Below are 51,362 nucleotides of genomic sequence, written 5' to 3'. Positions count from 1 at the left end.
AACCAGAGGGAGTCCAAAACTGTAGTGGCACTGAGGAACACAGGCTGGCCATTTGAGATGAAAAACATGTGAGGTTTCTCCTCTCCTCCATTGTGGGCTACACAGACAGCTCTGCCCCTGTATGGACACTGTGGGAGGAATAATACCTTCACTCTGGTTACAACCCCTTCAGAGCAGACACACTCACTGGGCGAAAAGAGAGGAGTAAGTGGTGAGTAAAATGAGATATGCCTGAAAAATAAGCTGAATGAAGCTGAAAAGCACATGAATGGCTGAGAGGATGACTCACTGTCATGGTCACAGAAAACTCTGAACTGTCTGGACTCTCAATCTGTCAGTCAGAGAGATTGACAAGGACATGCTGGACTTGTCAAAGTCCCAAAGGCCCAAACTGCAAGCAATTTGCTTGCCGTTCAGTTTGCCTCAGAGCAACAGACCAGTTCTGTCTAAATGCAGGGTTAATCAGGGCCTTTGCGTGGGTCTTGTTTCCTCCTGCTCAGCTCCTGGCACTGGTATTGTCTGCCCCAGCCGCCCTTCCCAGAAGACGCTTCTCCCTCATCCATCACCCGTTCTGACACAGGATCCGTCTCCGACACCCACTCCTCCTTTCCTCCCTCTCCATGTCTGGCCATGACGTATCAGCACCCCTGACATTATCCTGCCCATTTCAGTGATGCATCTATCCATCCATCTGCCTTGAAAAGTGACCTGCTCACTATGTCCCTCTACCCTTCCATCAGACGGGAGCCTGCCTGTCTGCAAGCGGCAGAACGTGCTTGGTGGTGGAAAATACAGAGCGCGTGCGACTGTATGTCACTAAAGGTAATACATAAAAAGTAGCTCCTGGAGACTGTCAGAGACCAGGTTGTAAACCGGGCTGCAAGATACAGTGTCATCACCCAGTTCCTATTCAGGGGCTCTGCATTTCCTAGGCAGTTGCAAACTTAACTGTGTTGTATAATGTTGCAACAAGGTGACAGAACTCAGTGTGAGACATTAAAGGAGGGGAAGGTGATTTTATATTAAAACAAAATGTTTTCATTCACTCAGACTCATATTTGCACGTACTCACAAGGACCAAGATGCTTGTATCCCAGTGGTCTTCTCAACATGTGGGCGCCAAGACATGTGCATCCAGGTGGTCCCACTGATGTCAGGGAAGGCTCCAGGTACTCAGTAGTCAGGTCTGGACACTTCAAACTGAGATGACTTGAAAAACTTGAAGTTTTGCATCTTCAGGAGCCTTGAAGTACTGGCAGTGACTTCATCATTTAACACTGCCTGGGCTAGGCCACATGGCAGTCTGACCATCATTCTTTGGTGCTTTTTACTAGGCATCTGCAGTTCTGCACTTGTCTCATTCCTGGGTCAGTGAAATAACTGGCAAAAGAAGACTCATGGTTCGGTTTCATGTGTCTCATGTTTCAAGTCTGTGGTTTGGTTCATGGTTCATACAGCTTTGAAATGCAATGAATTGAGCATGCCCTAGCAAGGAACTACTGTGCTGAGAATGCTGAGATCTTCCCACAAGAGCTAGTTGCAGTTTTGATTCTAAACAGAAAGATTACTGTCTGTGATCCTTTTTAGAAAGTCAGCGTTAGTGTGAAAAGCAAGGCAGTAGTTGCACCTCCAGGGATGAACCTGAATGAAGACTGTTGGACTAGACAGCATTGATCAATCCACTGCATATGCTTGAGGGAGGAAATGGCACAGGAATAAAATTAAATCCCTTGTGAAGAATCTTCCAATATTTTTTAAAGGTTAAAACAGTGGGATTGCATAGATTCATTCTAGAGACTGAGAGAGTGTGGAAGGGAGCAACATCTCAGTCTGGAAATCTCATAACTGTAAGTCCCAACAAAAATGGACTTTCCTCTTTAGTTCCAAAGTAGTGAATGGTACATTCGTGAAATGGTACAATTTTTCCTGTCATATGCTGGGGAGTGAGAGTAGAGGCAGGTAAACCTCTGTGTACTTGACTGTCTGCCTATCTATTGCTCAGTGCCTTTTCTATTTGCTACCTGCCTCTTCCCATGGCTCTGCACCCACCATTCCCTTCCGTCACGAACAGGGAAGGCACGTGGGGCAGATGAGTGCTACTGAGGGCACAGACATGTAGAGGGGATGGAGAGATCATCTGGGCCTGGAAATCAACAGGAGAGTGGGAGCAGAACCACCCAAAAAAGCAGGAGGATTTAGGGCAGGCAGGGTGGGAGGGGAGGGGGAGCTGAATTTAGAGCATGATTCTAAAAGCCTCTGTTGGGTGCAAGGCTTGAGTGAACTGGTCTGTCACAGAAATTAAGTTCTGAAATCCAGGGACAGGGCTATGAGGGCACTAATAGGCCTTAATTGCCCTGAGCAACCTCACATGGTTGCTTCCCACACCTCCTGCCCATGGCCTAGGAGCTCTACTTAAACTCAGGCCTGGACCTTCATCCCCTTTCTACACTTTGCTATAGTTGCACCTGTTTTCAGCCTGGTTCCTGAATTGTTGTTTGGATTTCCCAGGTTGACCTTGGACTTGACTTTTTACCTTGCCTTTGATGATCACGGGACTGTTGATGTGCTCACCCACATCAGTAAGGTCCGTGCTCTGCCTCTGCTGGGGCTGCCCCTTCCATCAGGGAACAGGACAGCTCTTCCTGCTCCCCAGAACCCTGCTAAGGTTCCTGGCCTGGCCTTATGACTGGTAGTGAGCAGTAAAAGCCTGTGTCTGTCACACACTGGGTCACTATCACATGGGAGAACGAGTGAGGGAACTGGCTGCTGTGGGGTGTTTGGGGACAAAAAGCTCAGCTGCCTTCCTGATGTGGTAAAAGCCCTCATATGACCATCAAGAACCCTGCAACTGTCAGCCAAGGCAGAGTGACAGGGTGATATCAGACCTGCTTTGGGCCTGGACCCAAGAAGGCATTTGTAGGCTGGGCACTTACCGTCTCGCTTAGTGTCATCTGGCCTGTTTTGTGCTCACAGGCGGGAGGTCAGGTTACCCTGATAGCAATCAGAGCTTACAAGGGCAGGCTCCTCTCTTAGTGGTACTGGGTCAGGTGAGCTCCACTGAATCTCCTTTGGCATGTACTAATTCCATTTGAAGGAGACTGGAAGAAGTGAATCAGAAACCCAGCTTGGTTATCCCTGCTGCTTAGGGTTTGGCCCATCTTTTATTATGAGACTGAATACTTGGAGCATTCTCATGTCCTTCTGCTGCTATTCTGAAGATGCAATTATTGATCTGGTGGATGTGGGTGGCTGAGGGGTGGGGGAAAGGGTTCTGTGATAGTTGGAAAAGAAGCTCTGGTGTCAATGGCCCTTAGTTTGTCTTGTAGCCGAACCCTCTGGAAGGCTCTGAGTGATTTTGGATGCTTCAGTAACTTGTCTTCTCTGCCTCACAGGTGCTCACTGCCCCTTTTGTAGAAGGCTGTAGGACAACTAAGAGGGGAGTTTGGCTTTACTCCCTGGGTGTGGGTAATGGAGGGGATCCCCAGCTACTTCACCATGTAGAGTTTCTGTCTTTGAACCGTACCCTCCACTTCGTGTCCGGGTGTGTATGCTGAGATCCTGGCTGTTGGGTAAGACATTCAGCTAATGGGTTGGTTCTCCACAAATCTAGCTACCTGACATCATCTTCACCACGGGCAAGACTTCCAGTGATTAGGGAAGTCGTATGGCCTTTGAAGGCAATAGTGAATTGTGCATGTTCAGGTGCCTGAAGGAACTGTGATGTATCATTCTGGCTGAATGCTTGAGAGATGGCAAACATGATCAAAATAGATCTTTGGCCCCTCAGAGAGATGCTTTGCTGCCAGGCTGCATCCTGGTGTGGTATGGAGCCTGTGCTTTGGATCTGAAGCAGTGCCTTACTGTAGGACACTCATGTCCTGCCAAGAGTCTGAAAACTGGCTTAGATGTGAAAATTTGTACAACTGTCTCTAATGTCCATGTCCACTTCCTTGAGACTCCATGCTTCTTGAGCATAAAGCTTGAGAAGAGCACAAAGTCGATTGTGTTCTTAGCCTGTCACAACAAAGGTTCAGGGTTCTCAGAATTAATGCACTAGTAGTTCATTTTTCTGTTTTATCCTCATTTGATGTAGAAGTGAGAAGGTTTTTGTGCCCTCAGTACAACTTCTAACAGACAATTTAATGACTTGGATGCAAACATGAAAGGGGAGAGGGCCAGGGCTGGCTGAGCTGACAGTGTTTTAGGATAATACTCTGTGGGAGAGTAACAAAATCTGTCTATGTCGTAAATAAATCTGAATGGCTTATTTTGGCAAAGAATTTTCATTCCTGACAAATGCAATTTTGACACAACCAATAACCACTTGCTAATTTGGGATTAAATTAGAATTGGAATCTGACATCCTCAGGTCAGCTCAGATGTAGCATTTGGTGGGTTTCCAGTAGAGTCCTCTCACATGTCTGATAGGAAATAAGCTTTATGAGGGCTGTCAAAGCGAAGGAAATACCCAGGCTTGCAAATCATTGAAGTGGGTTATTGGAAAGGGATGTGTCAGAGGATTGCTAAGTAAAGCATATTATATAAGGCTGTCCTTTGAGTTTCTGAGGACTGGTAACTGGGGCGTGCTTTCAAGTCTATCATCAGACTGATTTTAGCATCTCCTGGGTTGTTAGTACTTCTCTGCTTTTTGAGGCAGAAGATGTTTTTGCTCTGCTACAACATTAAATGGGACCTTCTATGTTTTGCTGACAGTAAAGGTGTGTAAATGTGATTCTTTGTTATGTGTCACCTACGCTTTATGGCTTAAATCTGTTACAGTATAACCTCAGCAGATTGTGTGACAGCTCAAGCTCTCTCCTCAGCAGGAAGGATGGCTAGCTACTGAGGGGCAAGGTAGGAAATCCTCAGTAGATTTCAGTTGGTGACTGTGATGTCAAGGAGCTGAGAATCTGAACTCAAAAAACTGGGCAATCTAAAGTAAAAGAGTTAGGGAATGATAACCCCATTTGGGTTGACTGATTTCTTGGGAAGTACATGAAAATACAAGCAAACCTGCTGTCCTCCTGCTAGGTCATCTTCGTACCTCTTGCTGTGCCTTCTTTACAGTGAATCACGTACCCAGGCTTGGCGCATTGGAGGTATAGTTTTATGTGGGGGGGCAGTAGGCCCCTTCCCTGGTGCATCTGGGATTACTTTCAAGTGGTTAGAAGCAAAACCTTTGAAAATGATGTTTGCTTTAGATTCTTGCCTCTCCTGTTGGATGACACTGAACTAAGTGGCATCATTCCAGTCCAGGTTGCATAGTTGGGGCTGTGGAGTTTGCCCACCTTTCAGCACTTGAAGTGCTTCGTGTACAGCCTATCCCACAAGCACATTTTCTTCCTTGAAAAGGACAAGCTGCTGGACTTAATCCATTTGCTTTTTAGAAGCACTGATGTGCTCATGTCTGCTTTCTCTCACAGTATTGCATGGGGCTGCCTTTGAAATTACTGAATATAACTGACATTATCACCCAAGGTGTGACTATCCCTGTGGTGAGCAACACAGGCAATGAAATACCAGAAACATCTGCAACTTGCAGACCAGGGAAGGGGTGGGAGCAAGGAGAGCTTTGGGTGGTCTGTGGGTGCCTACTACCCTCTGCAAGCTGAGGAAACTGTGTCTGTAAGCTTCTTCATCCCCTGCCTTGGGCTCTTTTATTTTGTGACTCTGTCTTGTTTCTCTCAAAATGTATCTAGATCAGCTCCAGGTGACACTGAATAAATGTCTCCTAGCAGAGGAAGCCTTTGCTGATAAGCAGAACTGAGTCTGCAGGTAGATCTGATTTCCATTTCCAGCCTGACCTAATGGTTCCTAATCCCCTGTTAATGCTTCTGAGGTACCTTTTATTCCAAGGGGTGTGCAAAGCTCTGTAGGAAACAGAGGCTGCTCTTATCCATGTAAGGCATGAGGGCATGAAAGGCTCATGCTTTTCAACTGCATGCTAATAAATTCACATTAGCATTGTGAGCTGGTACTGTGAAGTGCTCTGGGTGTCTCTTATATTCCTAATACTAACTCTTCAAAGAGTTATTTAAAGAAGGAGAGTATTTGGAGAAGCCTCATCTTTAAATGTGCTTGGCCACTCAGTTTTAGCTGAAATTCAATTTATCTGATCAGTTAGTAACCCTAGTTATACTCGAGATTGGTTTCAAACCAACTAAGCTGCAGTTTCCTTTAAAACATCCAGAGCCATTCAGTTGTATCAAAGTTTTTTATGAGTCACTGTGAAGAGGAAACACAATCTGCAGAAAAAGCACGACTCCAGCTGACTTGTGAAATGTTGAAGAATCATGTTAATCTCAAATTTGTCCAGCACCATTACTGGTATGGACTGAAATAATAACGAATAGGAGGCAGGTGCATCGGGTTCCCATTAAAAAAAAATCCTCTGGATGTCTCACAGGCTAATAGCCCTGTGACAGGCTTCACCTACCAGAGGGAGAGGGCGAAAGAGAGATTAAGTGTGAGAGAAGGGGAGGCAGAAGGCAAGACAGAGGGAGCAGCTGAGAAGGATCTCAGGGACCCAGTACTGATCCCACAGCTGAGCACTGACTGCAGAAAGGACTTGGGTGAGCTGCGGCTCTGACAGCACTTGGGGTAGAAGAGGACCTCTGGGGTGGCACATGCAGGTGAGTGCTGTGTACCTGTTTCAGATAAGTAGCTGTGTATGCTGTGAGATAAGGTGTGTTTGAGCTCCCTGTGATCACCTTCACGGTGCAGAAAAGGTGACTGATGGGGAGTGACAGACCCTGCTAGTTTCATGCCTGCAGAAAGGGGAACACTGCAACCCTTTTGTGAAATGGCAAGATTCCCAGAGAGAGTAGGGGTGAAGGGAGAGAGATGCACTCTCTTTCCATCATGATTATTTCTATTTTGGTTATTTCTTTATTGGATGCTGGCATAATTTTCTTGCACTGGAAGACATTTGTTTTATTCCGATATTTTAGTGCTGGACAAGGAGAGAGTTTGATAGAGGACAACCTTCAGAAGGAACGGGACAGCGTTCCCCGTGACAGGAGTCCTCTGGCAACTTTGTAGGTGCCAGACATTAACTTGTGCAGGCACAGGTCGGTCAGGGCAGTACTAGAACAATGTTGAAAATAACGTTCAGGCGTCCTGCAAAGAAAGTGGGAAGGTGGCGCGTGCTGTGGCCTCTTGAAGTTTCAGAGAGATTTTCTTACCATTTGTTTCAGCGTCAAACTTCCTGGCGCATTAGGGCATGAAATATTAAAATAGCTCGTCATGCGAGGACTGGGTTTTTTTCATCTGTTGCCACTAGCAGGTTGGGGAAACAAATAAATAAATCAGAACTGGGGTATTTGCTATGTGCTCTAGTTTGAAGGAGTAGGGGAGGAGTGAGAAAAAGCCTTATAACTTGAATCCCTTGTGGCATCTGAATAGCACAATTTATTTTTTTTTACTGCTTGCAGTGAGTTTTGTTAACCATCTGCATTCCCAAGGGGTGGCATATGCAATGTGGTTCGAACATACATAGTTAATTTTAGCTGGAGAAGAAGACATCTGGCAAAGTCCAATGACCATGTAGGGTCAAATGAAAGCCGTGCAGGCATGCGTTACTCTCTACATTCATTAAAGCACAAAATGGGTTAAAATGTTGTTTTCTTCGGTGTCTCAAGGAGGGGCAAAAAGTACTGATATGTCTGATAATATGTTGATGTTTAATCACATCTTTGGTGAGTCTATATTAAACATCTGTTGCCCACTATTTTTCCGAATGGAAAAGTGTAAGTAAATTCCAACACTGGCCAGCCCAGGCGTTGGAGCATGCAAGAAACATAGTCATGAGAGCAGCTATCACAAGGAGAAAGTAGGAATGTTGGGTTTATGGGCAGCCAGACTCCATCTAAATCATAGTGCTAGCAAACCCCTCTGGTCAGTCATGGATGCAAACAGATTAAATCAGTCCTGAACAAGGGAACAGAAGGAATTCTGTACACCATGGGAAGGAGGAAGCTAATCCGCAGTGTGAAAGCAAAGCACTGCTGCTTCTTGAATTCGTTACCCTGTTTCTAATCTTTTCCTTATGTTGAGCTGCATCTCAGCGTGTGAAAGTCCAGCTAACTGCAGTGGGTCTAATCATGGCTCTGTGTGAACAGTGATGACAGACCTGAGCTTGCTGGTGACAAAGAGGCAGACTGGTAACTTGGGTGTGGGAGGTAAAATAACGAAGGTTTCGAGACTTAAAATAGTCCCTTGAATTTCTTCTGGAGTGTACAACGTGGATGATCTGGTGTTGAGGGTCTGGGCTGAGCATGGTCATCTTCCACTGAAAACAGAGGGAGCTGCGACTACTCAATACTCGCTACATCATGATTATTTAAAATCAAATATCATGAGTCCAGAAGACTCATTTGAGACACCCACATGCATGGTGTGACTATTCCTCATCCTGGTGTAGGGAATTCTGGTAAAAACAAAATGCCGTTCTGTGACCCACCTGATCCATGGCCTGATCTGAACAAAAGAATGTCCCTTTACTTATACATGACCAGGAAGATCAGTACTGTCAGACTCACCTGATTGGCTATAGAATGTTGGGTAGTTATAGGGCTGCAGGTAACTGGTAGTCTTCACTGAATTTGGACCTTTATTCCATTTCCCGTGCCTTTGTCCATCCTTAAATGAATGCGACTTTTTTTCTTGTATACTGTTTATGGGGTTCTCATTGCTATTATGTCAAAGCAGACTTTGAATCTGACTACTGAGCTTTACATATCTTGACAGCATTACATATCTCTGAATATTTCTGCCCCAAAGCCTCCCTGATATCACCTTGACCTTCAGCGCAGTGACTGACTGGACACCCATGCTGAAGGGAAATGGTGTGGCTTGGCCAGGTGACTGAAGTATGAGACTAGCTATTGATCTTGTTCATCTGTTCACGAACTGGAAAATCCAGTCAGCTTCTTGGACCTACCAGGTCTTGGTTTCTTCACTTCTTGCTTTGTCTGAGCCATGCAGTGGCCACCAACAGCCTATAGGAAGAGTCGTGCCAGTCGTCACTGGTCAGAATGGGTAGACTTCATACTGATATACCAAAGAAGGGAACTACAGGGAAAACAAGATCAGAAGAGTCTCGTTTCCAGATAAAATGTACTTAAATGTATTTAAATTCAGTCCTGAAATAACTGTCCTGCAGCTGTTGCCTCTTGACACTTCTTCTCTGCCCTTCATTAGGGGAATGAACTTGCTTCCAGGGAGAAACGCTCCCCCTTTGCAGTGAAAGCAGTGACCGCTGCTGAATGTATCAGGCTTCGTGATGACATTTTGCAGGTTTTCAGTGGTATGCGGTAGCTTATCCACTGGCATGCAGGGGTTAACAGGACTTTTGGGTGGGCGGGTGGAAAACAAGCTGTGAAATGGAAGAAGGTCAGTCTCTTGGAGGAGGTTGCTCTGCCACAGATGGTTTTAAGTTATCAGTCCATCTGTAGGAGAGTTCTCCATTCCTTCTCCCCTAAGAAAACTGTAAACCCAGGGCTGGACACTAGACAAAGCTCTATTAGGTCTGGGTTCAGTGGCCCAGGCAGAATTGTGGCTCTCCTGGTACTTGCTAGACCCAACTGTCTATCTAATCAGGAGTTATCTAATTAGGAGTTCCTCAGTTGTTCAAGCAGACCCCAACAGCTAAATGTGTTTTGAGACTAAATATCATCCGCACTGCACTTTTCAGTGGGGAACAAATCACTGGAAGGGGAGCGTACCCGGGAAGGGGAACAGCGGTAAGCCTTGTGGCTCTGTATAGCTCAGGTCCGTTGGTCGGGCTGACTCTGCTAAGTGGAAGGCTCTTGCTGCAGCTGATGGGAGCTGAATTCAGGTTTCAGTAGAAGCTGATAAATGCTTCCTCTGGGAGCATTCCCATGGCTTGCATGAAGTGTTACTGTCTTTAGAGACTTGTGTGGCAACTGGTTTTATTAAAGGTGCTTAATGTTAAGGCTACAGCACCCAATCAACAAAGTAACATGACTACTGCCCTGGACCAGTAAGAGCTAAGGAAGCATCCTTGGGATGATCACTGGCCAAAACAGGTGGAGGAAGGGGCTGTGGGAAACCCACTAGGACACTGCTAGAAAACAGTGTCTGCTCCTGAGTGAGAGGATTTTCCAGCAGCAGATGGAAAATCCTTGTTGTCTTATTTTCTTGGCTTGTTAACTTTCAAATTGTTTATATTTGACTTTGGAATGGCTTCTATTTTTATATCACTGCAAATGTAACAACGGATGTAGAACTGAATGACCTTAGCCCAAACATCAGTTTGAACAATTGCATTTTCCTCTATTGACATTGTTTTCTTATGAACTGGGAAGGTATAAATACCATCACCAGCAATAACTGTCAAAAAGAAAGAAGGAATAAAGAAAATTACTTCAGAATTTCATTTTCACATTTGTCTTTTAAATTGTTGATTAAAATGGTCATTGCCAGCCCTGCAAAGGAGAAGTTTTTCATATCTGGATCAGAACAGCTGACGGATCATACTGCTACCACCAATGTCTTTTCCACTGAAAGGTCACCTTTCTAAGACTAGCAGAAATGTTGCTCTTCATGGTTCTTCTGTCTTCGTCCTATCTAACATGAGTCTTAGCTACAGGACCAAGTTTTTGCTGTATGTTCCCTTCCCCGTTAACCAGAGATATTAGAACTCTAACCTCCTCATAGGAAACCAGAGGAAAACCTTGGTCTGGTTCTGTCAGCCCAGACATCATATGAACCATGGTCACCATGATAAAAATACCTCCATTGCCAACTTCTGCAGTCAGCCCTTCATCTCAGAGTTGAACATGAGGATTTGATATGAATATATGGGCACACAATGCAAAAGAGAAAAGGATTGTACGCTCTCAACCAGAAGTGAATGACTGGCCATATACGTGAACATCAGGAACTAAACAGAGGTACCTTTTCTTCTAAGTGACCTTTCTGAGTAGAGGAAGGGAGGTTTACAACTTGCAAGGGCGGACTGGAAGCAAAAGATTTTGAGGCACAGTAGGCTGCACTTACACTTCCAGGGTAAATCTGTCCATGGAAATAAGTGGCCTTGTTGCTGCTCACAGGAACAGGGACCAGCCCTTGGCTGTGCTGGAAGAAAAGACTGCAGATTGAGATGTCTGTTTTGGCTGTAGCAGTGAAGCTGTTCTAGGAAGAACTGGATTTCTTTCAGACTTCTCAGGACAGCACAAACTGAAAGACTCTACTTATGAAGGCCAAGCCCAGACATGGTTGCCCCTTACACAAATGCAATAATCTACTGTTTTTACTTCTCTGCTAAGGAATTATGAGATCTCCTAAGGACTCATGGCTTCTGAGAACCAGTCTACAGGTGTGTCCTACAAAACTTGGATGTACAGCTTGTCCCTTCCTTGGACAAGCCATTGATCTGCACAAATGTTTGTCTTTCTTTGAGGAACAAAGTCTTGACACAGCTTGCATTTGGAAATCCAGTGTTGGCTTGAGTGATGGTCACATCTGACCACGTTGGCCTACTGCCTTGTTTGAGGCTTGCCAAAGGCACTGGGTTCAATTGCCCCCCCGCCAGTGCTGTGGGAAGTGTGGATGTATAATGTCCCCTACAACTGCACGCAGCACAGTATACAGACATCCTGGCTAGGCACCTACTGAACCCAGACTTAGCTCCTAGGAGAGTGGAGAGGTGTGAGGGGGACAAGAGTTTGTCATTTCTTTTGCCACTTAGTGACATTTACAGCAGACTAATAAGGGGCACGGCTTCTTTCATACAGATTGCTAGTATGTGTGACCAAGAGACCTGTTGAACAGCTATGAAGAGCTCTGTGGTCTGAGTCAACGGACAAAGCCACCGAGGTCCTGGGAGAGGCAGTACTGACTTCAAGCAGGATCATCTCAGAAGCTCAACCTGTAAGGTAATGAGTTTGGTCATGTCACCACTGAGATTTGTGTGGAGGTGATACAGAGCTGGGAGTATGAAGTGTCATCTTCACTGTCATGGTAGACATTGCTCTGTGTTGCTGTAGGTCTGAAAATTGTTGTAAATGTTCTGGGAGGAGTGGTCTCCTATAGCATACATCGCTTTCCCTGGTAAGATGGCAGGCTGTTGAGGATCTGCCCTAACTGTCCCATGGAGCTAACATGGGACTTGTAGCACAGCTATGCTATGGTTTCTAATGTTTCTTAACTTGGAAGGCATTGTTTCTTGGGACAGCAAGTAGGGATATGTTGTTTTTTCTTCTGGACATTTAGTAAAACTCTGTTGTATTTGCTCTGAGACATTTGGTGTAAATTTATTGACTATGAAAATGCACAGCTATAAGAGAATTCATGGGTATGTTGTGGACATTGAAAGGAACGGACTGACCTGTTCTTGTGTTTTCACCCCATACCCGCTTCACCAAACTGACATGAAATCACTGTCTTGTTCAGTGCTGTTAGGGCTTAATTGCTTTCATTCACTTAGAAAATATAGATGGTGTGTGTCTCTTTGCCGCTTAAGTGTCCTTGACACTTGTTAAAGTGTCCATGCCACTTTAATAAATAAATAGCTATAGAGTGTCTGGTGGATGCATACATAAATTGTGGACAGCATGAGCAATCACTTATGTTATATTCATAATCCCTGAGGCAGAAGAGAAGATCAAGTCAAGTATAGATTTACCGAAGGGATAAGTCAGACAAAATCTGATCCTTGGGCATTCCTCCCCACTCTACACAAGACCTCCATTCATCACTGGAGTGCTTGTGACGTTCCCTCTCTGTGACCTGCTCAGAAGTTTTCATGAAGTTGCCCTTCTGCAGTTGCTGGCCTTCATTTCTGTGGTTCTAACCAAAGTTTTTGAGATTTTACTTTAAAAATCTTCTGAAATGGGAAGACTCAAGCTCAAAATATTACTTAAAGTTAACAAATAAACAAAGAAAGCCCACCTAAAGCTAAAAGACAAATTTTTGGTAAGAGATCCTTCTACTCAGTGACTATCTGGGTCCTCTGGTGTAAAGTACAGCTAGAATTTGAGAATGAGCACACAAGAATTTGGTATTTTGTATAAAACATTCACTGTGTTGGCACCGACCTGATTTTTATGAATTACAAAGAGAAATAGAATGCTGCATCTGTGGCTGTTCAATTTATTATGATGATGATTCAAGTCTTCTACTGTGGTCTATGCTAATGGCTTTGTTCTCCACATTTACTGTGCTTGTGCCAATGTCTGTGGTGCATCCCATGCCTCTGGACCCATCACCACTGTATGAACCCCTCGCTGTCTGTCACTTCTCTACAAGTTTGGCTAATTTTGCTCACCAGTCTCTGCCAGCAATTATGTCACGTCTCGTCTGTGTGTTCCACTGTCTGAACCTCATAAATAACTACTTGTGACACCACTGGTACCTCCAAATCCTGTGACTCCCAAATGTTTTGCTTATTCACTTAGCTGATTTATGGCCCTATCACTAGTGTCCGGTCTAACTGCAAAAGGGAATGGGCTCTTGCTCTGTCTCATCCAGACAGATTGATGGATAGACAAGATGAAGGGCAGACCTCCCATCCCATCAGGGTATCTGGTTTATTTTGGTAGATTAAAAATATTGTCAGTAATCAAGGACTTGCTCCTGCTCTGCATTCAAAGCTGTGGAAGCTTTGCCACTATCTCCAAAGGGGGTGTTTCCGCAGCTGAAAAGCAGACAGACTTCTGCCTGGGATGAGAAATAGCCAAGTCTTGGTTACCTGAACAAGGCTAATGCGTGACAATGGTGTGTCTTTCAGAGGAGTGAGAGTGTTCAGCTGCTTCCAGTGTTAGGCCTGTCATGCTGGGGATGTTGGTCAACAGCATTTCATCTAGGGAGGGGTAGGTTGCCTTTTGGAAGTATTTGTCTGTCTCCATTGAATAAAGAGAAACCTCGGTGATCATCTTAGTGTGGACACCTATGTGTTCAAGCAGCTGTGAGTGGAGATAGGAATTACACTATGACAGTTTTTGGAAGGCTTTTGCTATCTTTTATTTCTTTTCAAAAATCTGATTTCTTTTTCTAGGATTGAACTGAAGTTAAAGCAAAAACATGGTGATTCACGTAACAAGGGAGTAGAAGTTTTAAAAGTAAGCAGGACAGCACTCTGTGACAGCTGATATGTTATTTTCTGGTCCTCATTTAACACAGAAGACACTAGAAAATGTGATGTGGTTGGATTAATTACACTGAAGGAATGTCCTCTTGCATATCCTTGCACTGTTATTTTAACTGTGCAATCAATGCGTGGCATTAACATGCTTCTGTCTCACTCTCCAGAAGGCAAGAATTCACAGGAGTTTAAGGACTCAGAGCAGCTTATCTTTAATCCAGGTGAATTTCTGATATATTTAAGGCCCTATAAACTCAGCAGTTTACGCATAGTTCACATAGTGTATATTGTACACTGGGAGGATGCATACATGGTGCCTAGTACTACCTCTATAAATATTGTCAGTGGTTATTTTTTAAACTAGATTTGAACGTAGCCATCTCTCAATAGGTTATAATTATGTTAACATATATCCACAGTCACACTGGACTGAGAACAACTGTCTGACATGATGCATTTGGTAACATAAGAAAAGAATGTTTCTTGATGGCTTTGAACCTGAAGATTTGGACCACGTTCATGTTTCAGTGTAGATGCTCATCAATGTTGCCTAGTGTGGGGGGAAGAAGTCAGCAGTAGCAAAGAATACATGTGACTGTAACATAAAAAGAGCTTAGGGAAATACTGTTGCAAGCTAATGTCAAGTAATCATGATTGTTGAAAGCTGTAAGCATTAAACATTTCAGCTCCAGGAATGGTGACATGTTTAGGAAAGTACAAGACTGCAAAAGTCAATAGGGGTTATAATGTTTGTTATTAATACATGCTTTGGAGGACAAATTAAGTCCATCAGGAGAGTGTGATCAAGAGTCTCTGAAAACCTCTGCCATCTGCTGTGCAATGCCCTGCCTGGTGCAGGGCAGGGTGTCCTGGAACCATCTTATTTTCATTTCAGTTTTGTGTCTTTTCCCCTCCCACAAGCTGTTCGTTCCCTTCATTTGTAATTTTAAGAACATCTACCAGTGGTTTACACAAGTAACTATGTGATATGCCAAAGTATCAACACACAAAAGCTGGTACACTGAAATGTAAAACTCTTGCTTTGCTGGATAGCAACAAAAGTCACCCACACCAGACTGGGGAGCTGATAGAAAGAGAGGACTTGGCTGTCGTTCACACAGTCCCGTGTATAATTTCCCATTTCTGTTGTTTCATGTGCATTTCCACTGAAGTCAGTGAGGCTCACAGAATGATTTCCCAAGTAATCAATTATTTATGAGATTTGTATATTGTGCAGAGCCCTAAAATAAAATTTGTGTTAAGGACAACAGTGGAGCCAGTGATTTGTTGTGGAGAGATGTCTATGTTCCTATTTGCAACTGCTGATTAATGGAAAAACAAAGTTTATCCCTTCAGAATTTGACACAGAATTATAGCAAGTTACACTTTCTTTGGCCTATCTATGGGACTACAGCACAAATGATTTTTGTTAGCTTAGTTGTCTTTTACTCTTAGCTGAAACCAAGTGTCACACAGATAATGTGACTCTGAGCTAAACGTCTAACAAGGAGATGTTGGGGTCCTACCCAGAGTTTTCATCAGGTGTAGTGTGGCAATACAAGGTTGGATGAATGTCTGATATAGGGAACAGAAATAAGATCATAGGTGTGGTGACAAAGTCCATCTGCCTTGTAAAACTGTTGAAAGTTGCATGTTCTTGTGTGACTGTGTTGACTGAAGGAGTGCAGAGGGTAAATAGAGACACAGCATTAATCCCACATGGGAATCTAATCTAATTGCTCTTTCAGAGCTTCAGTAACTCTATAGTTTCTGAGCATCTCTCATATGACAAGGAATCTGCCTTCACAGTTTGCTTGCAAGATAGTGATGTGTTACATTACACGTTGTCCAATTTATAAATACAGGGAGACACCTTTGGCAGAAGGTCACATGAGTGATCTATAACAATAACTAGTTAATGCCAAGTTCACACTTCACCATTTCCTTCTAAAGTAAGTAGTAGCTTATAGTCTGCTCTCAGGTCTGTTGCTAATTTAGACAAGCTAATTTAGATCAGGATGAGCTTCTGCTTCATGCCCCAGTTTAGACATCCATCTCGGTGGTTTTCTTCTCAGCAACTGCTCTTGCCATCCATCAGAACTCACCACGTGAGTGCCATGCGGTGTAATATTTGCCTGAAACACGAGAGGAGGTCTTTGGAGGAAAGCCAGACGACATGGAAATGGAAGAGGTGACAGACGGATGCTGTTAAATGTGTACATTTTCCATTTAGCCCTGCTAGCCATTTTTGTACCTGGTTTGTCTTGGTTCAAAACTGTGTCATGATGTTTTGGAAAGACATGTCATGATGTGTTGATTGGCAGGCCTTTCTCGACTTGACTGCTAGGATGTGGCAAGTGAGGAAGGGCAAACTGCATCATAAAAGTGAGCAGTATTAAGGTTTGTCATTTCCCTTGTGAACTGTAAATAATGAAAAGGTTTGTCTTTTTCACAGGAGAACCTGTAGTCTGCTTGTTCTGACCATAGGCAGCTGAGCCATCATGACCAGCCATCAGGCAGGTGAGAGAACAGACACAGCTGTGAAAGCTACCTGGAATACTCTTCAGAATAAGCCCAACTTGCTTTTCTTGTTTGGCAATTAGGTATCTGTCTCTCACCACCACAAGGAGAGACACCAGTAACTGGCCCGTCAGGTTCTGCTGACCTTTGCAATAGTGTCTTTCTCATGACACATTTTGAGGTTTTATCTGGAACAGTAACTGATGTAAAGCGTTCTCTATCCAAATTATCGCTAGTCCTGTAAGCCAGTGCGGCCCTGGATTGTGATCTTGATTGCAGATTTTCCCACTTGGGCTCTAGCTTTGCAGTAAGTCAGCACAAAATCACAGACCTTAATGCTTCAGCCTTTGGACACACTTACAGCCCGTAGTACTAGAAGGGATGGGCCTTTATAGTCCAAGAGGAGCTGAGCAGGAACAGATACTGTTCTACAGAAAGGCAATGCAGATCAAGAGATTGCTTCTAAAGGACAAACGTTATATTAATTGAATCTATTTTTGCTTGTCTTTCTAGTAAAATCCTTCAAGAAATCTTCTGTCCCAGGAGTTGTTATCACCCAGTTTGTGGATGATATTCCAAAAGGATGCAGTACACCTGATTTTGAGCGGAAACCTGTCAGTCTGACATTGCAGGAAGGTGAGATTCTTGAAAGGCAGTCAAAGCCACAGACCTGGAGGCTTGATTCCACATCTCACCTACGTGAAACAATTGTCGTAATTAAATCAAGCTAGTTTTTAAAGAGATTTGACTAGACCAGAAAACAAGTGTTGTGTGGCCAAAGTCTTTGTTGTTCTGATGAAAATTCCATCAGTATTGATAGAGGTCTCCTGAGTTTTCACTAGTGTATGCAAGGTCAAAATCTGTCTCCTAATGTATACAAGAAATCCTGTGAATTCTGCAGGAAGCTCTTAAAGTAAGTATTTTGCAGCAAAAGATTAAGTACGTTGAAAAAGTTGGTTTTTACTGTTAAATTAACTTGTGTTATGAGTGTTTAGCACTAAAATTAACTGCTTTTTAAAATAAGATATACTGACTGCAGATGCTATTTAGGCTGTACTTCTCCTTCAAGAAGCAGTATGGATCTTGCATGGAGTACAGAGGGGGCAGCTAATGAACCAAGACCTAAAATCAATGGGAAGCCTTCCAGTAATCTCTCTGCACTTGCAGAGTCATATATTATTTTTTTTTTGGAGTGGGTTAGCCTGAGGAGATCGTGTAGCTCCTCTTCCCTCACAAGACTGACCCGTTTCTAGCACCCTGGATTTCAGTGTTGTCACACCCCTGTTGATTTTCAGGAGCCATTACGATTTTATGAAGGAGCACAGTGGCCTCTAGTGGTACCTCCCTCCTCCTCCTCCACCTTCCTTCCACCTGCAAGCTTGAGGCATGAACCAAGGCGGTGGTCAGTCACCCTGTCTAATTTTTTCAAGTTATTTCATTTACAGTAAGTTCCTCATAGTTCATATACGAAATGTTAGGGCATTCAGGTTGGTCACTGTGTAACCTGAATTCAGTGTCTATGCAGATGCACGATGAGTGTCTTTAATTACATCATCATTGCCCTATTGCATTCAGTGCATGGATTAGCTGATACTCCTAGCTGTGGAGTTGTGTCCAGATGGCAAACATGAGAAATTGCAGCCAGAATGGCTAAAATTTGACAAACCAGTTAAAATCAGACTGTAATCTCAGAAAAAGTTGGAAGATGCCTTTTGTTTAAGAATCTGTTGGCAGGAGCTTGCTGCATCAAATAAGATTTTTGGTGGTGGCTGCAAAAGGGTGTGGGAAATATTGCAAGACTTTCTGTTGGTCACCTGAAGACCAAAACTATTGCAAAAGAAAGGTAGTAATCATTTCCACCCTGAGCTACATTCATGGATAACTCCATGTCCATTTCTATTCTCCTGTGACACTCCCATTTACCTACACATGAGTCACTTCTCTGATTTGTTGTTTCATAGTGCTTCCTATGTCTTTGAAGCTTTTTGGAAGAAAAGGTTTGTACTAGGTAGTGGTAAAGCTGTTGGAGATTTCTGTGGTCAGCTGCAGCATATTCAGGTTCTTAGGGAAGCAGAGATGAAGAAGAGGGCTCACAGGTAAAGCCCATCCTCTTCTCCCTTCCATGCCTCTTCAGATAGCAGAGCATGGTGTGTTTGGAGCGCAGGATGGTGCCAGGCTAGCAGACAAGGAAGATATTGCAGAAAGAGGACATGTAGGGAGTACATGGGGAAACACCCTACCCTGCATGGGTCCTCCCAGTTGTGGTACTGTGTTGTCTGTTAAGAACACGTTTTCTCAAGTGTGCAGAAGGGGTATTTTCTTGTTTCCACCTCCTAATAAATCCAGATTTATCCAAATGAAAAAGAGACCCAGAGCTGCAGCTATTCACAGATGAACTTTACTGATGTCTAGAGACACAGGACTCCAGCACAGTGAGTCCTTTATTATCTCACATCCTGCCCAGCATGGCTGCAACAAAGGGAATAGTCTGGAAGAGTGGAGGAGCAATGGGAACTTGCAGGGGAATGTGTGTGATGAGAACAGATTCGGGCATTTCATGGCTGTGGTACAAGCATACAAGTTGCCAGAAGCAAGTCTGGGCTGAACTTGCTATAGTGCTGTTGATTTCAGAGATGATCAGAGGATGTTAGCAGTCACATCTGGCAGGCTAACACCACATTTTAAAGGCTTTTTATGATTGAATGGAGGGAAACCCTGACATTATGGACATGGGGAAAGGTAGCCTGGACTTCAGCTAATAACTGCCTGTTCTTTGGCCCTGACCAAACATTGAGGGAGTTCAAAATTAGACAAAGCTACCAAAAAATTGCTCTCTTGAGTACGTAATTTCTCTATCCACATGACTGTGCAATAAAAACACAGGCAGAGACCATATGTGTCAGTGGTGAATTTTAAAGTTAATTTTCAAGTAATCTCTTTGAAAGCCAGTGAGTTAGCGTGGAGATTGTAGCAGATGTCTTGAAGTAATTTGGGCATTTATTGCAACTTCAACTGGTAATTTAGGCATCTTTTACAGGAAAACCCAAAAGATATAATTATTTTCAAATAATGTTTCTGCCTAAAGCACAGATGGGTTACTCTGGGAATCTCTCTATTGATAACATAAGGGGCCTGGCATGAGAGTTGTCATGTTCAAGCCCATCTTAAATAACTAATTTCTTGCCTCTTTCTGAAGGTAAAAATGCCATTTTCAGTGCTGTGGTCAAAGGTGTCCCAACCCCTGACGTGAAATGGACACGTGTACAAGGAAGAATGGATGATCCTGCCAAATATGAAACATTCTTCAATAACGTTAAAAATGAATTCATTCTGCAGGTAAAGATATTTCAAATATTTCAGACAGGACTCATGGAACAGAGAGAGCAAAGGAAAGGAAAAACCTGCAGTAGGCTGATATAGATGTCACCAGATCTGAGATAACACAAAGATAAGCAAACAAAGCTTTTTAGAGTCATTCTGGGAACAGAAGAAAGATCTGAGATGTCATTGAGTAGCTGCTTTATTAGAAGCTGAAGGTGTGTGAACTGAACCACAGCACATCACTCTGAGCTCTTACTATGTTTTTCTTCTTAAGATAAACAAACTCACTGCAGATGACAGTGATTTGTATCGTTGCTTTGCTGTGAATGAATATGGGGAAGCTGCATGCTCTGCTGGCCTCAGGATCATACAAGGTAGGATTGACTGGTTCTGTGTCCCAAAGGTCCTGTGGTCCCAAGTAGTTGGCTTTGCTGTCCTCTGGGGGTGAGTGCCCAGAGCACTGTCTAAGTATCCTTGGTGTGAAGGTCTATTTTCTGCTCACTGAGGACTGGAACTCTTCTGTGACTCCCCCCACTTTGGTGGCTCCATGACAGTATGAGCTTTAAAGCAAGGGAGAAGAAAGTGGTCACTGCACTGGATGCTCTGGGTTTAGTGTTGAATTGGTTCAATCCTTTCTTTATGATGTTGAACAAATCAGTCTTTTGGGGGGGATCCATCCCACTTCATTTCAGATGTCTATGGTGTCTGCCTGACCTAGACCCCTGCTTCCTTTTATAGTCAGTGGAGAGAAATGTGCACTTTGTGAGTAAAATATAACTGCCTGATTCTTGGAATCTGCTTGAGCAGGAGGTGGACTAAGTTGGAATCATCCACTTCACCTGTGTGCCTGTAAAGTAAGTTTAGAAGGCAACTATCTGCATTTGGCCAGATAATCCTTGCACCTTGGCTTCCCATCTCTAAATCAAGATGTTAATATTTCCTCCCATTGCTTAAACCATAAGCTTGATAGGGCAGAAACAGTCTCCTCCACTGTGTAGAGTATCCAGTAAGTACAGAGTCAGTTGCAATAGAAATATTGCATTTCTGGGTGGACATTACTAGGAGTCAATGACAGATTGACAAGGAAATCCAAACTACAATTTCCTCGTGCATTAGTAACAGATACAGAGGTTTTAGAGTTCATTGGTTTGCTGGTGTCAGTCTGACTGTTATCTTGTTCATCTTACGGCTTGTTTTTCCTCTGTTTTCTCTTATAAACTATCAGTTGGCTTTAAGAGGAAAGCAAAATATGTTCCTGTTCATCCTGCTGATGGTGAGTTAGATTTTTTTTTTGTTTGGGGGGGCATAGTTAATACTCCTCTGTCTACCACATTATTACTACCCCAAACTTGTAAAGAATAAAGTAAGAGTAGGGTTAATGATTCACTAATGTTCTGTCGTCTCTTTCTGCTTGTTATTTACCTTTGAGTAAAGTGATGATCTTAGACATGGCTTTGAGCTGTTCTAATTAATGATTCTGGAATCATTAGTGCTAGAAAAGGATTTTGTGATGTCAAATACAGCTGGATCAAACATGTTAACACAGCTGGAAAATACTGGGTTTCTAGAGTGTCCTCTCTAGAAAGAGAGAAAAGCCCCCTAGGAAGTGATGAACTTTAATGGCACTCAAAGGACATGAATGGGGAAGAGAAAACTTGCTCTAAGTTTCATGGCAGCTGTTTTGTAAAGTGTGAAAACATCACCAGAGATAAACAGCATAGCAGCATGGCCTGTTGTCAGTGGCTATTTTGCATTATCTTCTTTTTGGGGATATATTTCACAGTGTTGGGTATCTGAATGTTCGTTGTTTCCCCCCCTTTAACAGAGTTAAAGAAGAAGCTTCAGGACTTCAGGAAGCTGCTGAGGAAGCGGTAAGCCTCTGTAACAAAGGCCATTGTTACACTTCCTAGATGTTTCTTGATGATAGGGGACAGCTTCATTGATCTTCAAGGCAACACTTCTTGTTTCTAAAGTTGTTGTGAGACTCACTATGGAGAGACATAACAGAACAGTTTGCCACTATCTGTGAGGCTAAAATAAACACCAGGTACCAACCTCATTTTGAGGTGTATGTTCCTTTGCACCACAAGATTTTGACTTAAAAGATGTGTTTCTCTGCTTTCCTGTTTTTAACTCACAAGTAACTTCCTGTCTAAGTCTTCATGTAATGATCTTTCTGGCTAATCAGGGGCTGAGCCCTGGCTCCCAGGCCAACTGCACAGACTGCCATGTGCACGGTGCTGAAATCCCTTCACTTCCCAGGTGGGAACTTCCAAAGATTGCCTGATGGGAATGATCTCTGGCCTGTGCAAAATCTGAACTGTGCTGAGAAATCGCTTGGGAGAGTGCAAATTGACCTGGGCCAAACTGTGCCAGTGACTCTGCTGATAATTTAACAGTGTGGATAACTGCATTACAGTCTTGCCCTATATGGCCCAGTTCCCTGACAGCATTTAATTTGTAGTATAGATACAGAAAACCTGTTCTGGAAGAGTCCCGTTCTTTCTTGTTTAGATCTACAGGGCCAAGTGAACTACAGAAATGATGGAGAGAGAGATGAAAGAGAATTAAGTATAGAAAACAAGACATCGTGTTGTCTGTCAAATGTCTAGATTGTTTTTTTTCCCCCTGGTTCTAAGGGCCCCAGCACCAAAACCAAAACCCCTGGACAAAGAAGCAGTCTGGCAACTCTTGCTGCATGCAGATAGGAGAGATTATGAGAAAATCTGTATGAAATATGGAATTGTTGACTTCCGTGGGATGCTGAGAAAGCTGCAGGAGTTGAGGAAGAACACAGAGAGTGAACAAGGAGAGGTAAAGTAAACTAAAACCACTGATTTTTAACAAACTGCAGAGTCCTGTATTAACTCAGTAGCTTCTGAAAATAGGATAAATCTTCCTAAATTGCTTTGCAGATGAAAATCTTATTGTATGACAGAAAATGATTTATGACAATGTTTTAAAGAAGTCCTACTTCTATACTCATGCAGATGAAACTGCTATTAACTTTTTTGAAGTTCAGTTCATATATTTAGGAAATACAGACTGTAGGGTAATGCTTTTATTAAACCACGTGGCTAAAATCTGTATTCAGTTGCCTCTGATGAGAATTTGGACCCCAAATTGGAAAGTTATTTGCCCAAGAGTCAAAATTGACCTTCACATACAGGGGCATGTAGAAACCTAGACAGATAGTGGTTGCATAGTGTGTGAATGATCAGGAGGCAGCACATAAAATATAATTTGCCTACAGGAGGAAACTGTGATAACTTACAGATGCTTCTTCTATACCCATAAGTTAGAGGCAGCTCTTTTCTATGCAGATAAAAAGTAGATTTCACATTAGTTCAACAGCTTAAGAACTGCTGTCATGGCAGCCTTATCATTTACTATGTGCCTGTATCTTTCTTTGCAGTTAATACACAGTATCAGAAACTTTGAACACATCAAAGTCAACAAGGAGGGAAAAGCTACCTTCAGTCTGATGATGGACCTGAAAAATAGTAACAGCAAAGTTTATCTGCTTAAGGTGAGGGGCAAGATGAGTTGGCCAGCTCATAGCAGCCACTGAAATCTTCTACATAAAATGTTTGATCTGCTGGGCAGTGGCTGAGAGCAAATGAACTTCTTAAAATTGTCCATTTCAGAATCCTTGATTGATTAGGGAGAAGTGTTGGTGTGGGGGTCCAGGTTGTCTGTGGTGGTAAATATCACTTGGGCTTTGTAGATCTAGGTACAGGGGAGACAGTCAGTTACTGACATCCTTTTGACTTCAAGACCTCTTCTGGTAAGAGGAAATTCTCAGTGTCTTCCAGGCTGCAGAAATTCTGCAGTCTCATATAAGAAAAACAAACTGATTTTATTGACTTTCTCGAGTGTGCTATTCCACTATAATTCACTTCTGTGAAAGAAGATGTCAAGGAAGTAAAACATCCCATCTAGTTCTGTAGTTATTCTGATGTGATCCCCAGGTGATCAGTGCTGTGGATGTTTTTCTGGAAGATACATTTCAGTCAAACTGTGGTTAGTAGCTTTAATACAGGGGAAATTGGAATTCACTAAAGAGGAGGTCAGACTAACTCTATGAACTTCTGAATCAAATGCATGACATGAAGTCCATGCAGCCACAACACGGAGAAGGTCACCCAAGGGTGTTACAGATAGGAAAGTGGTGAACTCGCCTGCTTATCCATCTATGAGTGTCGTAGTTTGAACTTGGCCTGTAGCCAATCACTGATGCTCTGTTCTGTGCAGCACTGACTGCACATGGCATTGCCTGTGTGTTACATAAGCAATGAGCCCTGTCCTTTGTAGGTAGTAATAGAGTGTAGACCTCTCTGTTGTTACTCATTTGTAACAATAAGGTGATCACAGCACACGTTTGGCCTGATTTGTTTGAAATGCCTTTCACTAGTTGTGCATTGCCTTTGAGAGAATATTCTTTCTCTTCCTAGGATGGTGAGAGGCTCAGATATGGAACAGGGGATGAATACAGAAAGCACTGCCTGAGACGAATTGGAAAAAGGTATCATTTCATTGTCAACGATGTGCAGCCAGAAGATGCAGGCTTGTATCAAGTCAGAGTGGAGGATGTACCTGTTTTCTCAACTGAATTGGATGCTGAATGTAAGGAATTGAGCTAGACGTATGTGATGTGCAACTGTAACAAGATATTATTTTTTGCTGGAAAATTTTTATCTAGGAGCATATGCAAAGCTGAGCAGTAAAACCTGGTGACTACAGAAGACTGTTTCTGTATTGCCAGATAAGGGCTTCTTATACGACACAGGTGAAAAAGAGCAGGAGGGTGAATTATGTGATATGGGTGTTGCGTTTTTGGTCCAAAGGACTAAGTTCAAGTACCAGTTTGACTCTGGCTTCTGGATGAAAGAGTCCAAATTCCTTAACTTACTCCATGCTATAGTTTCCTCTTGTAAAGTCAGAGTAGTAACTAGCAACTCAATACAAGTATCATGCTGCTGAAATACATTAATGACTACACATTATCAGCACATGGAGTGATGTGTGGTATAAATGTCTCAGAAGATAATAAAGACGAAAATCTACTTTTCTGCTTTTCTGTCCTGTAGAATTGGGTGCAGGAGCACATCTCAGTTTTTCCTTTTTCTGCTTAAATCAATGCTCACAGGCATGGCAAGTTCCTGTCTGTCTTTCTCCCTTCAGCAGCAACAAGTTTTTCCTGGAAGACAGAAATAGCTCTGTTTCCTTTCTATAGCTTTTGATTTTTCCATTGCAGCCATCCCTGTGAGATTTGCACAGCCGCTCAGTGATGTGCGTTGTCCTGAGGAAGAAGATGCTGTCTTTGAGTGTAGCCTACGCACACCCTGCTACGATGCTGTGTGGCTACACAAAACCCACCTTCTCGAGGCGAGTGAGAAGCACCAGATCTCTGTAACACCTGACGGTCTGACCCACCAGTTGATTATCAAGAATGTTGTGCCCTCTGACAACGGCATGTACACGCTTGACACTGGACTCTGCTCCTCAAATGCCTGGCTTATTGTAGAGTGTAAGTGACACAGTATTATTCCCATGGTGTTGGCTTGATGTGTGTTAACAAAACAATATTCCTCTCACTGCCTGATTGCTCATTGAGATGATTCTATGCTGAGAAATGAATTGCAGAGCCTCTAGTTCCTAAATTATATTTGGAAAAATGAAGGTCTGTTTACACCTTCTTTCATCTGCAGATGAGACCTTTTTTTCCCTTTTTATTAGTCATGACAAATCCTATTGGCTTATTTACTCTACAGCTACTATGAAGTAGCATGTTCTCCCATCAGTTATTGGAAAATGCTCCATATCTCAACATGTTTTTGATGAAGCTGTCACTGTGTGAACACAGTAGAGCATACAGGGGATCAAGGAACTTTCAATACTATCAATTCTATATTATCGATACTATTCAGTACTATCTTGCTAGATAGTATTTTTCTTTCCAAATTAGAAGTTAAACCTGTTAGAAGAAGCTCAAAGGAAGCTGGGAAACATTCTTTTCAATGCAAGCAGATTGTTACCTGGCTCATTATTTTTGCTGCTGAAAGGTAGTTGCTTTGGTTTCTTTTGACATCCTGCTGCAGCAGAAGGTGGTCTCTTTCATAAAGACTTTTTTGATGATCTTTCAGAAACAGTGCAGGTTGAGTATGACGTACAAAGAAACTGCCCACTGATTTCATTGAGCTGTTAATGCTTTACAGAAATGAGATCTAGCTTGGAAATCAAATCAATGAGTGACATGATCTCAGAAAAGCCTGAATTTTGGATTAATACAAAGCTACTCACAGGATTGGAATCTTTAGTCTTCAGGTTGGCCATCTCTAAAATGCCAGGATGCCAAATGTGCAAGCTGCCTCCTTGGCAGTGAGATCATAATTCACGGGTGGGAACTGAGGGCCGCTCTGTGCGTGGGATATTCTGTAACTCCTCCGGGGCTGAAGGGAGAAGGCAGAAGGAACTAATGAGTCCCAGATACAATCCAAGCCCCTCTAAATTAGACCTGTCATGCTGGAAATTTGCCTTGGTTTTTTGTTTTATTTTGGTTGGTTGGTTGGTTTTTTAACAAGCATGTTTCCATTAAAAATAAATGCCTTTTAAACTAAGATGTAAAATTATGTCTGAATGTGACACTGAAAAAAATCAGGATTTGAACGGAATTTAAATTGCTTTAAATATATTATGTTTCTGTGTCCTAGAATGAAATTACAACAAAAAGCTAACACTTTTCTTTGGTTGCTGATGTAGTACATGACCTATTGGTTGTCTATTCTTTTTTTTTTTTCCTCTTTTCCTGGAAATTATATCTCCTCCAATCAAACAATCCATCTTCAATACAGATGCCAAAGGAAAGAGGAGACAGGGTGAAGAAGGTGAAAGAGAGAAATCTGAGAGCCTGAAAGAAACACTGCCAGATAAAGATAGGGCTAAGAAACTTCGACGCAGAGAATATGTTGACAGTGAAGATCATCTTATGGACACTGGTGTGGAAAAAGATGGCTGGGACAGAAACAGTCAAGGTGGCAGTCAAGGCCACTCCATTGATTCTGATGGAAGCCATAGATTTTTGGGAAAAGATGGGCTACATGGAGCCCACAGAAATGGAAGGATGGGATTTGGGCAGTTTTCTGGAGCAGACCTAGATGGAGACTCAGTGACAAATGACGGTAGTAGCTTTGGATTAAAAGGCTTAGGAGGCAAAAGTGGATTAAGGCCTTTTCGCAGCAAGGATTCTATGACAGGCAGAGCAGATACTGGTGATGGATTAGGAGGAGCAGGTGAACGGTATTCTGTGGATGGCAGAGATGATGGTGTGCTGGATGCTGTTAACGTTGACATGGATATTGGAGAAGGTGCAGGCTCTCAGCATGACAAGGATGGTAAATTAGGTGATACTAGTTACAGAGCTGGCTTTGGGGGTGTTGGAAGATTAGGTGCTACTGATGGAAGTTCTGGGTTAGATGGACTTGATCCTGATTCAACCAGGGTGGGAGACGGTGGTCAGAGTGATCTGTTGAGTAGGGCTAGTCCAGGGACTAGAGCTATAAAGAATGCTGCAGGTACTGAGACAGCAGGAGGAATGAGGTCCCCCTATGGCAAGGATGGTCTGCCAACTGTAGTTGATATGAATGAAGCAAGTATAAGCAGAAAAGGACAAATAGGGGCTCCCTATAGCAAGGATGGACTGACACTTCATGCTAGCAGTCGTTTAGGTCAGACAGGAACATCTGGCCTCTTGTATGGTCCAGGAGGTCTTCCAGCCGAACATGGGGCTATATCTGGTGCAGGTGACAATTCTACCAGGGAAGTGGAGGCTTTCTATGGTCCAGATGGTCAGCTAGATGGAGCAGGTGTTGGTGATCGTGGTGTAGCTGGTGCAGGGGGAATTGGGTCTCCCTATGGAAAGGATGGTGTCCCACTTCAAACAGGTGTTGGTGGTGCTGGTGTAGCTGGTGCAGGGGGAGTTGGATCTCAGTATGGAAAGGATGGCCTCACTGCTGGAGCAGGCATTGGTGGGCCTACAATTGGTGGTTTTGGAGGTGTTGAATCTCCCTATGGAAAGGATGGTCTCCCACATGGAAGTGGTATTCGTGGTGCTGGTGTAGCTGTTGAAGCAGGAGTTTTGTCTCGCTATGGAAAGGATGGTCTCCTGCCTACTGCTGGCATTGGTGGTGCTGCTGCAGGGGGTATTGGGCATAACTATGGAAAGGATGGTGTCCCAGTTGGGGCTGGTCTTGGTGGTGCTGGCGTAGCTGGTGCAGGACGAGTTGGTTCTCCCTATGGAAAGGATGGTCTGCCAGTTGGGGCTGGTCTTGGTGGTGCTGGTGTACCTGGTGCAGGAGGAGTTGAGTCTCCCTATGGAAAGGATGGTCTGCCAGTTGGGGCTGGCATTGGTGGTGCTGGTATAGCTGGTGCAGGAGGAGTTGGTTATCCTTTTGGAAAGGATGGTGTCCCAGTTGGGTCTGGTCTTGGTGGTGCTGGTGTATCTGGTGCAGGAGGAGTTGGTTCTCCCTATGGAAAGGATGGTGTCCCAGTTGGGGCTGGTCTTGGTGGTGCTGGTGTAGCTGGTGCAGGAGGAGTTGGTTCTCCCTATGGAAAGGATGGTGTCCCAGTTGGGGCTGGTATTGGTGGTGCTGGCGTAGCTGATGCAGGAGGAGTTGGTTATCCCTATGGAAAGGATGGTGTCCCAGTTGGGGGTGGCATTGCTGGTGCTGGTGTAGCTGGTGCAGGAGGAGTTGGTTCTCCCTATGGAAAGGATGGTGTCCCAGCTGGGGCTGGTCTTGGTGGTGCTGGTGTAGCTGGTGCAGGAGGAGTTGGTTTTCCCTATGGCAAGGATGGTGTCCCAGTTGGGGGTGGCATTGCTGGTGCTGGTGAGGCTGGTGCAGGAGGAGTTGGTTCTCCCTATGGAAAGGATGGTGTCCCAGTTGGGGCTGGCATTGGTGGTGCTGGTGTAGCTGGTGCAGGAGGAGTTGGGTCTCCCTATGGAAAGGATGGTGTCCCAGTTGGGGGTGGCATTGCTGGTGCTGGTGAGGCTGGTGCAGGAGGAGTTGGTTCTCCCTATGGAAAGGATGGTGTCCCAGTTGGGGCTGGCATTGGTGGTGCTGGTGTAGCTGGTGCAGGAGGAGTTGGTTTTCCCTATGGCAAGGATGGTGCTCCAGTTGGGGCTGGTTTGGGTGGTGCTGGCGTAGCTGGTGCAGGAGGAGTTGGTTCTCCCTATGGCAAGGATGGTGCCCCAGTTGGGGCTGGTCTTGGTGGTGCTGGTGTAGCTGGTGCAGGAGGAGTTGGTTATCCCTATGGAAAGGATGGTGTCCCAGTTGGGGCTGGCATTGCTGGTGCTGGTCTAGCTGGTGCAGGAGGAGTTGGGTCTCCCCGTAGAAAGGATGGTCTTGCAGTTGGGGCTGGTCTTGGTGGTGCTGGTGTAGCTGGTGCAGGAGGAGTTGGTTTTCCCTATGGCAAGGATGGTGCTCCAGTTGGAGCTGGTCTGGGTGGTGCTGGCGTAGCTGGTGCAGGAGGAGTTGGTTCTCCCTATGGAAAGGATGGTCTTCCAGTTGGGGCTAGCATTGGTGGTGCTGGCGTAGCTGGTGCAGGAGGAGTTGATTATCCCTATGGTAAGGATGGTGTCCCAGTTGGGGCTGGTCTTGGTGGTGCTGGTGTAGCTGGTGCAGGAGGAGTTGGGTCTCCCTATGGAAAGGATGGTGTCCCAGTTGGGGCTGGCATTGCTGGTGCTAGTGTAGCTGGTGCAGGAGGAGTTGGTTCTCCCTATGGGAAGGATGGTCTTCCAGTTGGGGCTGGTATTGGTGGTGCTGGTGCAGCTGGTACAGGAGGAGTTGGTTATCCCTATGGAAAGGATGGTGTCCCAGTTGGGGATGGTCTTGGTGGTGCTGGTGTATCTGGTGCAGGAGGAGTTGTTTCTCCCTATGGAAAGGATGGTGTCCCACTTGGGGTTGGCATTGCTGGTGCTGGTGTAGCTGGTGCAGGAGGTGTTGGGTCTCCCTATGGAAAGGATGGTGTCCCAGTTGGGGCTGGCATTGGTGGTGCTGGCGTAGCTGGTGCAGGAGGAGTTGGTTCTCCCTATGGCAAGGATGGTGTCCCAGTTGGGGCTGGCATTGGTGGTGCTGGTGTAGCTGGTGCAGGAGGAGTTGGTTCTCCCTATGGAAAGGATGGTGTCCCAGTTGGGGGTGGCATTGCTGGTGCTGGTGTAGCTGGTGCAGGAGGTGTTGGGTCTCCCTATGGAAAGGATGGTGTCCCAGTTGGGGCTGGCTTTGGTGGTGCTGGTGCAGGTGAAGGAGGTTTTTCCTATGGAAAGGATGGTGTCCCAGCTGGGGCTGGCATTGCTGGCGCTGGTGTAGCTGGCGCAGGAGGATTTGGTTCTCCCTATGGAAAGGATGGTGTCCCAGTTGGGGCTGGCATTGGTGGTGCTGGCATAGCTGGTGCAGGAGGAGTTGGTTATCCCTATGGTAACGATGGTGTCCCAGTTGGGGCTGGTCTTGGTGGTGCTGGCGTAGCTGGTGCAAGAGGAGTTTGTTCTCCCTATGGCAAGGATGGTGTCCCAGTTGGGGCTGGTATTGGTGGTGCCGGTGTAGCTGGTGCAGGAGGAATTAAGTCTCCCTATGGAAAGGATGGTGTCCTAGTTGGGGCTGGCATTGCTGGTGCTGGTGTAACTGGTGCAGGAGGAGTTGGTTCTCCCTATGGAAAGGATGGTCTTCCAGTTGGGGCTGGTCTTGGTGGTGCTGGTGTAGCTGGTGCAGGAGGAGTTGGGTCTCCCTATGGCAAGGATGGTGTCCCAGTTGGGGCTGGTCTTGGTGGTGCTGGCGTAGCTGGTGCAGGAGGAGTTGGGTCTCCCTATGGAAAGGATGGTCTGCCAGTTGGGGCTGGTCTTGGTGGTGCTGGTGTAGCTGGTGCAGGAGGAGTTGGTTCTCCCTATGGAAAGGATGGTCTTCCAGTTTGGGCTGGTCTTGGTGGTGCTGATGTATCTGGTGCAGGAGGAGTTGGTTCTCCCTATGGAAAGGATGGTCTTCCAGTTGGGGGTGGTCTTGGTGGTGCTGGTGTAGCTGGTGCAGGAGGAGTTTGTTCTCCCTATGGAAAGGATGGTTTTGCAGTTGGGGCTGGTCTTGGTGGTGCTGGCGTAGCTGGTGCAGGAGGAGTTGGGTCTCCCTATGGAAAGGATGGTCTGCCAGTTGGGGCTGGTCTTGGTGGTGCTGGCGTAGCTGGTGCAGGAGGAGTTGGGTCTCCCTATGGAAAGGATGGTCTGCCAGTTGGGGCTGGTCTTGGTGGTGCTGGTGTAGCTTGTGCAGGAGGAGTTGGTTCTCCCTATGGAAAGGATGGTGTCCCAGTTGGGGCTGGTCTTGGTGGTGCTGATGTATCTGGTGCAGGAGGAGTTGGTTATCCCTATGGAAAGGATGGTATCCCAGCTGGGGTTGGTCTTGGTGTTGCTGGCGTAGCTGGTGCAGGAGTTGGTTTTCCCTATGGCAAGGATGGTGTCCCAGTTGGGGCTGGCATTGCTGGTGCTGGCGTAGCTGGTGCAGGAGGAGTTGGTTCTCCCTGTGGAAAGGATGGTGTCCCAGTTGGGGCTGGCATTGCTGGTGCTGGTGTAGCTGGTGCCGGAGGAGTTGGGTCTCCCTATGGAAAGGATGGTGTCCCAGTTGGGGCTGGTATTGGTGGTGCTGGTGTAACTGGTGCAGGAGGAGTTGGTTCTCCCTATGGAAAGGATGGTCTTCCAGTTGGGGCTGGTCTTGGTGGTGCTGGCGTAGCTGGTGCAGGAGGAGTTGGTTCTCCCTATGGTAAGGATGGTGTCCCAGTTGGGGCTGGTTTTGGTGGTGCTGGTGTAGCTGGTGCAGGAGGAGTTGGGTCTCCCTATGGAAAGGATGGTCTGCCAGTTGGGGCTGGCATTGGTGGTGCTGGTGTAGCTGGTGCAGGAGGAATTAGGTCTCCCTATGGCAAGGATGGTGTCCCAGTTGGGGCTGGTCTTGGTGGTGCTGGCGTAGCTGGTGCAGGAGGAGTTGGGTCTCCCTATGGCAAGGATGGTGTCCCAGTTGGGGCTGGTCTTGGTGGTGCTGGTGTAGCTGGTGCAGGAGGAGTTGGGTCTCCCTATGGAAAGGATGGTCTGCCAGTTGGGGCTGGCATTGCTGGTGCTGGTGTAGCTGGTGCAGGAGGAGTTGGTTCTCCCTATGGCAAGGATGGTTTTGCAGTTGGGGCTGGTCTTGGTGGTGCTGGTGTAGCTGGTGCAGGAGGAGTTGGTTCTCCCTATGGCAAGGATGGTCTTCCAGTTGGGGCTGGTCTTGGTGGTGCTGGCGTAGCTGGTGCAGGAGGAGTTGGTTATCCCTATGGTAAGGATGGTGTCCCAGTTGGGGCTGGTCTTGGTGGTGCTGGTGTATATGGTGCAGGGAGAGTTGGTTCTTTCTATGGAAAGGATGATGTCCCAGGTGGGGGTGTGGCAGGAGGCGCTCAGTTTCCTTTTCAGAATGAAGAAGTAATGGGAAGTCTCCATCGCAGGGATGCGACGCAGAGCAGAGCTCAAGGATATATAGGTGGAGCAGGAGGAGATGGCTTCTCAGAAGGTGGTGGTTTCAGTGGCTCTGCAATTCGGGGCACGGTGTCTCCCTATAGCAAGGACAGTGGGTCAGCTGGAGCCAGGGCTGGTGCAGGTGGTGTTGGCAGGTTAGACGCTGGTGAAAGGGAGTTGCATGGTAAAGAAGGTGTGGTAGGTGCCGTTGGGCGAGGTGGTGAATATGGGCTGGATTCCCATCCTGGCAAATCTTCTACAGGAGGTGAAACTAGAAAGGGCACTGCCAGTCATTTCAGAGGATCAGGGAACAAAGATTCATCTGGTGACAGAGATTCACTTCCAGGTCAAGTAGATGCCAGGGGTGAGGGCAGAGATTTAGGACAGTTAGGCTCCCTTTATGGTAAAAATTCTGCTGTTAGAGGGGCAGGGAGTAAATCCTATAATAGAGCAGTTGATGGGAGGATTTCAGGTGGTTTTGGTCAAGGGTCATTGGATCATGGTCAGATGTCAGATCTTTATGCTGGACCTCCTTCAATAAACCAGAGAAAACAGGAACCCGACCTCGATCTTAAAGCAAATGATTTCTTGAAGAATACAGAAAGTATGGGAAAAAGAAGACATTATTGCCTAGATGATCTGAAAGGTACGTGTTTAATTGGTGACTTCTGTATTGCTGGGCTTTGGATTTTGATACTCATATTCCTAATCCTGGAGAGAAATCGAATCTTATGGTTTAGATAAATAGAGCTGTATATAGAAATTTGGTTATATTGTAATCTATTCCTAATTCTACCTCTGATTTGCTGTTTGACCTTACCCAGTTTGCTCAGATCAAACTGCCTTAAAAGTCTAAATGATCTTTGTTTAAATTGTCTTAAACAGGTATGAGCTGTTCATTCAGATAAATGATTCAGATCCACATCACAGTGTTCAGTTCACAGACATACTAGTTCCATATAGTTTCAAGGAATATGGCCATGTTTCTTTGATATTTTTCCAGTTTAAAACTTATCATTTCACTTTATTTGTTCTAACATCTAGTGCAAAGATCTGTGTTTTTCCAAGTTCTGGAAGCAAATCTGTGCCTGCTTATATTAGATTAATATACACATTGGGCCTAGTATAGAGAGCTCTTTTCTCTTGTAACATCAGAAATAATAAGGTGTTGAATATAGTAAAAGGAGAGTAATGTGTATGCAGGCCTTTGACTGCTAGTGGCTACACTGGCAAGATGATAATGTGAAATTGTAGAAATGAGAAACTTCAAATGTATAGCCGAAGAGGAATATTTACCTAATGAAATTTCTGATATGTTAGAAATTATCAAGGCAAACAAAACAGAAATATAAATAAAGAAGTAAAATCAACAAAATTGGAGTTAATGGGGAAGGAGATGGGATGTTTATGAGAGAGGGGACGAGGATGTTAATGGAGAAGAACTTGGGAAGGGAAAGAGGAATACAGGGGTAGAGAATAGCGTGACTTGGGGCTGCTTAGGGAGAAGGGGTTGGGCAGCCCTGTGTCTGCTCAATGCAGAGGAAAAGAACGATGAAGTAGTATATCCATATCCTGGAGTAGCCTATTTTTTCCCACTGGCTGTGGAGGGAGCCAAGACAATGAATGAGCATAGACTTAAAATAGCAAATCTGTAGATGGATAACGTGATTTGTGATGAATCCATTGCCTATTAGGTTGATGTTAGGACTATATTGTGTGCAGGCCAGCTGGTGCGTCCCTTCAGTGCAATGAGTTTATGCCAGCTGACCCGCAGTGTTGTGGTACAAAAGCCTGTCATGACTACAGTATATATTTTTTAAAAAGCTCTCTTTTCTCCTCACGTGTAATTACATTTTCATCTATACATTTCTCTCTGTCAGTGTGACACAGAGTTAGCATATTTCCAACATTTTCTTTTCTGAATGTTCAGCACCACGCTGTTATGTCAACAAACGGTTACTTGATGTCACAGTCCTGAAAGGGGAACCAGCTGAGCTGTCTTTCACTGTCAGTAAAGATGAAGTGACAGGAACCTGGTTTAAAGATGGATTAAAGGTAGGTATCCTCTAGCTACTGTTTTCTTTGGTTAGCAATGCTCTGCTCTCTGGCTCTACCTCTTATTAAGTGTTGTGTCAAGGTGTCAGTTTTACTGTAGTCTGAGTATGGCCCTGGAAGGATTCTGCAAGAGCCTATTGATAATAAAATTTTTGATAGAAATCCAGCAAGGTTTCTCCCCCTTCCTGCTACATGGCCTTTCCATTCTTGCTGACAACAGGAAGCTTTGTGTTTTCCATTCTTTTTGATGGGTGGAGATGGTGTGGGTCTCTTCCTTGCAATGCAATACTTTTTCTTTTCCTTGGTGAATGAGAGAAATACACAAAAGTCTTCAAAGGATCCTTCAGGGAGGCATAACGTGAAGAGTGTTCTTTCAAATTAGTGCTTAAGATCAAGCATAGACATCATATTCTATATAAGTTTGCAGATGACACCAAGTTGGGTAGGAGCGTTGATCTGCCCGAGGGTAGGGAGGCTCTGCAGAGAGATCTAGACAGGCTGGAGTGATGGGCTGAGGCCAGCTGGAGGAGTTTCACTAAGGCCAAATGCCGGGTGCTGCACTTGGGCCACAACAACCCCCAGCAGCGCTACAGGCTTGGGGAGGAGTGGCTGGAGAGCTGCCAGTCAGAGAGGGACCTGGGGGGGGGTGATTGACAGCCGGCGGAACAGGAGCCAGCAGTGTGCCCAGGTGGCCAAGAAGGCCAATGGCATCCTGGCTTGTATCAGCCATAGCGTAGCCAGCAGGGACAGGGAAGGGATCTGACCCCTGTGCTCGGCACTGGTGAGGCCGCCCCTCGATGAGTGGGTTCAGTTTTGGGCCCCTCACTCCAAAAAGGCCATTGAATGACTCGAGCATGTTCAGAGAAGGGCAACGGAGCTGGTGCAGGGTCTGGAGCACAGGTCTGATGGGAAGCAGCTGAGGGAACTGGGGGGGTTTAGTCTGGAGAAGAGGAGGCTGAGGGGAGACCTCCTGGCCCTCTGCAACTCCCTGAAAGGAGGGTGCAGAGAGGGGGGATGAGTCTCTTGAGCCAAGGACCCAGCGCCAGGACAAGAGGGAATGGCCTCAAGCTGCGCCAGGGCAGGGTCAGACTGGCTCTTAGGAAGGATTTCTTTGCAGAAGGGGTTGTTGGGCGTTGGAATGGGCTGCCCAGGGCAGGGGGGGAGTCCCCATCCCTGGAGGGGTTGAAGAGTCGGGTTGACCCAGCGCTGAGGGATCTGGTGGAGTTGGGAACGGTCAGTGTGAGGTTCATGGTTGGACTGGAGGGTCTTCAAGGGCTTTTTCAACCGAGATGATTCTGGGATTCTGTGATTATTCTATGTTCCAAAACACTGAAAAAGTAAGTCCAGTCGTGGGATCCAGAAGATACTGTAGGAGTTCTGAGGTGTCATGCTTGAGCATGGGCCAAAACTTTTGTCATTAAGAATAGAAAAAGAGAGCTTGCAGATTTTGCCAAAATTTATTTTAATGGACTTTGAATCAAGACTTTGTGGGGCGTATGTTGATAATGCTTATATTCAATGTTATCAGATGAGTAATCCCAGAATATTATTGTAATTAAACATGTGTGTTATTCATAAATCTTTTCAATTACATGTCAGTTGTTTGTCCAGTTTTTTTCCCTCTTCTTTACGAACGGGTCTCTGTGCTTTACCTTGTAGTTAACAAGCATGGATGGAATCGTTATTGAAAAGGAAGGTCTAGTCCACAAGCTAATTATTAACAAAGCGGAAGATATTCATGCTGGGAAATACAGGTTTGAAGGTGGAGATATAAAAACTGAAGCTTCAATTTTTGTTGAAGGTGAGTCTATTAAAACGACCATTGCGACATGCTAGCCTTCATATACTTTAAATATAATACATTTTCTTTAAATATAATAAATTTTCTTAGAGACCTGTAGTCGGTTATTGAGACATCTTTATTATAAATAATTACCATGTAAATAGGAGATAGGTTTTGTACAGGTTGGTGAGTTTTGTATGTACAAATTTAATCAGGGAGCCTTCCTGAATAGTTTCTATAATTAACTCAAAGATTTTGGTGTGCACTTTATCAAACCAGATTCTTCATTCTTGTGTTTAGTGTATTTCCCATGGGAAGTTTGCTCCAGTGAAAAGGACAGTATGATACCACAGATACCTTGTGATAATTATCCTGTAGCAAAGTACATGTATGTATGGGAAGCACTGAGCGTGCAACTAAAGGTGAAGGTCCAAATGTTGTAAGCTTCTAAGCATTATTGGCAGCATCATGAGAGAAGCCCTTTCCTCCAAGGTGAGCCTTATCCTCTTTGAATTGCAGTTTTTAATGACCTTGTATCACCTGCTTAGATCCTCCACAGGTTGACAAAGTTCTCCTCAAAAACTTAACAAGTGTTCCTACTGTGGCCAAGGCAGGGGAGAAAGTAAAGATCAAGATCCCTTTTGAGGGCCGTCTGCCAGTCAGAGCAACGTGGCTAAAAGACAGAATGGAGCTAGCAGATGACACAAGGATTCGTGTTGATAAAACAGAGACCTTTACCATGCTGTCCATCTCCAGCAGTGAGAGAAAGGACTGTGGAGATTACAAAGTCAGGCTGAAGAATGACAGTGGGGTCCTGGAGATCAACTTAAAGCTCGTGGTAGTAGGTAAGAGCCCCTCAACATCCACTGAGGCTTTCGTTGTAAAGCTGAGGCAGGGAACCCATTAACACTGGTGTCAATCTAGAGCTACTGGGTATTCCACAATGAACAAGACTATGTAATTTTCCACTAAATCAGGGTACAAGCAAAGAAGGCTGACATATTTCTTGCCCTTTCATTCAAGGTGACACAAATCTAGTTTGGTTTTGCATGGCCTCAGCAGCTGAGTTTTGAATGTTGGGTGACCGTGGGATATGGGACTATGAGCAACAGGCAAATCTGAAATAGATTACCAAGGCCAAATTCAACCCTGCCATAAACATCTGTGCTCTTTTGGAAGACCAGAAATGGTGTTCTTCCTTATAAGCAAGCTGAATTGGTGCAGTGCTAATTGGAACAATTAGCCCATGGAGAAAGGACCTGGGTTCACACCACCCCCCCATGCCATTATCAAAAGGTAGAAGAGAGGAAGGTTTGAAGAGGCAATTCAAGTGCCTGGCCCTCATTCTGCAGCTATGCATTTAGTCCATCAGAAACTGAGTGTCCCAGCTGGTGAGCAAAAGACCGTGTCTGCTCCAAACCCAGGAGCATGTCTGGATCTGGAGCCAACTCATAGTCTCTCTGTGTTCATCTTTTCAGACAAGCCACAGCCACCTGCAGGACCCATCAAAATTGTAGAAAGCTCTGCAAATGACATCACCATTCAGTGGAAACCCCCAAAAGATGATGGGGGCAAACCAGTGCAACGCTACATTGTTGAGAGACAGCAGGTAGGCAAGAACGACTGGGTGACTTTGGGAGAAGTCCCCAGGAGCTGTACTACCTTCACTACTAACAAAGTGGAACAAGACATGATCTACTACTTCAGGGTGAAAGCTGTGAATGCCGAGGGAACTAGCGATGCACTGGAATCAGATGAAGTGAAGGCTGTTGGTAAAGGTAAGGAAGAACTTTTCATAATCGTGTTTGACAACCATCAGGGAAATTCCTTATCAAAGCTGACATCAAAGAAAACTTACTGCATTTTGGATGTTGCTACACAGCTAAACTTGAATCACAGCTGTGAAGTCTTCACACGAGTCTGTGGAAATTGCACATCAAGACTAGGAGTTTATTGTAGGCTTTGATGATGCTAAATGAGATGGCATTATGCTCTCAGTTATGCTCCATTCTGAATTGGAAAGCAAGTTTCATGGGGCAAATGCAATATACATCAAGATCAGAGGAAATTTTTCCTGGGGTGGCTACAAAGGGAACATGCGAGGTCTTTTCTTAACTCTATAGGCAAAGGAGTGTGGTGTATGTGCAGTGTTTTTCAGCATGCCCACTTCATTACCCTGATTTCCAAACAGTTTTTCCATGAGCATGAATGTAGTATTAGAAAGAAAGCAATGCTGTATTCTATTTCTATTCATGATTATGAGAAGCCCTATGTATTTTGAATACTTTAGCACAGGGCTAAGAAAATACATTCTGTTTCCAGTATCTGTCATTAAAAGCAAGAATAATGCTGACTTTTCCTACCATGTGGGAATGACATGCCTCACTCCGTAGGCTGACAGTGGAGTTGTCAGTCGTGATGACATCAGGTCATTCATGAAAACAAAATTCACGAACAGAGGTCCATGCTGGATCCTGTTTGTGTGGGGAATAGGATACACAGCTTCAGGTCTCAGTCAGGTTTTCAGAACACATCCATACGAATACCTTGGGGAAACTGGAAGAAGAAACGACACAGAACACTTCCTTGTCTTGCAATAAAAATATACCTGCTAGTAATGAAAAACTAATCTCTTTCTAGCTTCACCTGGTGCCCCAGATCCCCCTGAGATTGTCAGTGCCAGCAGAGACACCATCACAATATCCTGGAAAGCACCTCGTAAAACTGGCAGTTCCCGAATTGTGGGATATATTGTTCAAAAACGCAAGAAGGGTACCATGACCTGGCTGCCAGTCAACAACGTGCCTATAGCAGGTAGGTAGCTTAAATCCTGGAACAGACTGGAAGACTTGAAAAAGGCAAAAAGGTCAGCTGGCTGCAGGAGCAGCTTAGGATCTTATACCTTTTCACATCAGCGTTTTTCCTCTGGAATTCTTAAGCTGCTGACTGTCCCCATTGCAAACATATTACCCCTGTCTGAAGTTTTACCTTCTTATCTTTCACAGCTCTAGCGTGTATGTTTTCTTACAACTACATTTGTCTCACAACTAAGGTTTCATGGCTGTGCCATAGCAAAGCCAGGTCTTGGGTTTATATACAGCTGAATGCCTGGGAGGAGGCTTATGACCTTTTCTAGACTGTGTGCAAGCGTATGGCTGGAGAAGAGTGCAGAGAAGCTCACTGCTGCAGCCTGGGATGTAGCTCCTCTAAAGATAAACTGATGGCTCCAATTTCTGGAACTAAAGTCTTCACTTCATATGCAGAACTACTGTCCTTAGTCCTTGTGCTAGGAACTTGGCAGACAGGAATTTATGCATGGAAGGAATATAAAAAACCACAAGTGATGTGTATGAGCTCCAAAATGTGTTTTGACTATAGCTAGCATTATCTATCAGGTGCAAGCTGGTGCTCTTATCTGGTATAGAAGAGTTTAGGATTATCACATGAGGAAAAGTAGTATTTATCCTTTCTCTAACTTCATAGCTCTCAAGTGCTGCTTGATTTGAAAGGCAATACAATGAACATAGAATCACAGATTCACAGAATCATCCAGGTTGGAAAAGCCCTTGAAGATCCTCCAGCCCAACCATGAACCTCACCCTGACCGTTCCCAACTCCACCAGATCCCTCAGCGCTGGGTCAACCCGACTCTTCAACCCCTCCAGGGATGGGGACTCCCCCCCTGCCCTGGGCAGCCCATTCCAACGCCCAACAACCCCTTCTGCAAAGAAATCCTTCCTAAGAGCCAGTCTGACCCTGCCCTGGCGCAGCTTGAGGCCATTCCCTCTTGTCCTATCGCTAGTTACTTGGTTCAAGAGACTCATCCCCACCTCTCTGCAACCTCCTTTCAGGAAAGGAACATATCCCAGAAGTACATATGTGCTTGGATAGGGAAGGGCAGGGGAATCAGTGACAGCATTTATACGTGGCTCACAAGAATTAACTCAGTCCACAGTTCTCCATGGAGTAAAGTACAGCATTGTTGTCTCACCCTTTCCTGCTTGGGGAACAGCTTACCTGAGCCAACATGCTCCTTTTCTTTCTGCAGACAAGAAGCTGAAAATGACCAATCTCAAGAAAGGTCTGCAGTATGAATTTCGTGTGTCAGCTGTCAATGCTGCTGGTGTAGGAGATGCCAGTGAACCCTCACAGCCTGTCTTTGCACGGGATTCCACAAGTAAGTGCACTGCCCCCCATCCTTCTGGCTTAGGCATACTTACAGCTGAATGTAGAGTGACAATGTTAGTGGAGAGGCATGTTTTTAAATGCATTGTAGAAGTATGTGAAGACAAAGATCAAATAATTTGGGAATGTTTCATGGCTGAGAATACGCTGTCAGCATGAGGAAGGAATGGAAGGATTTCCTGTGTGATGTGTAAGTCAAGATGTGGCAGACTCCCTGTGTGGGAGTTATGTGCAGCGTGGAGAGGTATTCAGGATGGGTTGCAGACCGTTTCAGGAGTGTTGCAGATCATACTGCGTGGCTGGCAGGAGCAGGCACCCGGATCCAGCTTTGAAGAACTGGGACGAGGTGGAGGCCAGACAGCAGGGTGGATATTCAGTGCACTTCAAGAATGTTGGGGAATCTCAGGAAGTGACTGAAAAGAGGGGACAGAAATCCTAGAAAAATAGTTTAAATAAAATTCCTCTTTTCAGAATCTCCAGGTCAAGTGCAGGACCTTAAAGTGAGCAGCAGTGACAGCACTAGTGTCACATTGACATGGAAGAGACCTGAAGCAAAAGATGGGAGTGACGTAAAAGGCTATGAGGTGGAGATGCGGTCTTCTAAGAACCTCAACTGGACCAAATGCAATACTTTTCCCATAGAGGTGACCACTTACACAGTTAAAGGCCTCCAAGCCAAGGAGATGTACTTCCTACGTGTGAGAGCCCTCAATGACGGTGGCCCAGGGGAACCTGCAGAGCTTGAAGCTTGCCTTGAAGCTCCTTCCCCTGTAGGTAAGCCAAAGTGGGCTGCTTTCAGAATGAACGAGGTCATTCTATAGGTAACAGGATGCAGATGAGGTCTGTAGGTCACTCTGACGAGCTTCTTTCAAGTGCCAGACTGTAGCAGGACGTTGCTCCTCTAGAGTATGGGGTTATTTGGTCACCTCATCAGGAAATTCTGAAGATTTAACTGATAAGAAACGTGCAATGCACAGTGTTCAGCTCATGTTAAAGACTCTTTATGATAAAAGAACCCCCAAAACTGTATTTTCTCCTATGGATTTACATTTTGTCCCTTGTGAGGAGCTATACCACAGTCATGATCACCAGATAGAAACCTCACATACCTCATGTCTACCCATGCTCTTTTAAGGGAAAAATAGAGTTTTCAGTCTATTTTTATACAGTCTTGTGTAATTGAACATTTTATTTCATTCTCTTAAATTGCAATTCTTGTAAACTATATTTTCCTTTTTAATTTTGTAGTTTGAAAGTTTTCACCATTTTCACTTTTTTGTCTTTAATTACAATCTGTAGTTCTGTTTGTTTTGTTGGTTTTTTTTTTTTGTTTGTTTGTTTTTTTCCTGCTGTTTGGGAACATTGCAGAAATACAGAAGTAAGAGATAATTCTATGAGGGATTCATCTTCCTCAGCTTGGGTCCTAAGTGAAAATGTCTGCTTTTGACCTGTGCCTGGAAACTCCTTTTATAATCAGTCAGTAAATAGATAAATATAAGTCCATCTGGGAAGCAGTTTTTTATTTTAAAGTAGAAATGCTAAATTCAATTTAGCACTATTGTATTTGGCATTTTAAGAAAAATCTGGCATTTTTAGAAAAATGCTAAATACAACAGTAAGTTATATTGATGAAAAAAGAAAGAAAAAGTATTTAAAATACTAAAAAATACTATCTTTAATAAACTTAGGCCAGTTTCCTAGGGAAGTTCTGTACTCTGCATTGGATGTGTATTTCATAAGTGTCCATCGAAACTTCCTTTTCCCCAGATGTCATTTTACACAAAAGATTGTCCATGTGATGGTGTAAAGTGTGTCAAAGAGCCAATTTCTTCATGTTTGAGACATTGCATGTATACAAACATTGTTGTGAATGTATTTTTACATCATTTCCCCTTGTTTAGTCATAGTGATAAACAATTAGTAATAAAATTTGAAAGCTGTAAACTCTAGTACTGAATCAAGGAGCCTTTTTTTCCAGAGTACTACTATGAGTTTGTCCACAGTTGCAGACTAGCTGTTGGAAAGGCATTAGGGGTATTGAACACATGCATATGTTTTTGTCAGCCAGTGACTCTGTAATAATGTACAACTTTTTATTGTAATCATTGTCTTTCCCAGTTTCTCCCAGGTTACTAATAGATGACACAGTGAAAAGCTTTGTGGTTGTAAAAGCAGGAAATACCATCCGAGTGAATATTCCCTTTGAAGTAAGTATCAAATGTGTTTGTAAGAATTCCCCATCTGCTTTTTTGTTGTAGTCAATAGCAGACATGAAAACTGAGATACTGTTTTCTTGGCATGGAATTTTGTTTACAAGACACTGGGCAAATCCTTTAACCTACCTGTGCTGTGTATACTTTCTGCATGAGGAAAACATGAACAGGAATTCAGCTGTCACTCTTGGCATTAGTGTTTTATGAGATTATGGTCATTCATTAACCTCTGCAAACAAGGCACAATGCTGTCCATCCAACCATATCAATGTTATTATCATCTGGTACTAATCTGTCATACATAAGAGTTTAAAAATCAGTCAAATTTCCTCTGACACCCTCAGAAGACCTTGGGGTAGCATTTCTAGCTACATCTTCTTGACTGTTTGTCTTACTAAGCACCAGGACTTAAACTATATGACTTGAGAAATAGGCATGCAATGACAGAAATCCTGTGTCCTTTGACGTAAGCTTGGAACAACAGAGGTAAAGCCTGGGATATCAAGAAGAGGTTGATGAAGCCAAAGTGTGCATATTTGCTGGCCTTTCTCCTAATCTCTTGGAGAATAGAGACCAGAGATGGCTCAATGGAAATAAAGGCTTCGAGGAAGTTTTTGATTCCCAAAACCTACAGATCTTTTTTTAAAACTAGAAAACATTAACTACTGATGTCATCTGTTGTTCTTGATCTAGCACACCTTGTTTGACATAGTTAACCTGAACACCTTACTACAATAACATTCTTAAAAACACAGAGAAAGAGAAAAGTTACAAAGAAACTTTAGAGCAGCCCTTTATCCAGGGCTCTTAGATCCACCTTGGATCCCTGTTTCTAAATATTACTTTACTGTGTCATGTAGATATACATTTGGGACAAGATAATGAAAATAAAGATGTAAAGATGCAATGTGGAGGCAAAACAAGTGGCTATAACTCATGTTGTTCTTTACAGGCATCTCCAGATCCACTGGTGACCTGGTTAAAGGATGGGCTTCCTCTTCCAAAACGGGCTACAATAAACACCAAAGATGGTACCACCCAGCTGCTGATTGGAGCAGCTGAATTCTCTGACAATGGCACCTACACTGTTGAGCTCCAGAACGGGTTAGGGAAAAGAGAAACATTCAGCTTCCAAGTTCAAGTTACAGGTAACTCACCACCATATATACATACAGAATTACTGTGAATAGGCAGTAGGCAACAGACTGAGCTCAGCACAGTGAGCTCTGATGCAGTTAAGCCATGCAGGCACAGGGAGAACTGGAGCAATTTCCCATCAGATTCAGTCTGGCCACTCTGTGATATCACTTGGCTGTGTCTGCAGGACAGAGCAATCTACTGATTAAAATTATACCTGGCTTCCAGGTATTCCTTGCTTAAAAAGGTAAGGTCACGCAGGTGGGTAGTGCAAACCACAGGAGAGTTCATGCTCTTTGTAACAGTCTAAGGTCAGTCAGCAGCAGGCTGTAGGACATTTAGTCATAGCTACAACAACTCCATAGGCTGTCTCCCTAAGAGGTGAAAAAGTTCAGCTGTCCCAGCCCTTGTCTCGTCCCTATGAGAAGGGAAGGAGGGTCAGCAATGCAGATGTAATGTAGCAGAAGTTCAGTTAATAGCAAATGAGTTTGTGTGACTGGAGAAGGAATCAAATTTTGTCCCTTTTAATTGCCAGGATGTTTACTCAGCCCCCAGACATAGAATGGACTCAAAGTTTTTAGGGTTCTGTAATGTGCCACTTTCCCTACATCTTTGATATTACTGCTTTCATCTGACAGATATCCCACAGTCACCTGGACCCATTCGATTGGAAGAGAATGTACCAAATACAGTGACAGTAACCTGGGAGCCATCAGCATCTGAGAAATGGGAAAGTAATATCTACTACACAGTCCTGAAACGTGAATCACAGAAGGGCTTGTGGCACGTGGTGGGTGACCTGATCTACACCAACAAGTTCACATTCACCAAACTGATCCCAGGCCGGGACTACTACTTTAAGGTTGTGGCAAAAAATGACTTGGGAGCCAGTGGTCCATCTGAAAGTGTGCAGCCTTGGAGAATTCAAAAACCAAAGGGTAAAACAGCTTTTACGAGTATTTATCTGTGTGTTGTCATGCTTTGTTTCTTTTATTGTTTCTAATACACCATCCTGAAATGTGTCTCTCCTCCTGTGAACATTTAGTTGCCCAGAACAAGAATGCATAGAGATACCCTAAGAAATTCCAGTTTGGCAGGGAAGGCTTGTCCTTTCTGCATGGACATTGTGCAGATAGATCCTTTATTTCCAGCCACTATATCATGTCATTCACCACAAAATTAGTTCCTAGCAAAATCTAGGGCTTAAGTTTTGAAGAAACTGAAGTTTCTAACTTCAAAGTTAAATTCTGGCTAATTTGAGAAGAAACACAGATTTCAATCCATAGGTACATGGCATCTCTGGCAATTTGCAGTGCAGAATGCCAGACATTCTGCACAACCAAGTGTCATGATTGAAAACCAGTCCCTTAAACCCTGACTTGTATTGCTGTGAAGCAGTAGCTCAGTGTGTGTTTGCATGTTGCTGTTTTGGATTTTTTTTACAGGTGAATTTCAAGTCAAACCACAGAAATACAGGGGAGTTAATCAAGACCAGCCCCCGAGATTCCTTGTCCGGTTGAAGCCTCATGTGGTGACTACAGGGAGTGAGTGCCATATGAGCTGTGCGGTTGGGGGCCACCCACCTCCAAAGGTCACATGGTACAAGGACAGTAGAGACCTCTCCAATGATCCTACCTATTTTTGCACAAACGACTTTGGTGTCTGCTCCCTGGTCATCCTAGGTGTCACAAAACATGATGAAGGAGAATATATGGTAGAAGCCACCAATGAATTGGGCCATGCATTCAGCAAAGCCTTCCTCACTATTAAAGGTAACAATCTTTAATGCTTCTCTTTCTTTGTTGTGTGATGTCAAAATATGTCATTGCTGTCAAGATGCCTGAAAAATTGTAGCCATACAGCTTTATTTACTGACAAGAGCAACCTCCTATAAGGCAGCGTATATTTGGACTGTTTTATTGAATTTTTAGTTAACCTACTAGTGATCAAGTATGAAACTGAAATAGAAATGAAAAGGCAGACATGAGAAAAACACTTGATTTCTACATAAGCCAGAGGTTTTGGTTGACCTTGAGCAAATCTTTTAGAAAGAAATATCCCATCTTCATTTGGTAAGATAATATCTAGGTTATATTTTGCTACAGTGCAGGAGCTGCAGAATAGAAGATTCTGCAAGATGTGCAAGGTTAGGTGAAGCAGTGAGGAAAAAGCTGGTGTTAGGTGGCCAGAGGCAGTGAGAAGGGAGGAGAGAGAGGGATGTGGTATAAGTTAATGGGGTCATTGGGGATCCTGATGTGAATTGGTGTAGTTGACTGAGGATAGACACATGTCGTATATACTTATGGATAAATACCATAGGCAATTTTACTCAGTTCATTAAGAAATATCCTTTACTTCCAGTCAAATATTTTCCTTTTAATGCAAATCAGAATACCGTGGTGGGATTAGATGAGTGGAGAAATGGATCAGTTAAACCCCTGTAAATCCTTTTGCAGACATTGGTCTGTTTGGCCCTGTGACATTTCAGGTCTCCCTTCCAGTGTACCTTACAATCTCCCTCACTACAATATTGAGCTACTTCTCTCTTTCTCTTATTTTCAGACTCCACCCTGTAGCATGGGCTTCTTGAGAACATCTCTGCACTACTTGGTGAATGCGAAGGTTTTTATTGAGAACTGGCTCTATACAAAGGCTATGTATTTATTTGGAGATGTGCATTATTGTCTGAGTGTTTTATTTTTCAGATCCAGTAGTTGCATTTCAAACATGATGCTGCATTGTAGACAAAATGGGGAAAAAAGCTTTAAGAAAATTGTATCTTTTTGTATTGATCGTGGCTTTCCACTAGACCTTTAAAACACAGATGAGAAGCTTCAGAACACAGAAGATGAGAGGAAAAATAATCGGCCAAAATGAAACTTTCCATGGAGAACACAGGTGTGAGAGATCATTTGCCACCACCCTCACCTGCTGTCAGGCTGCAACAAGAATATTTCTTGACACCAGACATCTATGAAGCTGGCTTTTTGGCGTGTGGTTTTCTAATCCGGAGCAATCATTTTAGATTCCACGTAATTCTCAGCAGGTTTCCTAATTCTGGTAGAAGCAGTTCTGCATGTATTCCACTGCCAGTAGCAGCTAGGTATATTATTTCCTTTAACCTCTAAGCTGAAAAGAGTATCTGGCTGATAGTTTTATCTGGGCAAGAGATAAATTCTCAGACTAGACTAACATGGGGTAGTGCTACTCACATTGAAAGTGCATTGATGGGAATGAATGGAAATCTAGAACCAGTTGTATTAGTGTGAGCAGATCAATGCTGTACTTAAACATACTATACAGCAAGTGCTGTAAAAAAAGGATGTATCAGTCCTAAACAACCACATTAGTATCACCTTTGAAACACAGCTGCCCCTACCTCATGACATTGCTACAATGTTTTTGCCTAATGCAAAACGAGGTTAAAAATCTTTCATGTTTGACCAGAAATATGAGGTGCCACCAGAGATCCTCTGCCATGGCTGGGGGATTCCACCACTGAGTGGAGAAGGAGACTGGAAAGCAAAAATGTTATGATGACTGCACAAAAGTATTAGCATTGTGGCCTTAACACCAAAGGGACTTTGATGACAGCATCTAGAAGACAGGAGAGTCTAGATCAAAGACTCAAAGCCGCTGGATCCACAGTCAGCCAGTCAAACATTTGTGTGGGGCTGAAATGTTCTTTTTGATTATATTTTGTACAATGTTGTACAGACATAGCAACAGTATATTACGAAATTAAACCATAATTCAGTAAAATCTACCATGAGTAAGTGTTTATTTTGGAGAAGGAAGCTCAGCCAACTCCTGAATGCCAATCCATGTCTGCTGCAGTTTTCACATGTAATGGCTATATAAGTTCATCTCTCACCCTGTAACGCCTATGTACGTTCGTGGAAGAACAGAGGAACAACAGATATAAGGCTTTTATAAGTGAATTTCTCGCTAATATCTGAGCGTGCTGATGGAGTGGCAGAGTAGTCATGCAAATCATGCAAATTATGTTCAAAAAATATAATAGTGTGCATGGCAGCATAAGCCAGCTGCTTCCTGATCAGGATGTACCCATGGTAAGTGATCTCACACCTCCTTCCTTGAAGCTATCGATACCAGCTGCTGCTGGAAACATTTATGTTGCATGCTAATCTTAAGTGAGGATATTTATATCATGGTAACGCTCACCACTGTGTTGTGACCCCTGTCTCAGGCCCTTCTTGATCCTCTAGATGAAGCCTATGTACATCCCACCTGTTATATGTAAGGGAAATACAGGGCTACTCCCCTCTAAGTGTTGTCTTCCATCAGGGGCACAGATGTCTGTTCTTCCCTTTCCCACACATGTGGGCACTTCTGATTAGTGCTCCCAGCCTATGGGCTGCCAACACCTCCCAAATCTTGTCACAGAAACCGTCTCCCAGGAGAGTGGAGCTTCCCAGGACTGCCAGCATGGACCCACCAGGCTCCAGCCTTGCAGCATGTGCCATCCTAAAAAAATGGGTAAGGCAGTGCCGGTGCCTGGCCTGCACTCTGCCGTGCTGAGGCCGCTTGTCCCAGCTATGCTGACATCTCAAGCAGTTTTGGTAGCCAGGTCAGTCGAGTCCCTTGATGTGCTACTTGTCCATCCTTCGAAAGCGCGTGGAGGCTGGGCACAGAGAGTAAGTGTCCACTGAGCCATCTGCCATTGTCCAGTGGGTGAAATAGGTGTGTGTGCTGAGCCAGAAGCATGGGACTGTGGTCAAGAAAGTGAATGCCTGTTGCCAGGGCTGAAGGACTCCTTCATACTGATCTGGGAACTGCAGTGCTGCACCTGGAGGAGGGTCCATTGGGATTTAGATGTTTCTTTTGAGGTGACCCATTGCTCCATGCAAAAAGGGGAAATTAATTCCCACAAGAATCAGGACATGCTGCTCCTTTCCCTTGGAGGAAAACCATCTCAGTTTTTGCTTCCCTATTGGTAACGACCTGGCTATATCTTCCCTGTAATCCACATGTTTACGGATCCCAGCAGGCTTGAATTAGGTTCGTACCTGGAGATGCACTTGCTGCTGTTTGTAGTCTGAATGTGCTAGGAGGAGAGAGAGAGGTGCTTTCTTGCAAGGGTGAGTGACAAACACCAAGTTTTCAGTAGATTCAGGCTGACTTACACTGCTGAGTTACTGTAGGAGTGTGTAGCAGTTTCTGTGTAGCAAATGTGCAGCAGTAGGGTTACATTTGCTATTTTCTTGACTGATAAGCACAAGGACCAAGATTGTTAGAAGGGCCTGAACATTTGAGGCTGAAGTTTGAAGTTTGAGTGATCTCTGGTGGCACACCAGGAGCAGGGGATTCTTGCAAGTCTTGCTGAGAGTTGCAGATTTTTCCCTGTGCATAGGTGTCAGCATCAATTCAAGAGAATCGTCTGCTGCTATTTTCTTGAATGTTTTATATTCCAGCCCCGCGTGCTTAAACTGGTGATACTTAACAGCTGGGGAGCAGGGCTGCATCAGACGTCATGCAGGTCTGCAAGGCAGAGCCTGACTTGTAGTGTCAGTAATTCAACAAGGAAGAGGTTGTGTGCACAGGTAAGACTAGGGCACTAGAAATGGCCGGTCAGCATGAGAGGCAGGTGAGTGAGTGTTTTGGAGTCAGCAGCGCTGCTTGTTTACCCTGTGCACTTTGATTACAGCAAAGTGGTGCTCCCCCTCCCGGGAATCGCCCTCCAAAGTGGAAGGGCTGATGTTGCTGGGTGGGGAGGTCAAAGGGAGAGAGCGTGGCCTGGAGGAAGCAGCAGCAGGGGCAGGAGAGAGCTGTCGATCACACTTCCCTGGTCTGAAAGTAGGCATCCTCCCCAGCCACAAACAGCAAAGCCTTGGGATCTTCAGAGGTGTCCTGAGCTCTATTTCTCTCATTTCTTGCAGTGAAAGTCTTCTCATCTAGGTGGCCCCAAACCAGCTCTCTGGATGCTGGCACCAGCAGCAATCACCCGGTCTCTGGCACAGCTGAGAGGGAAGAATCAAGCTGCTCAGGCAGTGTTGATAAACCCCTCTTTGCATCCCTGGTGCTGCTCATTTGCCACTGTCTTGGCAAGAGGATCTCATGCCATGCTCCCTGTGGGTTGGCCAACCACACCCTGGGGGTGACTGAACTCATGCTCCAGCTTGGTGGCATTTAGAGAAATTCTTGCCTATAACCTTCTCTGCATCCCTCTCCCATGGTTTGCTATCACTCTTTGCAGTCTCTATTTGACTTTGAAAGACAATAACTGGGGAGCTGGGAAAGTCTGACTGCTCTTCCTTCTAGGAACAGCTTGTAACGATCAAAGGATGTCCTATGGGTACCCTAGCCTACGGCTTCGTGTCACCGAGGGCGCAGTAGGCTGCTGGTGCGTGGCCCTGCTGCAGCCTGCCTCTGCAGCACTCAGCCTCTGCTGGCACTTGCCTTGCAGTCCCTCAGAGCCACTCCTCCAAATTCCCATCTAATGAAGGAGCAGCAATACCAGATTAGTGGAATTTGTCTCTAAAATCAGGTTATGAGCACCAAGGAGAGCAATGCTCCTGAGCTGGGAGGGACGGATGAGCTCTTCTGCTAACTCCCACCCCGGGTGGAGGACGCAGGGTGTGTTGATGAATGTGTTAAGCTGTGCCTCTAACATGTTTTTTTTTCCGCTCTCTTCAGAGGTAGGGCTGGGCCTGACTAATTTTGATGTATGTATCACTGCTGAGGGTGAGCAGCTGTGCCAGCTTGGGATGAACAAGCTGGAGAGCAGGTTTCAACAGCATAAGAGCAAAATCCCCTCTTAGCCCCTGAGTATGCGATGATGGATCCTGTTAGGGCAGAAAGTCAGTCCTCACGCAGGAGCCTTCCTTGGCAGTAGGTGTGCTTGGTGTATTCAGCTGATTTGCAGCAAAAAAAATTTCTCTTGTTAGGACTCCAACTTCTGTCATCTTTGGTGACTTGAAGAATGAGATCAGGTCTGCTCATCAATCAGCAGCACTTTTCCATGCTGTTTTCTGAGCGCTAATGTCAGCCCTAGGGAGTCTCTGGACCTTTGTTCCTTCCTTGTTGATTTTCCCTTCTTAGGCCCTGCTTAGTGAGGGCTTTTCTCCATCCATCCATCCATCCATCCATCCATCCATCCATCCATCCACCCACCCATCCATCCATCCATCCACCCATCCATCCATCCATCCATCCATCCATCCATCCATCCATCCATCCATCGCAGTCAGTGACCAAGGCTCTAAGAGGCAGAAAGCTCCTGTGTCTTCCTCTGCAGGTTCCCAGTTGGCTGTGTGCTGTGGATGTCCATGTCCATATGCTCATCCTGCACAGTTCTATGTCCTGGCTCCCTTCTCTCCAGGGTAGTGCTGGTCAGGGCTACGGGCCTCAGCTTTCTGGTTAAAGTCCTCTCGATGGAGATGTTGCTGTCCTGCCTCTGTGCGCACCAGAGTTTAAAGGCTGTTTGGATGATGGCTGTTCAGCTGGTGGACAGGAGGTGGAATGGGGACTTATGCTGGTGTCCTTGGGGAGCTCCAGCTTGAT

The 51,362-nt window shown here is 44.6% G+C and overlaps 1 protein-coding gene across 1 annotated transcript; it reads left to right on the top strand.

Annotated features, from left to right (window-relative positions):
• The first annotated feature begins 16,608 nt into the window (after positions 1-16,608).
• Positions 16,609-45,624, top strand: IGFN1 (immunoglobulin like and fibronectin type III domain containing 1). Its single transcript, XM_074849983.1, has 28 exons — positions 16,609-16,627; positions 17,141-17,263; positions 19,824-19,963; positions 20,223-20,322; positions 21,174-21,221; positions 21,774-21,819; positions 22,588-22,762; positions 23,364-23,477; positions 24,403-24,574; positions 25,206-25,478; positions 26,803-27,459; positions 27,541-27,873; positions 28,303-29,013; positions 29,278-30,228; positions 30,595-30,921; positions 31,528-31,872; positions 31,996-33,111; positions 34,396-34,520; positions 36,180-36,321; positions 36,852-37,148; positions 37,782-38,081; positions 38,944-39,117; positions 40,352-40,480; positions 40,960-41,262; positions 42,607-42,695; positions 43,654-43,849; positions 44,477-44,776; positions 45,284-45,624. Exons 1-28 carry the CDS (start codon positions 16,609-16,611, stop codon positions 45,622-45,624), a joined length of 8,046 nt encoding a protein of 2,681 aa, XP_074706084.1.
• Positions 45,625-51,362: the final 5,738 nt, after the last annotated feature.

Source organism: Strix aluco, chromosome 25 (genome assembly GCF_031877795.1).
Source record: "Strix aluco isolate bStrAlu1 chromosome 25, bStrAlu1.hap1, whole genome shotgun sequence".
Taxonomy (NCBI): Eukaryota; Metazoa; Chordata; class Aves; order Strigiformes; family Strigidae; genus Strix; species Strix aluco.
This window is presented reverse-complemented; position numbering and strand designations above follow the sequence as displayed.

Coding starts and splice junctions, on each gene's coding strand:
- IGFN1 (XM_074849983.1), top strand. Junction 25,479..26,802: donor TGCCTGGCTTATTGTAGAGT/GTAAGTGACACA, acceptor TCTTCAATACAG/ATGCCAAAGGAAAGAGGAGA. Junction 40,481..40,959: donor CTTTGCACGGGATTCCACAA/GTAAGTGCACTG, acceptor TCCTCTTTTCAG/AATCTCCAGGTCAAGTGCAG.